The sequence below is a fragment of the Hordeum vulgare genome, chromosome 2H (assembly GCF_904849725.1).
Source record: "Hordeum vulgare subsp. vulgare chromosome 2H, MorexV3_pseudomolecules_assembly, whole genome shotgun sequence".
In the NCBI taxonomy this organism is placed as follows: Eukaryota; Viridiplantae; Streptophyta; class Magnoliopsida; order Poales; family Poaceae; genus Hordeum; species Hordeum vulgare.
The window spans coordinates 394,790,116-394,862,204 of record NC_058519.1 but is presented as its reverse complement, the minus strand read 5'-3'; positions in this window follow the sequence as shown (position 1 = coordinate 394,862,204).

The following is a 72,089-nucleotide window of genomic DNA, read 5'->3' as shown; positions in this document are numbered from 1 at the left end:
GTGGAAAACGCAAAACAGAAAGAAAAAGGATAGATTCGTTGGGTTGCGTCCCAACAAGCGCTATTGTTTAACGCCCTTAGCTAGGCAAAAGGTGATGGAATCACGTATAGTCATCTTTGGTGCTCAACCATAAGTAGCCCTCATCATAGATTCATAAGACAATCTTATTTTATTTCTAGGAAAATGCTCCACGCCCTTCTTTAGGGGAAATTGAAATCTAATATTCCCTTCCTTCATATCGACGATAGCACCAATAGTCCTTAGGAAAGGTCTACCAAGAATAATGGGACATGAAGGATTGCAATCTATGTCAAGTACAATGAAATCCACGGGTACATAGTTCTTATTTGCAACAATAAGAACATCATCGATCCTTCCCATGGGTTTCTCGACAGTAGAATCCGCAAGATGCAAATTAAGAGAACACTCTTCAATCTCATGGAAACCAAGAATATCACATAAAGACTTTGGAATAGCGAAAACACTAGCACCCAAATCACACAAAGCATTGCATTCATAGTTTTTGATCTTGATTTTGATAGTAGGTTCCCACTCATCATGAAGTTTTCTAGTTATAGATACTTCTAATTCAAGCTTCTCTTCAAGAGATTTCATCATAGCATCTACAATATGTGCGGTAAAGGCTTTGCTTTGGCTATAAGCATGTGGAGAGTTTGCAATGGATTGCATCAAGGAAATGCATTCAAACAAGGAGCAATTATCATAATTGAATTCCTTGAAATCCAAAGTGGGAGTTTCATTACTACCCAAAATTTTGATTTCTTCTACTCCACTCTCCATACCTTTATCATCAAGATAGGTGGACTCCGAATCATTGGGGCCTTTTTCAACCAAAGTGGATTCATATCCAGCCCCTTCATCAATAGGTTTGACACGCGAAAACAAAGATTCAAGAGGAGTCACACCAAGCACTTTAAGATCTTCGTGATTTGCATCACAAATTTCAGGTTTAGCTGCAATCTTATTGACTAAGGTAGCCTGCTTGTCAGAAATTTGGCCCAACAATTTTTCAAGGTGAGCAAGCTGAGAATTTAGTGCAAGGAATTCTTTGGCCATATCATCAACTTATTTATTCAAAAAGGCCATAAAAGAATTTTGCTCCTTTAATTGCCTACGGAAGTAACTATTTTGGTCAAACTGAGAAGACATGAAACCTTTAACACTAGTTTCAATCTCTTCCAACCTTCTGAAATAGTTTGGTTTGGCCATGAGGAAAGATCACTCACGAACAATCCTAAGAGCAAGCGAGGAAAACGGGCAAAGGAAAACGACAAAAGGGCAAAAGAAAATGGCAAAGCAGAAAGGCAAATGAAAACGGCAAATGTGAAGTGGGGAGAGGAAAACGAGAGGCAACTCGCAAAAAAAGTAAATGCAAGAGATGAGTTTGTGACACCTACTTAGATAGGTCTTGATCTCTCCTTCCCCGGCAACGGCGCCAAAAATACTTCTGCTACTGCAACAAAACACCGTCCAACGGCGCCAGAAACAAGCGTGTAGACGGCAGACTGTTCTTGTCTTGATACTCCTCAGCAACGGCGCCGGGAATCCTTCTGCTACGGCTAGGCCTTTAGGGACTTCCTTGGAAAATATGCAAAGGATTCCCCCGTGGCCTTGGAGCCTTGCGTTGGTGTTCCCTCGAAGCGGAAAGGGTGATGTAGCACAGCGACGGCAAGTATTTCCCTCAGTTTTGAGAACCAAGGTATCGATCTAGAGAAAGGATTGCGTCAAGCCACAAGTACCTGCACAAACACAAAGAGCTTGCACCCAACGCTATGAAGGGGTCGTCAATCCCTTATAGATTGTTTGCAAAGTGAGAACTGAAAGCAACAAAGGAAACAAAGCAAAGTAATAGTGAAAGTGGAAACGATAGTTGTGAATAGACCCGGGGGCCGTAGTGTTCACTAGTGGCTTCTCTCATGAAAGCAAGTAGATGGTGGGTGAACGAATTACTGTCGAGCAATTGATAGAACCGCGCAAAGTCGTGACATTATCTAAGGCAATGATTATATCTATAGGCATCACGTCCAAAACAAGTAGACCGATACTTTCAGCATCTACTACTATTACTCCACACGTCGACCGCTATCCACCATGCATCTAGTGTATTAAGTCCAAAAGAACAGAGTAACGCCTTAAGCAAGATGACATGATGTAGATGGACAATCACATATCTATGATAAAAGCCCATCTTGTTACCCTTGATGGCAACAACACGATTTGTGCTTTGCTGTCCCTTCTGTCACTCGGAAAGGTCACCACACGGTATGAACCCAAAACCAAGCACTTCTCCCATTGCAAGAATCATAGATCTAGTTGGCCAAACAAAACCCAAGACTCGGAGAGACTTACAAGGATATCAAATCATGCATATAAGAAATCAGCAAAGACTCAAATATAATTCATAGATAATCTGACCACAAATCCACAATTCATCGGATCTCAACAAACACACCGCCAGAGAGGATTACATCGGATAGATCTCCATGAAGATCATGGAGAACTTTGTATTGAAGATCCAAGAGAGAGAAGAACCAATCTAGCTACTAACTACGGACCCGTAGGTCTGAAGTGGACTACTCACGAGTCATTGGAGAGGCGATGATGTTGATGTAGAAGCCCTCCAACTCCAAAGTCCCCTCCGGCAGGGCACCGGAAAGGGTCTCCAGATGAGATCTCACGGAAACGGAAGCTTGCGGCGGCGGAAAAGTGTTTTCGTGGATGTCCTAATTTTTCTGGATTTTTTTTGGATTTTTAGGGAATTTATAGGCCAAAGAGCTAGCGCAGGGGAGCGCCAGTGAGGCCACAAGCCTGGTTGCCGCGACCCCGCCTGGCCGCGGCAACAGGGCTTGTGGGCTCCCAGGGAGCCCCCTGCCTTGGCCCTCAAGCCTCCCGATCTTCTTCCATTCTAGAAAAAAATATTTCGGGGATTTTATTCCGTTTGGACTCCGTTCCAAAATCAGATCTGAAAAGAGTTGAAAACACAGAAAAACAGGAACTAGCACTTGGCACTGAATTAATAAGTTAGTCCCAAAAAAGATATAAAAGGTAAACAAAACATACAAAGTTGACAAGATAACAGCGTGAAACCATCAAAAATTATAGATACGTTTGAGACGTATCAGCTAGCTACCCCAAGCCGAGCTGCTGGGCCGACCCATATGCCTGACTATTGCCCTGAGCGTTAATTCCCTCCTTCAGCCCCCTCTTATCTTTTTCTTTTTATCACAAACTACACAAATCCCTAAACAATTCATCCTAACTCCAAATTGGTTGGTTCAAATTTCTGCAGGTTTCTAAAATCAAGACCTACTCAGATCTGTGCCTTGCACAATTTTCTAGAGACATTTTCTGTAGAGATCAAATCCAAACATGAAATTGATTTATTCAAACCCCGCTTTGTAAAATCCTATAGGGTGCAAATGAACTCCAAATGGAGTGATTCCAATTTCCAAAGCCTTCTTATATCATACCCTATTTTTGAAGCCTTGGTCAACATTTTTATCAGACATTATTCTGTTGCATTAAATAAATAGCTTCCTATTGCTATTTATCCAAGATTAGAACATCCCTAGAATATTCATATCACCTCCAAATCTAGTGAAACAACTTCCTAAATGTTTATAAAATCATGCTTTGTTAAGTGAGTGCCTCCACTCATTTCTATTAGAATATTTTCTGTAGGCTTCATAGAGGATCACCTATTCCTCCTTTCATCCATGCAGAAATCCCTGATAGTCCAAATCTCTTCTAGCAATTTTCACGTATTTTTCTTATGACCAGAGAAGTCCAAGAAAAATAAAACTTCCATTTGTGTAGCACTTTTGTTTTTTGCTTGTTGTGTGTCTTACTGCGTTTGTTTCTGACGATAGTTGACGGGTAAACGAAGTACTCGGAGTTGGACCGGAAGGCCTCGAATACCCCGTGAACTTACGTGAGAAAGGCAAGCAGCCCTTTGACCATGTTTGAGCAAAATATTACCCGCATGCTAAGTAGAGCAATTATTCCCGTTGCATATGATCATAAATACTCGGTAAATCATCGATATGATGTTTCCGGTAGCTCCTCCGGAGCACTTGCATTTGAGCATGATCCTACCCCCTATGAGGATCACGCTAATATCATGTTGACAAGTAGAGCTAAGCATAGTAGAAGCATGAGAATGATGATGGTAAATATCAAAGGTTTATGAAAACCCTCTCGGGTGCCACTAATGCCCGAGGGTGATGATGAGTTAGCTGGCCACTTGTGAAGGAGTGGTGCATCAGGTATATTTGGTGTGAGTGGTTTCGGAAACAGGATTAGATTTATGATGTGTCGACCGTCCCAACCTTACATGTACGACCATGATACCCCTTTATGGGATGGGGCTTTGTTGATTACTTTGGTCGGTGCTAGCAAAGAGCCACATTACTAGTGGCGGGAGTGATATGTGGTCACTCTCATGAAGGAGTCATACCAGGTAGGTCAACTATGCCGTTTTTACATGTTTCGGGCACACCGTTGGTCCCCGCATGGATGATGCTGTCTAGAGTTGGTGCTCGTAAGACGTACATCATGTGGTCTGGGTACCAATCGAGTGGAACTCTTTGTCTAGTAGCGTCACGGGAAAGGCATTGATCGGGTACTTACCTCGGGTATGTTATATACCGCGAGTCATGGATGACACGAAAGTTTCCCGGATCTCATGGGTACATCGTAAAACCACTTCAGAGTGTAAAACTATTCGAATGGTCATGTTTATGGTTGAAGGACAATTGGGTAATCCTGCTTAAACTACGTCTAGTCGTTTCCGCATAAACCAAGTGTGAGTGTGTGTGTGTGTTTAAGGAGTGATCTGAGTAAAAGATGATATGACCAAGTTTGGTGACTTGGCATATTGGGTGAACCCGAAGTGTTCAGCCCACGACAGATATGTTGATATCTGTAACTTGTTCCTCTAGATACCATCTAGCTTATGTTGCACATCCATCTATGATCATGTTTATTTACAATTTTCTTTCCACCAATACTGCATATTACTTGTTACCATACCAGCTGCAGTATCCATATCATGGGCTATTTGCGAGTACATTCAAAGTACTCATTGGCTTGCCACTGGTTATTTCATTGACCAGGTATGAGAGATCAGGATATGTTGAAGAGTAACTTGGTGACGTTCCTGCGAGCTAGGACGCTTCCTAGTCAGAATGCGTGTAGGTTAAGGCTGATGGCATGGGTTTACGCTTTCGACCAATATTTCCGCTATTGGTCAAGTAGGTTAAGGCTGATGGCATGGGTTTACGCTTTCGACCAATATTTCCGCTATTGGTCAAGTTTGGTGTGTTGGCCCTCAAGGCCCTATATATGTAAGACTTGACCGCAATGGTCATTTATTGTATCAAACAGTATGTATGGATGTAAGACTCTTAATATTCAGTATCTGTGTGTTCGGTGAGCATTGATCTCTCAGATCACTGAGCACATGCATTCGGCGATCTCGACTTGTAAGTCGGGGTCCCCATAGAGCTGGTATCAGAGCCATCCTGACTGTACAAAGCCCTCTGTTAGCATGGATGTTAGTTAGGACAAACTGCTTTCCAGACCCTTCAGAAGTACTTGCAAAACATGTATCCTCTCACATCTCCTAAATTTTCAAAGGAAGCAAGGTTTTTGCCTTTGCACTTCCACTCTTATTTTCTTGACACTCCACATCTGCTTCTTCAAAACATGCAAATGGCCGCCAGCACCCTTACGCGTGACCACGGATTACTAAAATCCTCGTGGGTAACTTGGAAGGAAGCAACCTTTCCGAGTAATCACCCATGTACTTGAAGGACAAGGATGACAATGCTACAATTGTACACCAACAGAAGTACCTCCATGGGGAACAAGGACATCGAGACCCCAAAGATGGCGACAGCCTTGACACTATTCCAGAGTGATGACACCTTAACCCGCGACTATCACGACAAAATATGTGCAAGACCATGACCTGCATCGCTAATAGGGCGACCTGCATCCTATGATTCATTGCCTCCTAACATCTTATTGAAAAAAATTCTGATACAAAATCCATTCTAGCATTATTCTTCTAGGGGAAGAAAACTTCTCTTGGGGGAGAAAAATCCATTCTAGCATCCAATGAACCTATTTATAGGGGAGAAATATCAGCAAGAAGCTTACACAAAAAGGGGAGATATTTGTTCCTAAAGGAAGGTCTACCAAGGGATAACTACATGAAGGAGATATATCAAACCTTACATATTAAGGGGGAGAGATATAAACTTGTTTTATTGGTTTGAACTTATCTTACCCTACCTACTCCAAATGTCTACAATGCTATGATTCAGGGGGGAGGAAATTATTACATATTCATGCTTAGGGGAGAAAAGTTCGTATTTCTCTTGGAGACATATCTTTCATCAAATCATATCTTCAATATGTATTCAATATCTTGGTACTTTAGAAGCTCTTTGCATCTTGACAGTAGAGTAATCTTGTGTTATCTAACATTTGTTTTCCCAAGTGTACCCCTATTTTAAGATGCTCAAGATTCTCAAGGTAAGTATATGCATCATATACTTGTTTATAATGAACTCTTGTTTCTTGCACATATTATTTGGAAGAGGGGGTCTTGAAAATGGAAGCCCTTCATTCACATATGTTTGATGCATATAGCCAGGATGTCTATGACTTGTCTGGTCCTTCTATCTTGTGTGTGTCTATGCATTCCAAAGCAACTATCATTTAAAAGGAATTTCACACACTTAGGGGGAGCCTGTATGAGTCATGTTTCTGTCAAAGCTGTCATATTCTAACATCAATCTTTATTTGAAGTTTATATTGTATGTTGTCATCAATTACAAAAAAGGGGGAGATTGAAAGCACAATATGCTCTCCTGGTGGTTTTGATAATTCATGACAACATACATTGTCTCTTGGACTAACACCTTTACCTAGATATTTCGGTATTAGTCCATGGAGAGCATTGGCTAAAGCTTTATGTGGAGATGCCCCTTGATGCACGAAAGGAATAAGATTGGCTCAATATTCAAGCTAGAAGACTCTTCATTTTATATTTGTGAGAAATCACTTTTGAGTCCATAGGAAGGCCAATACTATTAAAAGGGGGTGAGGTAGTAAAATGAACCGATTGCTCAACTACTCAAAGTTAGCCACCAAAATACTTAGTCATTTTCCCACATAACCATTCTGTCTAATTCCACATACTCAAATCCGGTGTCACCAACTTTTATACTTCGGACCCACCGAGTTTGAACTCAGACACAAACCCTAGCCATTCCCACCAAATTGGTGCAACCGAATCTATATGGGTGCTACCGAGTTCAGTGTGACCAACTTTCTGTTGCCTCGGTACACAAAATTGGAATTTCTGAGTTTGAGTATCGGTGCCACCGAGTTTGGCCATCTTACCATTAGCCACCTTTTCGGTGCCACCGAGTTATGTATATCGGTCCCACCTAGATTCAAAAGTTACTGGCTTTGTGTGAATCGGTACCACCGAGTTTATGACTTGGGTGTGACCGAGTTTCTCACTTTAGGTGTAACGGTTGGATTTTGTGTTCTGCCTATATATACCCCTTCACCCACCTCTCACTCATGGGAGAAGCACACAGAACACACACTTCATTGCCAGATTCATTTTCTGAGAGAGAACCACCTACTCATGTGTTGAGACCAAGATATTCCAATCCAACCATTTGAAACTTGATCTCTAGCCTCCCCAAACTACTTTCCACCAAATAAATCTCTCCTACCCATGCATATTATGTAAGAGAGTGATTTTGTGTTGAGGAGACTATCTTTAGAAGCACAAGAGCAAGGAGTTCTTTGATCTACCACATCTATTACCTTTTGGGGGATGGTGCCTCCTAGATTGGTTAGGTGTCGCTTGGGAGCGTCCTCCTTCGTGTTTTGGAGTTGCACCAACATGTTTGTAAGGGCAAGGAGATCTCCTACTTCGTGAAGATCTACTATGAGTAAGGATAGTCCTTCGTGTGCGGAAGCCGTGGTGGAATAAACAAGGTCGCTTCTTCGTGGACCCCTTGTGGCTGGAGCCCTCCCTGGACTCTCGCAGTCGTTACCCTCCGTGGGTTGAAGTCTCCACTAACATAGATGTACATAGCGCCACCTTTCGGAACCATGCCAAAAATCGATGTCTCAACCTCTTTGTGTTTGATCTCCTACACTCTACTCCATTACATGTGCAAAGTCTTTACTTTTCTGCTGCCATATATTTTGACTAGCATGTGTAGGGTGCACTAGGCTTGTTAGAACTGCTAAATTTCTGCCTTCCTTGAACTTGGGTTAGGTTAGGAATTTTATCTTGACAACTAGTCTATTCACCCCCCCCCCTCTAGACACGTCTTCTATCGATCCCACACTTGGCCAATCTATTGACCTTCTACAGAGCCCAAATTTCCCACCTTGCCAATGGGGAGCAAATGATGCCAAGAAACTGCGCTTTGCAGGCAGATTCTACATTGTAGTAGCCATTATTAGAGTGCTTCCAGACAATGTCGTCATCATATTCTCAAAGATGGAAATCCTGATGGTGGCCCACATTTCAAGAAATTGTCAAAAGTGTTCCAAAGACAAATTGGACGACATCTTGATCTTGTTAAGCCAGACACCATTGACACCACATTGATGAGAGGGGCAATGTCCCTGGGCTTGCCCCCCACCCCAGGGAGAGTCCCAAAATGGAGTTTGCATGTTGTTATCCGTGATATATAATAGGATAGGAGGCATTGAAATATTTATAGTCTATGTCATCACATGGTAGCCCATACCAACCCATATCTTACTTGGCTCCTTCCATTCCAACCAAACCCAAGGTATACTTAGCGACGATGACCTGCAAGTGCATAGGACTATTATAGCACTTTCGTGATAAGTAAATTGTTGAACCCACGAGAAGTGGAAAGGAAGGCGCAACTGATGGCTCAATATTGTATGCATATTTAGAGCTCATTTTTTGAATGTTCACTTCATATATCATGTCTCACTGAACAAAATAGTTGTCCATTATGCATGATTACCGGTATTTACATTTTACCTTGTGAGCATTGTACATTTAGTGTTTTATTTGGTTTTTATTAGTTCCTTTGTTTTATTGTGTCTAAAGGTATTTTCGTGAAACCTAGGACTAAGCACGATGAAAGGATCAAAGATGGATTCCATACGGGGACACCCATGGGCCAGACTTAGCCATTTCGGAGGTCGAAGAAAGTGATTTTTAAAGTGCTTAAAATCAATATCTAAGACGAGGAATAAATCGGTGTCGCTCTCGCGGATCCAACAAATTTGAGAACGTCAAAATGGGAATCCGTATTTACAAATGGAAACCATTTTATCGGAGAGGGACAATAGAAAAGACGGTGTATCATACGACCATCCACGCTCGTATGACATGCAAACAACTCTAAAAGCTGCCCTTCAAGAAGGTATTGTTCACTGATTTCGTCGATGTTCGACTCCACGAGATCATTGGCTCATAAAGAAGAGATTGGGAGAATATAAGTCTCATCTATATCCATTGGATGCATCTCGTCAACGTAAGAGCCAAGGGAGGTGCCCTATATATATCGTGTTCAACCCTAGCCGCGACCTCCAACATCCTGAGTCACGACCATCCCATCCACAGCCATCTTCATTAATTCTCCATCACCACCATAGAGGAAGGGACATGCTGAAGGGCAGAAGAGAGGGCTCCACCATCACGAGAACTAGCATATCCTCCATTGGTGTCATCCCCATCATCACCACCATGGACTCTATCGCCGCCATCATCACCATCACCACCGCCGCCATGCCTTCTCCCTTCATCGGCTCAATGCCGGCTTACAACTTAATCCTCTCATTTATGTTTGATTAGATTTATTTGTTATCAAGGATACAAATGAACTATTTTATGATTAAAATTATTATTTCCATGCTATCTAATATGCGCTTGTTCATGTTCGAGTCAGTATTCTCACAGGTATTCAGAGGAGGCCTCACTCGCACTATTACCGTGATTGGTCATGGAGGAACTATTATTAACGTACGGGGTAGGATGTTGAGGTAATTCGAGGTGATAGTAAAAGCCTCAATCCCTAGTCCTTGCAAATCTATAGGGGAGCACACGTAAACCCACATACGGTTGCGTCCACGTTGAAATCCCTAGTTGACAATATGTGATAACCAGAGTGGGGAAGCTACAGTTGGTGTCGTATGTGGCATGAAGTCTATGTTATAATAGAACATGTTCTGTACCGGAAATGGCCCACTTATGCATATCAAGAGTGGATAGAGGATACGGCAGGGAGCGTTTACTCAGCACTTGTTGCGCAAGTCATATTTGTGGTAATGACTTTGAAGTCCTAGAGAACACTTCACTACTCAAGTAGGCTATTATCAATGTACACAAAAGTCACATTGATCATATAGTAAAACAAACAAAATTTGAAGTAGGCTATTAAACTATTAAAAAATATCAAGTTACTATTAATTACAGGAAACCAACAGAAAATTTAAATATTCACGAATGTCACATTGATCATATTATCCATAATATTTATCTATTTTAATTTTGCATAGGCATGTGGAAACATTTCACAACAAAGCTAATAAAAGTATATATGCTGGAGAACTTTATGATTACAGAAAACTTATATAAAGTAATAATTTGGATTTACGTAAACATTTTGATTTTGGATAATGAAGCAAACCTCTAAACTATGCTGAAAAAGTGTGGTTGAAATAAATTGATAGGTACATATAAAATAATGCATTCCTTTTCAATAGTAGGAAAATATACACAAGATCAATGCTTGAATTAATTATCAACTAAAGCATGACATAGAAATATATGCCCAAAATGTGTACAAATGAAGATCACAGTGAAAAATCTAGCCATGAGAATTAATGAAATCAATTTTAACAATCCAATTCCAAGTATTTCTAACAACTTGATTATATAGTTGTTGAGGGGATATCAATTGGCACAGAAAACAGGAATCTAATACAAAAAAAACCTCAAACCAACTAATATAACAAACTATACTAACATAGGAATCATAATCTAACTAACTAACTGTGATAGTCTGGCTTATTAGGGATGATAGACTACTCATATCAATAAGGAATTCCTTCTTTTCTGGGAGCCCATTCGGACAGAACTCTTAGGTTAAGCGTGCTTGGCTTGGAGTTGTTCTAGGATGGGTGACCGACCGGGAAGTTGGTCCCGGGTGCGCATGAGTGAGGACAAAGTGCGTTGAAAAGACTAGTATTGATATGTGGGGCCAGTCTAGATCCTGCCAGGAGTAACGACCGCTGGCGGGTCTGTCCGGGGTGTTACACTAACCCTATATTGTTAATCATAATGCTAAGTACAAAAGGAAAATGAGAATAAGTACCTTCTGGACCACCTGCTCGTTGCGAGCATGCACACTTTCATGAAATGCGCCGCTTAACGCCTTCACCTCCAGCTCCGACATGACCGAGTTGGAGCCCGCCACATCCTTACACCAAATCCGCCACTGTCGATGTCAAAACCGGTGGATCGTGGTTGGAGGGTCCCGAGCTGTGGATCTTGGATCAATGGGGAACAGGGAACACACCGACTGTGTTTACCCAGGTTCAGGTCGTGTCAAAGAGGTAAAACCTTACGTCCTTCTTGATTATATTGATGTGTGTATCACAATTACAGAGTCGATCTACCATGAGACCAGATGAACGAAACCCTAGATGGGTAGGATGATAGTTCTCCCCTTCTATGAGCTAAACCCTCCGGTTTATATAAACACTAGGGGTTCGTAGAGTTACACATGGCCGGTTGCCATCAGAGAACAAACATGCCGATTCTACCACATTGACTTGGAGGACACACCAAGGCACCGGAGGTTTCCTTCTTGAACATGGAGTTTCCTTAGAGCTCTACCTTCAAGTAATAGTCACAATGCATCCCACCTATCCATCCCATTAGAGATAGGCCGGCGGCCCGAGGACCCCTTAGTCCCGGACTCCCTCAGCAGCCCCCGAACTAGTCTCCAATGCCGGGGTCCATGATCCACAGTAGCCTCTCGCGCCCAAGGTCTCTGGTTTGCAGTGCAAGTTCTTCTCCCTTTCAATGTTTGGCTGACACTAGTACGACCACCGACGAGTTCCCGATTGTCAAAGCATCATGGGGCCCACAACATTAATTGTCCCTGCTTTAAGTTTTAATGCCACCCCTCGATTCCCATGCGCTGACAGGAGGTATGCAGTCCAGTAGTCTTTTATAGAAATCCCCCTTGCGGGTCAGAGAAAAAACGCCTATTAAATAGGTTGAGCGTGCCACGAGCAACACATCCTATTCCGTAACCATTAAGAGACCAAAAATTAGGGAGCTCGGAGACATGGCAAGCATCCGAGGCTCGTCCTCACGCCCTCATGCCACCCTCCCGGGTGACTGGGCAAGTTGTTCAGTCTCTCATCTCCGATTGAGCGACTTTGAAGTGCAAGGGTATCTTCCAGCTTCAGATCTAGCATACACCTGCCTCCATTAACTTCCGCAAACGACAAGGCCTTTGCAGAGAACTTCCCTGCGCCACACAAGGAAGAGATGGTATGTTTCGCTCCCTTTCTCTAATGATGCTTTGGATTCCCCATTCACCCCTTCTAGAGGGGTTTGCTATAGTTTTACGGGATCCAACTCCATCATCTCTTCCGTGGATCCATTCTGCATATCATGGGCTATGTCGCCCTTTGTGAGCTGTTTCTGGAATGCGAGACCAATTTCAAATGATGGACAAGATTTTTATGCCTCGTCCCCCGCACCCAAGGAGGGATAATATTTGAACTTTGCGGAGTCGGAGTATGGCGCATAGCTAGGATGGGGTACCCTATTGGGACCCCAAAGAAGGATTCTTAAGAGTGGACCGCACAATGGTTTTATATTTGAGATGTTCCCCTATTTGATCCAACTCAAAGGGGTTTGCCCGAATACACAGACGCTCCTTTAAAGAAACGGTTTAACTAGCAACCGAAAAGCCCTTCCAAAGAGGAGAGCACCGAAGTAAAGCGTCTGGCGACTCAAGTGAGGTTGTTAGCTCATAGTAAGTTAACCATCATCAACATTATGGCCGCTGCTATTGCTTGATGTGTACAACCTCTTCAATATAGGACGCACCCCTTATGGCGTTATAATGGGACAAATGACACGACCTGCAATAAAAAAAAGGGCCTATCGACCAGGAAACAATGGCAGACATACTGGTCGATATCGTTAAAGGAGAAGAGGAACAGTTTGCCCGCCTGAGGACCAGGGACGACTACTCGATTTATAAACCCATCGAATGGGTAAGTCAACTATACTTTCATAGTCCCAATGTTATGTTCGTTTTTGTTGATCGAATGTTTTAACTTTCGTGACATAACTGGAGGCGCTGGATCGAGACAGTAATCTTCCCTCTGCCTCAACCAGAGAGTTATTCATGCAATGATGACCGAGGATTCCACGATAATCTAGAGACGTCACTCGATTTGGAGGACGGGGTTTTACCAGGAGAGTCCTGACGTCTCTAAGGTGGCCCTTTTGGCTGATCACCCTGGGATACTCCCTTCCTCTACTGTAAGTGACAAGAAGGCCCCTTCCCTAAAAGGGTGCTCACCTCCCGTCATTCTGAGTATGTTGGGTTCTACTCCCATGGGTCGTTGAACCATGCACCAGACACCGATAACAGCGGCGCCGACCATGTACGCATCAAACAAGGGTAGAGCTTTGCTACTTCTTGAGATTGCGTTGGTTTTCCCTTAAAGAGGAAATGATGATGCAGCAAAGTAGATAAGTATTTCCCTCAGTTTGTTGAGAACCAAGGTATCAATTTAGTAGGAGGAACAAGCAAGGCCCCAATCTTCGCACCTACACAAATAATCAAACACTTGCACCCAACGCTAAAAAGGGGTTGTCAATCTCTTCACGGTTATTTGCAAGGATGAGATCTGATAGAGATAGATATAAAAGATTGCTAGAACGAAAAGTTAATAAATGGCAGCAATATATTTTTGCTATTTTTGATTTATAGATCTGAAAGTATAATATGGAAAGTAGACCCAGGGTCCATAGGTTTCACTAGAGGCTTCTCTCATGAAGGAAAATAATACGGTAGGTAAACAAATTACTGTCAAGCAATTGATAGAAAAGCGAGTAATTATGAAGGTATCCAAGGCAATGATTATGCATATAGGCATCACGTCCGTCTCAAGTAGACCGACACGATTCTGCATCTACTACTGTTACTCCACACATCGACCGACTCGTGCCTGCATCTAGAGTATTAAGTTCATGAAGAACATAGTAACGGATTAGGGAAGATGACATGATGTAGAGTGATAAACTCAAGCAATATGATGAAAACCCCATCTTTTTATCCTTGATGGAAACAATGCAATACGTGCCTCACTACCCCTACTTTGTCACTGGGTGAGTACACCACGAGATTGAACCCAAAACTACTTCTCCCATTGCAAGAATTACCAATCTAGTTGGCCAAACCAAACCAATAACTCGAAGTGACTTGCAAATATATGAAATCATGCATATAAGAATTCAGAAAAGACTCAAATAATATTCATAGATAATCTGAACATAAACCCACAATTCATTAGATCTCGACAAACACATCGCAAGAGAGTAATACATCGGATAGATCTTCATGAAGATCATGAAGAACATGGTATTGAAGAACAAAGAGAGAGAAGAAGCCATCTAGCTACTAGCTATGGACCCGTAGGTTTGTGGTGAACTACTCACACATCATCAGAGGGGCAATGGAGATGATGTAGATGCCCTCCATGATCGATTCCCCCTCTGGCAGATTACCGGAAAAGGCTCCCAGATTGGATCTCACGGGAACAGAGGCTCTTGGCGGCGGAAAATTATTTTTTGTTTCTCTCTTGCTATTGGGAGAATATTAGGGAATTTATAGGAGGAGGATTAGGGTTAGGAGGGTTGTCGTGGGGCCACAAGCCAGGAGCGCCCCACTAGGGCGCTCCCTGTAGGCTTGTTGTCTCACGGTCGGTCTCCTGCCCCCCTCTCCAAGTCTGGCAGGGTTCTTCTGGTCCAAGAAAAAATCATTCCGGAGATTTTATCCCGTTTGGACCCCGTTTAATATTGCTTATCTGCAATACTCAAAAACAAGGAAAAAACAAAAACTGGCACTAGGCTCTAGATTAATAAGTTAGTCCCAAAAATAATATAAAATAGCATATTAATGCATATAAAACATCCAAAGCAGATAATATAATAGCATGGAACAATCAAAAATTATAGATACATTGGTGACATATCATGCTTCCAATCGTGTGGCGGCCACGGGAACTACCTCGACCGCAACCCGACCAAGGGGTAATATATTGAACTCATAGTTCGGGCATTGTTATAGCCGCCTCAAGCACTTATAACCTTTGTTGAGATCTATAGGACACAGGTGCAACCATCTTTCTCTGAGGATGTTAAAGAGGTGTAGAGTGGTTTTCCCGAACCGAGGTCTTTAGCAAAGGCCGGGGTCAATGCGGAGGTCCCTGACGCACACCAGCAACCAGAGGATCCCGGGTATGTCTCGGTTACCAGTTCCGAAGTTGAAAGTGTGATGAATCACTGACAGCGGAAGGAGTCACTGTGTCACCCAGTGTTTTCCGAACATGAGTTTACGCTCTCAATTTTGTGGACACATATCTCGAAGATGCCCGAGCAGAACTTGAGCGAGCCGCTAACCTTATGTTGACCAGTCTATACGTGAGTGATTGGTTTTCATAACCGAACACAAATCCTAACCCAATAGACCCCGACCCTTAACTTGGTAGAGACTACCGAGTTAAGGGTGTGAAAATTGTTGTGACATGGTGTATGCATCAAGGGAACAAAACAAAAAAAAAATTGAGGAACTTGAGTTAAACCGAACACAATTGGCAGCTGTGAAGGACGAATTAGAGGAGGTTAGAAAGTTCACGAAGGAGGCCCATGGTGAGTAAAGAGGTTTAATATGCATAATTCCTTGGGGCACCTTTTCTAATGAAGGAATGCCATATAGCAGCCGAGTCCATAAGTCAATTACAGAACGATCTAGATGTGGCCCGAGAATCTCAAAGGTATGCCGAATGGGAGCACGAAGCCGGCCGCCAGGTACTGCCCCGGACTCATGAGGAAAAGAACGACCTCAAGGCTGAAAACCAGCAATAGTACGAATAAATTGAGAGATTAAAAACTGAACTGGTACAAGCCCATGAGGAGAACCAGAGTTTGAAAGGTGGCATCTTTGGTAAGTGAGATTTAACTTGTAATTCCGTAAAAATATGTGTATTATGCCAATGTAAGAGATATTCCATGTCTCTTGTTAGGTCTCCTGACCGGGTGCCCCGAGGAAGAGGCCAGCTCATTCGGAGGGAACCTGCTAAAGTAAGTGCCCATCATGCATGAGCGAGCTCGGAAAGCTATGAATAGCATGGTCAAGGCATTATGGCTGACCAAGACGCCTCCTCAAGGGATGGCCTAGCTGTCTAATCGATTTAAAGGACCTCGGCGTCGCTTCGAGCTATGGAAGATATCGGCTTGTCAAGAAGGAGCTTGGGAGGCATGGGCAATGGTGAAGACCCACTTTACTAAACTTGACCTAGAGCATTTGGCCCGAGTTGGGCCAGTAGGGCCGGATGGTCAAGAGGTGCCACTTCATTTGGTGTATGACCAAGTGATGCCAGCCACATGTATCTTGCAAGAAGACTGTGCCATGGATACCGTAATAAATAATCTTTACAAGCAACTGGGTGTTCGATTCTATGTAGCTATATACTTTACATCAAACATACTCCATCCATTCTATAAACATTGTCTTAATCGGCCATCAGCTTCTACCTCCCCCGCCAGTGGAAGGGGAGTGTTCAGTACTATGTTACATGTGGTAACAGGAAATCACTTCACAGAAACAGGTAATTCGGCCATTTGGTGCGAGCAAACAGAAGAAGCATGGGGAATTATGTTATATTACTATTTAACGTAAGAAACATCTTCCGATGAAAATAGTTCCTTCATGGGTTCCCTTCTTCGGGTGTCTACGTTAACCATAGACGTTATAACCAGATACCCACGGTATGCGGGTGATGTTACTTCGAGAAAATAACCATGGGTTTCGGTGATGATCACCACTTATTTTCGCTTCCCTCGTGGCCGACCAATTGTTTTCTTAAGAACGCTAGCTTCCGGCTTCCCCCTGAGGTACGTACCCAGGTGATCCGGTCGTAACAATCATAGAGGTGCTCCCTTTACCCCCTATCCGAACAATCGGTAACATAGAGGGTAATTATAGGAGCAAGGCAACCGAGGTTGGCCAAATATTAAGTCAAATTGATTCATATAGTGGCTTAAAATGATAATGGAAGGGTGCACTCACGACAGGGACGAATAGATGCATGAAATATACTAATCGGCTTTGTTAAGAAGCCCACGTGTGACCGGGTAGTATATTTGAAGATGTATGTCGAGGAAGACTTGACGTAGCTCATTTTAGCTGAACACAAGCCTGGGAAATTATAATCAATCCAAAAAAGTAAAAAGGAAGGGAAAAGTATAAAAGGAAAAAATACTAGTGAGGCTTATGACACCGGGCTAGCCGTAAAAGCGCCGAAGACAAGTTGCGTTCCATAGGTTCAGTTCGAGGCTGTTGTCCCATGGGTTGCAGAGGTGACTTGCTCCTCCTACAAGTACTTCATCAATTATGAAAGGACCCTCCCATTTGTGCGAGAGTTTATTCTTCTTTTTCTCTGGGAGGCGTAACACAAGTTCACCCACATTGTATGCCTTCGCTTGAACTTCCCTACTTTGGTAGCGTCGGGCCTGCTATTGGTAAAAGGTAGATCGGGCCCGAGCTATATCGCGCTCTCCTTCAAGGGCATCAAGGTTGTCATGTCGATAATGCTCGGCCTCCTTTTCTTTGTACATGCGCACTCTAGGCGCGTCATGGATGAAGTCGCTTGGGAGTACTGCTTCTGCCCCCATACACCATGAAAAACGTGTTGGAAATATGCCATAGAGGCGATAATAAAATGGTTATTATCATATTTCCTTGTTCATGATAATCGTCTATTGTTCATGCTATAATTTTATTAACAGGACACAGTAATACATGTGTGAATAAATAGATCACAATGTGTCCCTAGCAAGCCTCTAGTTGGCTAGCTCGTTAGTCAATAGATGATCATGGTTTCCTGGTCATGGGCATTAGATGTCATTGATAACGGGATCACATCATTGGGAGAATGATGTGATGGACAAGACCCAATCCTAAGCGTAGCACTAGATTGTATTGTTCGTATGCTAAAGCTTTTCTAATGTCAAGTGTCTATTCCTTCGACCGTGAGATTCTGCAACTCCCGGATACCGTAGGAGTGCTTTGGGTGTATCAAACGTCACAACGTAACTGGGTGACTATAAAGGTGCACTACAGGTATCTCTGAAAGTGTCTGTTGGGTTGGTGCGAATCGAGATCGGGATTTGTCACTCCGTGTGACGGAGAGGTATCTCTGGGCCCACTCGGTAGAACATCATCATGAGCTCAATGTGACTAAGGAGTTAGTCACACGATGACGTACTACGGAACGAGTAAAGAGACTTACCGGTAACGAGATTGAACAAGGTATAGGTATACCGACGATCGAATCTCGGGCAAGTTCTATACTGACAGACAAAGGGAATTGTATACGGGATTGATTGAATCCTTGACATCGTGGTTCATCCGATGAGATCATCGTGGAGCAAGTGGGAGCCACCATGGGTATCCAGACCCCGCTGATGGTTATTGGCCGGAGAGGTGTCTCGGTCATGTCTACCTGTCTCCCGAACCCGTAGGGTCTAAACACTTAAGGTTCGATGACGCTAGGGTTATAGGGAATTGTTATACGAGGTTATCGAAAGTTGTTCGGAGTCCCGAATGAGATCTCGGACGTCACGAGGAGCTCCAGAATGGTCCAGAGGTAAAGATTGATATATAGGACGGATGGTTTCGGACACCGGAAGTGTTTCGGGCGTCACCGGTAACGTACCGGGACCATCGGGACCACCGGAGGTGGCCCTGGGGGTCCACCGAAAGGGGGCAACGACCCCGGGAGGCTAGATGGGCCAAGTGGGGAAGGGAACCAGCCCCTAGGTGGGCTGGTGCGCCCCCCACCCAGCCCATGCGCACCAGAGAGGGAGGGAGGGGGGAACCCTAGGCGCAGGGGAGGCCCAAGGCCCACCTAGGGCGCCCCCCCCTTTCCCTGCCCTGGCCGCCGCCCCCTCTCCCATCTGGTGGCTTCCGCACCACCTAGGGGGAACCCTAGGGGTGGCGCACCCCCCTCCCCTCCCCTATATATAGTTGAGGTTTCGGGGCTGTTTGGCACATGGTTTTCTCTCTCTCTCTCGGCGCAGCCCTGCCCTTCTTCCTCCTCCTCTCTGCCGGTGCTTGGCAAAGCCCTGCCGGGAGACCTCGTCTCTCCATCGACACCACGTCGTCGTGCTGCCGGAGTTCTTCCCCAACCTCCCCATCCTCCTTGCTGGATCAAGGTGCGGGAGACGTCACCGGGCTGCACGTGTGTTGAACGCGGAGGTGTCGTAGTTCGGCACTAGATCGGAATCACACCGCGATCTGAATCACCGCGAGTACGACTCCATCAACCGCGTTCTAGTAATGCTTCCGCTTAGCGATCTTCAAAGGTATGAAGATGCACTCACCCCTCTCTCATTGCTGGTCTCTCCATAGGAAGATCTGAATATGCGTAGGAAAATTTTTGAATTTATGCTACGTTACCCAACAGTGGCATCCGAGCCAGGTTTTCTATGTGTAGATTCTATGCACAAGTAGAACACAAAAGGTTGTGGGCGATGATTTTTCAATTGCTTGCCGCTACTAGTCTTATTCTTTTCCGGCGGTATTGTGGGATGAAGCGGCCCGGACCGACTTTACACGTACGCTTACGTGAGACTGGTTCCACCGACAGACATGCACACCGTCCATAAAGGTGGCTAGCGGGTGTCTGTCTCTCCTACTCTAGTCGGATTGAATTTGATGAAAAGGGTCCTTATGAAGGGTAAATAACTTTGGCATATCATCTTTGTGGTTGTCACGTAGGTAAGAAAGCGTTCTTGCTAGAAACCCAAATCAGCCACGTAAAACTTGCAACAACAATTAGAGAACGTCTAACTTGTTTTTGCAGGGTTTGACATGTGATGTGATATGGCCAAAGTTTTGATGTTGCATGTATGATGTATGAGATGATCATGTTATTGTAATAGGTTTCACGACTTGCATGTCGATGAGTATGACAACCGGCAGGAGCCATAGGAGTTGTCTTAATTTATTGTATGAGATGCAACACCATATGCCTACTACTTTTACTTCATTGCTAACGGTTAGCTATAGTAGTAGTGATAGTAGTAGTTGGCGTGACGACTTCACGGAGACTAGATGATGGAGATCATGGTGTCACGCCGGTGACAATGATGATCATGCGATGCCTGAACATGGAGATCGAAAGAGGAAAGATGATAATGGCCATATCATGTCACTATATGATTGCATTGTGATGTTTATCATGTTTTTCATCTTCTTGCTTAGAACGACGGTAGCATAATAAGATGATCACTCTTAAAATTTCGAGAACGTATTCCCCTAAGTGTGCACCATTGCGAAGGATCGTTGTCTCGAAGCACCACGTGATGATCGGGTGTGATAGATTCTAACGCTCGCATACAACGGGTGTAAGCCAGATTTACACACGCGAAACACCTAGGTTGACTCGACGAGCTTAGCATGTACAGACATGACCTTCAATACAAGAGACTGAAAGGTCGAACATGAGTCGTATGGTTGAATACGATCAGCATGAAGTAGCTCCCCATGGTGACTAGTCCGTCTCACGTGATGATCGGACACGGGTTAGTCAACATAGATCATGTATCACTTAGATGACTAGAGGGATGTCGATTTAAGTGGGAGTTCATACTTAATTTGATTAAATGAACTTAATTGTCATGAACTTAGTCTAAAAGTTGTCTTTATAAATATTGTAGATGGGCAACGTCAACCTCAATTTCAACGTATTCCTAGAGAAAAACAAGCTCAAAGATGATGGTAGCAACTATGAGGACTGGGTTCGCAACTTGAAGCTCATCCTTGAAGCAACTAAAAAGGCTAATGTCCTTGATGCACCGCTAGGTCACCCTCCCGCTCCCGCAGCAGCCCAGGACATTCTGAACGTCTGGCAAACGCGCAGTAATGACTACTCTCTGGTTATGTGTGGCATGTTATACAGTTTAGAAACGGGGCTCCAAAGGCGTTTTGAGCAACACGGTGCATATGCGATGTTCCAAGAGCTGAAGCTAGTTTTTCAAGCTCATGCCCGTGTCGAGAGATATGAAGTCTCCGACAAGTTCTTTAGCTGTAAGATGGAGGAGAACAGTTCTGTCAGCGAGCACATACTCAAAATGTTTGGGTTACACGGTCGTCTGACTTCACTTGGAGTCGAACTTCCGGATGATGCTATAATTGACAGAATCCTCCAGTCTCTCCCACCAAGCTACAAAGGTTTTGTGCTTAACTACAACATGCAACGGATGGTGAAGACCACTCCCAAGCTGTACTCGATGCTCAAGTTTGCAGAAGTAGAAATCAAGAAAGAGCATCAAGTGTTGATGGTCAACAAGACCACTAGTTTCAAGAAGGGAAAGGGTAAGAAGAAATTCAAGAAAGACGGCAAAGCCGTTGCCGCGCCCGGTAAGCCAGATGCCGGGAAAAATAAAAAGAATGGACCCAAGCCTGAGACAGAGTGCTTCTATTGCAAGGGAAAGGGTCACTGGATGCGGAACTGCCCCAAATACTTAGCGGACAAGAAGGCCAACAACGTTAAAGGTATATGTGATATACATGTTATTGATGTGTACCTTACCAGCGCTTGTAGTAGCTCCTGGGTATTTGATACCGGTGCTATTGCTCACATTTGCAACTCAAAGCAGGAACTGCGGAATAAGCGGAGACTGGCCAAGGACGAGGTGACGATGCGCGTCGGGAATGGTTCCAAGGTCGATGTGATCGCCGTCGGCACGCTACCTCTACATCTACCGTCGGGATTAGTTTTAAACCTTAATAATTGTTATTTAGTACCAGCTTTAAGCATGAATATTGTATCAGGGTCTTGCTTAATGCGAGACGGCTACTCATTTAAGTTAGAGAATAATGGTTGTTCTATTTATATGAGTGATATGTTTTATGGTCATGCTCCGCTGGTGAATGGTTTATTCTTGATGAATCTCGATCGTGATGTTACGCATATTCATAGTGTGAGTACCGAAAGATGTAAAGTTGATAATGATGGTCCCACATACTTGTGGCACTGCCGCCTTGGTCATATCGGCGTTAAGCGCATGAAGAAGCTCCATACTGATGGACTATTAGAGTCTCTTGACTTTGAATCATTTGACACATGCGAACCGTGCCTCATGGGCAAGATGACTAAGACTCCATTCTCAGGAATAATGGAGAGAGCAACCGACTTATTAGAAATAATACATACTGATGTGTGTGGTCCAATGAGCGTTAAAGCTCGCGGTGGCTATCGTTATGTTCTCACTCTCGCCGATGATTTGAGTAGGTATGGGTATATCTACTTGATGAAGGACAAATATGAGACATTTGAAAAGTTCAAGGAATTTCAGAGTGAGGTCGAGAATCAACGTGACAGAAAAATTAAGTGTCTATGATCTGATCGTGGAGTAGAATATTTGAGTCACGAGTTTAGCACACACCTAAGGAAGTGTGGAATCGTTTCACAACTGACGCCGCCTGGCACACCGCAACGCAACGGAGTGTCTGAACATCGTAATCACACTTTATTAGATATGGTACGATCTATGATGTCTCTTACCGACTTGCCGCTATCATTTTGGGGATAGGCATTAGAAACTGCAGCATTCACTTTAAATAGGGCACCGTCTAAATCCGTTGAGACGACATCGTATGAACTATGGTTTGGCAAGAAACCTAAGTTGTCGTTTCTTAAAGTTTGGGGCTGCGATGCTTATGTGAAGAAACTTCAACCATAAAAGCTCGAACCCAAAGCGGAGAAATGTGTATTCATAGGATACCCTAAGGAAACAATTGGGTGTACCTTCTATCTTAGATCCGAAGGTAAAACCTTTGTTGCCAAGAACGGATCCATTCTAGAGAAAGAGTTTCTCTCGAAAGAAGTAAGCGGGAGGAAGGTAGAACTTGATGAGGTAATTACACCCCCTCTCGAACAGGATAGTAGCGCAGTGCGGGAAGTTGTTCCTGTGGCGCCTGCACTAACTGAAGAGGAAGTTAATGATAATAATCATGAAGCTTTGGATCAAGTTACTACTGAACCGCGAAGGTCCACGAGGGCACGCTCCGCACCAGAGTGGTACGGAAACCATGTGATGGAAATCATGTTGTTAGACAACGCTGAACCTTCAAACTATGAAGAAGCGATGGCGGGCCCGGATTCCAACAAATGGCTTGAAGCTATGAAATCCGAGATAGGATCCATGTATGAGAACAAAGTATGGACTTTGGTGGACTTGCCCGATGACCAGCGAGGCATAGAAAATAAATGGATCTTCAAGAAGAAGACTGATGCAGACGGTAATGTAACCGTTTATAAAGCTCGACTTGTCGCAAAGGGTTTTCGACAAGTTCAAGGAGTTGACTACGAAGAGACTTTCTCTCCCGTAGTGAAGCTGAAATCAGTCCGAATCATGTTAGCGATTGTCGCCTTTTATGATTATGAAATTTGGCAAATGGACGTCAAAACAGCGTTCCTTAATGGGAACCTTAAGGAAGAGTTGTATATGATGCAACCAGAAGGTTTTGTCGACCCTAAGGGTGATAACAAAGTGTGCAAGCTCCAGCGCTCCATCTATGGGCTGGTGCAAGCATCTCGGAGTTGGAACATTCGCTTTAATGAGGTGATTAAAGCGTTTGGGTTCATACAGGTTTACGGAGAAGCCTGACTGTACAAGAAAGTGAGTGGGAGCTCTGTAGCTTTCCTCATACTGTATGTGGATGACATATTATTGATGGGGAACAATACAGAAATGTTGGAGAGCATAAAGGCCTATTTGAACAAGAGTTTTTCAATAAAGGACCTTGGAAAAGTTGCATACATATTAGGCATCAAGATCTATAGAGATAGATCGAGACGCCTCATAGGTCTTTCGTAAAGTACATACCTTGACAAGATATTGAAGAAGTTCAATATGGAAAACTCAAAGAAAGGGTTCTTGCTAGTTTTGCAAGGTATGAGATTGAGTAAGACTCAGTCGCCGACCACGGTAGGAGATAGAGAGAAGATGAGTTCTGTCCCCTACGCTTCAGCCGTAGGCTCTCTAATGTATGCCATGATGTGTACCAGACCTGATATAAACCTTGCCATAAGTTTGGTAGGGAGGTACCAAAGTGATCCCGGTATGGAACACTGGACAGTGGTCAAGAATATCCTTAAGTACCTGAAAAGTACTAAGGAAATGTTTCTCGTTTATGGAGGTGACGAAGAGCTCGTCGTAAAGGGTTACGCCGACGCCAGCTTCGACACAGATCCGGATGACTCTAAGTCACAGACCGGATACGTATATGTTTTGAATGGTGGGGCAGTGAGCTGATGCAGCAGCAAGCAAGAAGTCGTGGCAGCATCTACATGTGAAGCGGAGTACGTAGCTGCTTCAGAAGCGGCTCATGAAGGAATTTGGATGAAGGAGCTCATCACCGACCTTAGAGTGGTTCCAAGCGCGTCGGGTCCAGTGACACTCTTCTGTGATAACACTGGGGTCATTGCCTTAGCCAAGGAGCCCAGGTTTCACCGGAAGACGAAGCACATCAAATGCCGCTACAACTCCATCCAGGACCATGTCTAGAGTGGAGTAATAGATATTTGTAAAGTACACACGTATCTGAATATTGCAGACCCATTGACTAAACCTCTTCCACGAGCAAAACATGATCAACACCATAATGCTATGGGTGTTCGATACATCACAATGTAACTAGATTATTGACTCTAGTGCAAGTGAGAGACTGTTGGAAATATGCCCTAGATGCAATAATAAAATGGTTATTATCATATTTCCTTGTTCATGATAATCGTCTATTGTTCATGCTATAATTGTATTAACAAGAAACAGTAATACATGTGTGAATAAAGAGATCACAATGTGTCCCTAGCAAGCCTCTAGTTGGCTAGCTCGTTAGTCAATAGATGATCATGCTTTCCTGGTCATGGGCATTAGATGTCATTGATAATGGGATCACATCATTGGGAGAATGATGTGATGGACAAGACCCAATCCTAAGCATAGCACTAGATCGTATAGTTCGTATGCTAAAGCTTTTCTAATGTCAAGTGTCTTTTCCTTCGACCGTGAGATTGTGCAACTCCCAGATACCGTAGGAGTGCTTTGGGTGTATCAAACATCACAACATAACTGGGTGACTATAAAGGTGCACTACGGGTATCTCTAATAGTGTCTGTTGGGTTGCTGCGAATCGAGATCGGGATTTGTTACTCCGTGTGATAGAGAGGTATCTCTAGGCCCACTCGGTAGAACATCATCATGAGCTCAATGTGACTAAGGAGTTAGTCACACGATGACATACTACGGAACGAGTAAATAGACTTACCGGTAACGAGATTGAAAAAGGTATAGGTTACCGACGATCGAATCTCGGGCAAGTTCTATACCGACAAACAAAGGGAATTGTATACGAGATTGATTGAATCCTTGACATCATGGTTCATCTGATGAGATCATCGTGGAGCAAGTGGGAGCCACCATGGGTATCCAGACCCCGCTGATGGTTATTGGCCGGAGAGGTGTCTCGTTCTTGTCTGCGTGTCTCCCAAACCCGTAGGGTCTACACACTTAAGGTTCGATGACGCTAGGGTTATAGGGAATTGTTATACGAGGTTATCAAAAGTTGTTCGGAGTCCCGAATGAGATCCCGGATGTCACGAGGAGCTTCGGAATGGTCCGAAGGTAAAGATTGATATATAGGACGGATAGTTTCGGACACCGGAAGTGTCTCGGGCATCACCGGTAACGTACCAGGACCACCGGGACCACCGGAGGTGGCCCCGGGGGTCCACCGAAAGAGGGCAACGACCCCGGGAGGCTAGATGGGCCAAGTGGGGAAGGGAACCAGCCCCTAGGTTGGCTGGTGCGCCCCCAGCCAGCCAATGCGCACCAGAGAGGGAGGGAGGGGGAACCCTAGGCGCAAGGGAGGCCCAAGGCCCACCTACGGCGCCCCCCCCCTTTCCCTGCCCTGGCCGCGGCCCCCTCTCCCATGGGGTGGATGCCGCACCACCTAGGGGGCAACCCTAGGGGTGGCGCACCCCCCTCCCCTCCCCCTATATATAGTTGAGGTTTCGGGGTTGTTTGGCACACGGTTTTCTCTCTCTCTCTCAGCACAGCCCTGCCCTTCTTCCTCCTCCTCTCTGCCAATGCTTGGTGAAGCCCTGCCGGGAGACCTCGTCTCCCCATCGACACCACGCCGTCGTGCTGCTGGAGTTCTTCCCCAACCTCTCCGTCCTCCTTGCTGGATCAAGGTGCGGGAGACGTCACCGGGCTACACGTGTGTTGAACGCGGAGGTGCCACAGTTCGGCACTAGATCGGAATCACACCGCGATCTGAATCGCCGCGAGTACGACTCGATCAACCGCGTTCTGGTAACGCTTCCGCTTAGCGATCTTCAAAGGTACGAAGATGCACTCACCCCTCTCTCATTGCTGGTCTCTCCATAGGAAGATCTGAATATGCGTAGGAATTTTTTTGAATTTATGCTACGTTACCCAACAAAACGGTGTGTATCCCATTGATCGATTCGTGGTGGTGTGGAGGCCCCATAATACGGAGTCAAGCTCCTCCACCAAATGGCAGTTAGATTCTTTCATAGAACAGACTAGTCGAGGTTTGATGCCGCTCATAATAAGACCATTGGCCCGTTCAACTTGTCTATTGGTCTGTGGATGATATACCGAGGTGAAATCAAGCTTGATGCCCATGTTAGCACACCACTACTTTACCTCCTCAGTTCTTTAATTGAATCCATTGTCTATTATTATATACTATGGAGGACACCGTAATGGTGGACCATGTCGGATGTAAAGTCGATAACCGGTCTAGACTCCGCAGAAGTTACTGGTTTTGCTTCAATCCACTTGGTGAATTTGTTGACCATGACCGGTAGGTATTTCTTTTTCTTGGTCCCCCCTTTAAGTGGTCCGACCATGTCCATCCCTGAGACCGCGAAAGGCTAGTTGATCAGTACAATCTGAAGAGTAGTTGGTCGCATGTGGCTTTGATGTGCAAATAGATGGCAACCAACACAATGTTGGACGAGTGTGTGAGCGTCTGCATGAATGGTGGGCCAAAATAATCTCGCTCGAAGGGCCTTGCTTACCAGGGCACGAGGATGACATTTCTATATGCTGCCATATTTGGGTTTTTAGCGTCAAATTCACCTTTAATTTGGGAGATGGCCAGGTTAGATTCTCCTCTTACCTCGAGCCGTTATACGCCCATTGATGTTTCCAGCCAAAGTCCATGCAACACAGGCTCGTATTCGACCGCATTATTGGAATCGGTGTACATGATCTACAATATGTATCGGATATTTTCTCTAGTGGGGGATGTAAGTATAACTCGAGTCCCCACTTCGATAGGCGTCTTGGACCCATCAAAGTACATCGTCCAATGGTTGTATGTATTGTATCCTCTGGGAAGCTCGGCCTCCATCTATTCGGCAAGAAAATGAGACAACACCTGAAGCTCGGCGTGGTTTGTACACAATTTTGAAGGGTAGGAGCTCAATGGCCCATTTGGCTATGTGTCTAGTGGCATCCTTGTTGTTAATTATATCATTCAGTGGTACTTTTGATGCCACCGTGACCGAACACTCTTGCAAGTAATGTCAGAGCTTTCGGGATGCCATGAAAACTCTATAGGCTATCTTTTTGTAATGCGGATACCTATGTTTGCATGGGGAGAGTTCTACTGATATGTAGTATACTAGCTTCTTCACCCAGAACTTATGACCCTCCGCCTCTCGTTCGACATCAAGGATTGTGTTCACCACTTTATTTGTGACCGATATGTACAACATCATTGGTTCACATATGTCGGGTCCTGCTAGTATAGGATTGCCAACCAATAACGTTTTAATTTCCTCCAATGCGGTTGTTGCTTCATCGGTCCACTTGCAGTTTTTGGTCCGTTTGAGCAGTCTGTAGTGCGGCAGTGCCTTTTCACCAAGGCAGGAGATAAAGCAGCTTAATGCTGCCATGCAGTCCGCCAGCTTTTGAACATGCTTCAGCTCCCTAGGGATCACTAGTTAGGATAGGGCTCCTATTTTAGCCAGATTGTCCTTTATTCCTCTATGAGAGACCATAAATCCGAGTAGTTTACCGGTGCGGACTACGAAGACGCATTGGTCCGTTTTGAGTCGTATATCGCCCGCAGATTATCAAAGGTTTGCCGGAGGTTGTCCATGAGTTGGCTAACATGTTTGATCTTGCTGACCACATCGTCCATGTATGCCTCGGACATCATGTCCATTCAATTTTGGATTCATGTATGAAGCATACGCTGGGGTGCGGCGCCGACATTTTTTAGCCCGAAGGGCATTGTGTTGAAGCACAGTGGCCCGTAGGGGTGATGAAGGTGTTTGCGTCTTGGTCGGACTCCTTCATCTTGATTTGATGGTATCCGAAGTAGGCATCAAGGAAGTACATTGAGTTGTGCCTGGCGATAGCGTTGATGATCTGGTCTATGCAAGGTAAGGGAAAGGGATCCTTAGGGCAGGCTTTATTTAAATCTTTGAAAGCGATGCTTAGCCGCTAGGACTTGTCTTTCTTTGGTACCATGACCAGATTTTCCAACCACTCGGGGTTTTTGATTTCTCGAATGAATCTAGATTCGAGTAGCTTTGCTAGTTCTTCACCCATAACGTGACGCTTCGGTTCAGCAAATCAATGGAGCGCTGTTTGACTCGCTTGAATCCTGTGATTATGTTCACGTTATGCTCTGCTAGTCTTCGTGGGTTTTCGGGCATATCTGAGGGGTGCTCATCAAATATGTCTCAGTTTTCGCCCAAGAATGTGTGCGCTGCTTCATCAACCACAGGGCCCAGCTGAGATCCAATGGACACTCTTTTGTTGGGGTCCGTTGGATGCACCTGAAATTTGATGATTTCATCTACTGGTTTCAAGGATGTAGATTTGAGCCTCTTACTAAGGGTTACATCATCCCTATCTACCATTGAGTGGAGTGTGGTTAATTCCTCGGTCATGAGAGTCTCATTCAGTGCCTCGAGGGAGAACGATGATGTTTTTTTTTCGGCCCAAAGAGCTCTATCCGGGTCACTTATAATTGTGATTACGCCATTGGGCCCTGTCATTTTGAGCTTCATATACCAGTAATGTGGTATGGCTTAAAATCGTATGAAAGCATCACGCTCCAATAGGGCGTTATAACCACTATGGAGGGGAACACTATAGAATAGGGTTTCTTCGGACCTGTAGCTCTCAGGGGTGTCGAATACCACATCGAGAGTAACTCGTCCGGTGCAACGTGCCTCTTTTCCGGGGATGATTCCTTGAAAGGTGGTGTGTCTTTGTTCGACGCGAGATCTGTCGAATTCCATTTTATCCAGGGTATCCTCATAAATAAGGTTAAAACCGTTGTCGTCGCCCACTAGCACCTTGTGGAGTCTGAAGCCATCTACTATGTGATTGAGGACCAGGGCGACAGGTGTTCAGACGGAGCGGGTTCTCGTCTAGTGTGCCTCTCCGAAGGTAATGGGTGTGTTTATTGATGAAGAGTTGATGGATATACTTCTCGCCCCTCGTTGGTTGCCCCAAGTGGGAGATGGAGATGTAGTTAGCAGCAAGTTTCCCTTACACTGAGACTATAAGGTTTATCGAACCAGGAGGACTCCGAGGATCAACAAGTAGGTGTCTGCTGCCATGGCGCTAGCAGAAGACATGGACCTGCACACCCAAGAAATAACTTTGCTCCCGACGAGTATAGAGAGGTTGTCAATCTCTCCGGCCTTGTAGATTGCAAAGGATCAAAACACAAGCGGGAATAGTGATAGTGATTGCAACGGAAAAGTAAATGAAAATAGTAAATGATGGAGGTGTAAGCAATGGTGGTGATATGGACCTGAGTCACATGATGTTCACTAGTGATGTCTCTCTCCAAAAAGACGATAAACAACTATGCATGGGTAAACAAATTACAGATGGACAATTGACAGAATTATAAACGCACCGCAATGCTAATTATGCTATTGAAAGTTAGAGGCTCAATAGTAATGGGCAGTACGCCAAGACAGGTAGACCGTTCATTCATCGACATCTACTTACTAATCATCCACCTTGAGATATCTATCCAGAACATCTCGTTGGTATTAAGTTGCGAGCCCCACCCAAAGTGTAAACACAAACCAACGGACAACTTCATTAACGAATTATACGTAAGCAAATAATCCTTGCAACCATGGTCACAAGCACCGTTGTTTTCTCCCTGGTGGCAACAGCACATCCCCTAGTCTCATGTTTCTATCACTCAAGCTAGACATCAGGGGGCATGAACCCACAATCATGCATAACGATCCCTCTTGGAGTTACAATCTACTACTCGGCCAAAGCAATAAAGAGCAAAGGAGAGCATGCACGAATCACTAAAGAACATAATATAAAAGGATAATCAAATATATAACTCATAACAATCTCAACATAATCTCAGAATCCATTGGATCCCAACAAACCAAGCATAGCAATAGCAGGAAAATTACATAGGTGCCTTGATCATGTAGGGCATCTCACAAGGGCTAATCATTGAAGCACAAGATTGGAGAGAAGACATCACATAGCTACTGGTCATGGACTCATGGTCCAAGGAGGACTACTCACGGCACGTCCGGGAAGCGTCCATGGCGGTGGAGAAGCTCCTGGAGGTCAATCCTCCCTCCGGCAGGGTGCCGGGAAGAGGTCTCCTGACGCTCCCGATCTCGGAAGCGTTGCTGCGGCGGAACGATGGAGAAATTCGCTATTCTGGATACGACGGGAGGGTTCCCGATCGGAGGGGTAAATATAGGCCAAAGGAGGGTGTCAGAGGAGGTGGGGCTCACCCAGGCGGCCTGTGAGTGCGGCCAAGGGCCAGGCCGTGCAGGGTGGCCTCCTCGGCAGCCCATGGCTACCCTCTGGCCCAGCTTCGGTGATCTGGAAGCTTCCGTCACGCTGATTTTTATATACTTTTCTCGGGATTTTTGGGGCTCTAGAAATTTGGGTAAAATCCCCTGCAAAAAAGACATCAGCAGATAGAAACTAGCATTGGGTGCACTGAGTTAGTAGGTTAGTCCAAATATGTGTAAAAATATATAAGTGTAGCAAAACATATAACAATGTCACCCAAAAGATCATGGAGCAAGAAGAAATTATAGATACGATTGGGACGTATCAACATCCCCAAGATTAATTCCTACTCGTCCTTGAGTAGGTAAATGATACCACAATAATTTATGTGGTAACATGCTAACACACATACAAGAACTTCAAAGTAAAGCAAGTAAGATATGCAATTCAAGTCAAGACAATAACAAGCAAGAGTCTATATTTACTATAGAATTTAGCAAAGTAAGAACATAAAGGTGCAAGATCTTTCGTTGTCCGTGACTCGAATGTCTCCAAATGGTGTTTGCGTGCAAGAAATGGGAGATGGGTTGAGAGTATAATATATTTTTTGAATTGAGAACTCAATCTACTAAACTTCACACTTGGTCTCCTTCGGAATCTTATTTTGACTCATCCCCAGACCACTAGTCAGGCACAAGTTAAAATGATCCTCTCCCTTTCGACTTTGAGCACTCATGCAATGGATGAGCGTAAGCAAGATATGTTGGCAATTAGGATGGCAAATAGAACAATGATGGGGAAGGAAGACAAAAAGGTGTGAAAGGCTCACATCAATGAGGACAACCATAGGCGAGAGAAAGCCAAATGATAGATATGATGTGAGGAGTAGGGATTTCCATGCAACGGATGCACATAAGAGCTAAGGTAAGCTCTCCAATGGAACTAGTGGGGGTGCATCCAACTTGCTTGCTCATGAAGACCTAGAGCTCATTTGAGGAGGCTCGTCATTGGAATATACAAGCCAAGTTCTATAGTGTAAGGGTCCCCACATAGTTATGCATGAATCATAATCTCTATGGAGTACGAATATAACAATGGAGTACGAGTGTGGATCTCTCAAAAGGAATAGTAATGTTGCCCCCTTCTCTCTTTTTATTTCTTTTTTTTTGGCCTCTTTGGCTCTTTCTTCTTATCTCTCATTTGTCCTCTTTGGGATATTTTCATGTGTCCTCTTTGGGATATTTTCCTCACTTAAGGGCAACACTCTATGTTTTACAAGAATAAAAAGAAGATCATCACACTTTATAAGAAGTACTCAACATAAAGACAAATGAAAACTAACATGATGTATGCAAATGTATGACTCTGTTAGTGTAGCTGGATATGCAATAATACTAGCGCGTCACGTAGCAATAATAAGTACAAGGCCCAACTAGCATGCGGCTCCTCGATCAAGCAAAAGCATGTATGACATGAAGATCAAGTCATGAGATGGTGGATGTTGCATGGCAATATATCTCAGAAAGGCTATGGAAATGTCTTAATAGGTAGGTATGGTGGCTGTTTTGAGGAAAGATAAAATGAGGCTTATGATGACAGAGCATACCATGTCAAGGGTTTGGATGCACCGACGAAGTTTGCACCAACTCTCAATATGAGAAAGGGCAATGCACGGTACCGAAGAGGCTAGCAAAATATGGATGGTGGAAGTGCCAACAATCAAATACTCACATTAGTTCGAAGAACTCATGCACTTATTTTCAGTAACTCTCTATCTAGTTAGGAGATTCACAAAGAGACAAGTACCCCGAGGAGGAGTGTTTGGGGGTTTGGTTATCCTTGCGCATCCTCGACCCATGGTAACGTGAGGGTACTCTATACATTCCAACCCTCCAGATGTTAGCGATCAATCTAGTAGCTAGAGTTCTCAACTAATTTTTAGTTTTTGAAAAACACATGGATTTAGAAAAATACGACACCTATCACTAATAGGCTCAATCTCTTGGCACCAATAGTCCAAACATTACTCAAATCAGTACCTCAAAACTATTGCAAGTTACTACTATACTTAAATAGCAACCTCAATTACCTACTCATGCAAGACACACAACTCGGTGCAACAAGCCAACTCTCTAAACAAGATAAGCATGATAACTCAAGAGAGTTCCAAAAGCAACCTAAATAAAAGCTCACAAAAAGATATAGCATGAAAACTAGAGCTAAGCATGACAGCAGCTATGAAAAGATAAAGAACACACACAAAAAAGATAAGCATGAAAACCTATGTTGTGTTCTAGAGTGGCATGGAGCGTGTTTCTCCCAAACAAGGAAGTCTAGGTTCCGACTTGTTATGAACAGCAAGAAAAACTAAAACAAACTAAAAAGTAAAGAGCGGGACGCTCCAAGCATAGCACATAACATATTAAGTGATAAAAATATAGCTTGGAGATGGTCGAACTGATGATTGTTGATAGAGAAGGGGATGCACGCGGGCATCCCCAAGCTTAGGCGCTTGAGTCTCCTTGAATATTTCTTGGGGGTGCATGGGGGCATCCCCAAGCTTGAGCGCTTGACACTCCTGGATCTTCTTACATCATCTTCCATCGCATACTTGAAAACTCCCTTCATACGAAACTCATCATAACCTGATTAGAGTGGTTAGTACCCATGATAAAATAATTCATTACCTACTGGAAATGAATATTTTCATGAAAAGCTATTGTTTCTCATGATTGCCAAAAGGTTTTTGCAAAGGAAAAGCAAGCATAAGATTTGCAAAATGATGAAAACGCAAAACGTGGTAGAATCTGTGAAAAACAGAACAACAGGTAGTAAATAATTGTTTCGGGGCACTTCTGCAACTCAAATCAAAAAACTCAGAACAGATGCCAGAAAGGCAATTATGTAGAGAATTTTGTCACACATATTCAGGTCAAAAATATGATATGGTGATTTTTGGCAAATTTTATCGTCAAGCAGACAAAATCTATTTTTGGACAGCACGTGACAACTTCTGAACTTTCTCGCAATCGGAGGCTAAAACTTGCACAAAGCTTGAAAATAAAGATACAATGATGTTACTACAGTAGTAACAAGCATCAAGACCACTAAAAATGAAAGTAAAAACAAATTGGGTTGCCTCCCAACAAGTGCTTTCTTTTAAGCCTTTCAGCTAGGCATGATGCAAAAAAGATCAAGTATTATCAACTCCATAAGAATAATTTCCCCGAATAACGGACTCATAAGGTAACTTAATCTTCTTTCGAGGGAAGTGTTCCATTCCCTTTTTAAGGGGAAATTGGAATCTAATGATCCCTTCTTTCATGTCAATCATAGCACCAACGGTGCACAGAAAAGGACGTCCCAAAATAATTGGACATGAGGGATCACACTCAATGTCCTTAATAAGAAAACCAACGGGCACATAATTATCATTGACAACAATAAGAACATCATCAATTATCCCTAAAGGTTTCTTTACAAAAGAATCAACAAGACGAACACCAATAGAACATTGATCATAAGGTTTCTGAAAGTGCATTATATCGACTAGAGGGGGGGAATAGCAGATTTCTAGAATTTCATCACTAGGGAAATTCCTTTTGACGAAATTCATCACTGATGACTAACTTGAAGCGGAAACAACAAAGGATCAGGGGTGCAAAGTATCACTACAGCTGTTTTCAAGATGAAGAATATGAAAAGGAGTTTGCACAGTATGCAGGCACAGAGAGAAACAGGTGAGGATTAACTCGCGTGAAGAATTTGGGGTTGAGGAATTTCAGAGAAAGTCTTCAGCAAATTCTTCAAACAGTGACAATGAAAATCTTCAACATACAATATGAGGAGTTAAAAGAAATGAAGATTTAGAACCCGTTTCATAGTGAAGACAATGGTTGATGACCCAGTTCCAACTGTTGTGACAGGTGTACATCTGGTTTGGAGCGGCTTGGTATTGAAACCAAAAGACACACAGTCCCAGGACACACAGTCCCTACCGTATTCTCCTTGAGCTAAGAACACGCAGTCCTCGCCCAACACTCGTGGTAAGTCTTCAGGGAAGACTTCCAAACCCTCACAAACTTGGTCACTCGGCGATCCACAATTGACTGCTGGATTGCTCTAGACCATGACGCCTAACCGTCTGGAGGATGCACAGTCCTCAAAGGTAAAAGGCTTCAATCCCACACAGGAACAACTTCTTCAGTTATGCTCAATCACTTGGTTTTTGGTTTGTGGCTTGGTGTTTGGGGTATTTCCTCACTCATGATTTACTCTCGAAGACTCTAAGGAATTTGGGTTGCTCTTATGACAAGTGCTAGTTTCTAACGAACCAGCCAACCAGCTAATGGTTGTGGGGGCGGCTATCTATAGCCTGGGAGCATCCCAACATGATTTGACATTAATTCCCTTAAATAATATGATCGTTGGAGTGGATAAGATCAGTGATGTGGCACGAATTGCCGCAACGGTCGGGACCCTCAATTGTGAGAGTCCTCATGTCTCTCATATTCCTCACTTCAGGCTTTTGGTAGGATTCGGCTTGGGTTGAGCATCATGAAGAAATTCATTCCAAAGTGTTACCTCGACCTCCTTTAACTGTACGGTGTTCCTATGACTCAAGAGTGAAGAAAATAAAATAGAAAGAATAAATCTTCATGCTTCAAAGTCTTCAGATTGATTTTCTTCACGACACACCGAATTCCTCATCTTCAATATCTTCATGAGGAATATCAATTTCATCACAATTTCTTCGTGATTCAATTCTTCAACAGAAGACCACTTTCTTCAGCCGAAGATATACATTTTTAGGGGTCGATATTCATCATATATTTCAAACTCCTCGTCGACTTATAGATCCTCTGTACACTCACGAACACATTAGATACTTAACCTATAAGTCTTCAAACCACCAAAATCACTAAGGGGCACTAGATGCACTTAAAATCTCCCCCTTTTTGATGGTTGATGACAATAAGGTTAAGTCTTCAACGGGGATAAAAAATATGAAGTGTAAATACTCGTTTGAGGAATTTGAAATCAGGATACAGAGAGACTCCCCATGAAGATGTGCATATCTTGAGGATTTTGCGTTTCACAGCAAATGCACATTGATGATTTATATCATGGAGATCTCCCCCTCGGTCTTGTAAATCATGCGTATATGAAATATAATATGAAGAATTTGAGAATGCATGATAGAAATGGTATCTGGCGAATTTTAGCATGCGTGCGTTGATATTTTGAGGAATAAGCATGGGATGAAAAATGTTCAAAAGCGTCAGAGTACCATCGGGCTTAAGTTACAACTCATTACATAAAACACTTCAGAAGAACCAAGAGTTTGTAACTTAATAAATTTTATAAGCCCCAAAATATACCCCACGTGAAGACTAACTCTCAGATTTCTCCCCCTTTGTCATCAAGTGACGAAAAGGGACAAAACTGAGGACTAATGCCCCTTCAAGACTTTCACTTCTTGGCAGTTGAGGAAGACGCGTGAGGATTCTTGGGAGCAGGCTTCCTCCTTGGAACAGTGACAGTCTCTTCTTGGTCTTCAACAGGTTCTGAAGTGTGGAATGAAGAAAAGGAACTGTCCTCAAGGCATGGAACTGGAATTAGCTTGAATTTCTTCTTTGGTGGCCATGACCAGTCAAAGTCGTGTGTGAACTCCAATTCTTCAAGTTCTGCTGGAGTCTTCAAATGAGCAGTGTGGCCCAGGTGCGATAAAAAACCTCATGAAGATAGTGATGATTAATCTTCACTGCATTCTGAGTCTCATTGAGGGTTTTCACAATGGCGCCGAATTGGCATTTGACCCGCTTGTGATTGCGATCGACCTTTTGATGAAGACTGGGGAGTAGCTCTCTGTTATTCATCACCCTTGGGGCAACTGTGCTTGGCGGTTGTGTTTCAGTATCATGCCATGAAGAATATGCATCTGGTTCACGAAACTGGCCATCAAGGGGCCGACTGCCTTCATCTATCACAAACTTGCCTTTTCCTTCAACTGGCTCAAAAGTCTTCTTGTTGACTCTGATTGGAGGCATATATCCAAGGTGATTATTGAAATCAGCATGATAGTTGATCCCTGACCTGTGTATGATGAATCTCATGATCCATGGAGCATAAATCTTCAGGTCAAAAGGTGACATACCATTGTCAGCCGGAGTCCTCAAGAAGAAATCGTGAAGATTTCTGGGGATGCCATGGATGATGTTGAAGAGGATATTGTTCATGATGCCTACAACATCTTCTTCTTCATCATGGCCATTGATTGGCACAAGAACACTGCACAGAATCCTGTAGACTGTCCTGGGTTCATACTTCAGATCTTGGACCAGGAACGTCATTCTTGGTGGTTGATCCTTGGCCAAAGGCTTCATGAGGAGTTCCATCAGCTTATTTGGCAGCTCCCGTTCATCATACATCTTCACGGCATGTTCTGAAGAAATTGACACAGGAAGTACTCGCAACAGCTCATTTGCAGGGGCCTTGAAGTGTGTGTGTTGCGCCATCCATTCCAGCACCCAAGTGTTGATATATGTTGGATCTCCAGAGATGTGCAAAGTTGCATAGAATTGAAGAACGAAGTCATTGTTCCAATCGCAGATATCAGTGCAAGGTGGCAGCAGTCCTGCTTCATGAAGAACGTTGAGGACTGGAGCGAAGCAAGGAATTTCTTCAAGCTCAACATGAGGAATATGCTTGTGTTGAAATATTTTGTTTCTTCCACAGATCACAGATGCATAATAGTTGAGTTATGTCCTTGTCCAAAACTTCATGTGCCTGATGCGAGGCTTTTCATAAGGATTTTCTCCGATGAAATACATGCATTCTTCATAGAACGCTTCCTTCTGAAATTTGGCCTCTTGGAGAAGGGCTGATGCTGCATAGTCTTAAGATTTTGCTGCTTCCCTTGAGGAGAGACGATCATGGCAGTCTTCGGATTGACAACCACAATAGCAGTTTCTATATTTGGCGCAGGGGCATTTTCTTCAGCATGTTCCTCAGGATGAAGAATTTCATCAGCCTATGCCTTAGGTTGAGGATTTTGCTCCGGGTGAGGATTTTCTTCAGCCTGAGCCTCTGGTTGAGGGTTTTGCTCAGGATGAGGAATCTCTTCATGTTGAGCCTTAGGTTGAGGGTTTTGCTCAGGATTTGTATTTTCTTAGGGTTGAGGACCTTCTCCTTGGTTTTCCTCAGCTTGAGGAATTTGCTTGGAGGGGGAGCCAAATTCTTCAGCTGTTGCAGCTGATCCTTGAGCAGGTTCTTCAGGAGGAATGAATGTGTGAGGACTGTCATCAATTTGAATTTCCTCATCAGTGTCTTCCTCGGACTCAGGAGTCTTCATTTCCTCATGAGTTAGATGCTCCTTATCTTCGCTCTCGAAGGGAATCATGGGATAGGATGGAGCAATCTTGAGAGGCACAACATCCAAAGGAGGATTTTCATCAAGAGATTTGAGGCGCTTGGCCTCTGTTGATTCTGGTGTTGAAGAAGCTTTTCTTTTCTTAGCTTCCTTTTCTGCAGCCCTGGTTTTCTTCAAGTTTGATGCAGACAGAGTCATTTTTCACCTTAGAGGATTTTGGTGAAGGCATTTTCTCTTCAGGAGGCGGAGCTGTATCCGTCCTGTCAGTTTCCTCGGCTGAAGCATTTTCTTCAGCTGGAGAAGATTCATCAGCTCGCTTAGATGCATCCGCTTGAATTTCCTTAGCTATTTCCTCAATAGACGGTGCATCAGCACGACTTTCTCAAGGCATTTCCTCACCAGGGCTTGCTTGTTCTTCCTCTACCTCAGTCTGCTGTGGTTTTGCTGGAGGGGCAACCTTTTTGTTGTAATCATCAACTGGGCTGGTTGCAAACTTGATGAAATTGTTCTTGAGACTTTGACGATCAAATAGCTTTGTATACTTGTCTGTCAAAGTCTCCAGTTCTTCCTGGGTTGACACAAGAGCATCAGGCGTCAGGCTGAGGAGATTTTGTCTCAGGAATTTCTCCTTCTTCAGCTTTGCAGCCTTTGCTTGTTAGGCTTGCGTCTCCTTCCACTTGGCCTCATTGGTGAATGTGGCCACCATATGGCAGATGCCTGGGGGAAGCTTTGATGACGCACAAGTATAGGGGATCAATCGTAGTCCTTTAAATAAGTAAGAGTGCCGAACCCAACGAGGAGCAGAAGGATCTGACAAGTGGTTTTTAGCAAGGTAAAATCTGCACGCACTGAAATTGTCGGTAACAAGTAGTTGTGTGGTTAGATGATTCGTAGCAAGCAACAAGTAACAACAGTAGCAACGGTGTAGCAAAGTGGCCCAATCCCTTTTGTAGCAAGGGACAAGCCTGGACAAAGTCTTATAGGAGGAAAAACACTCCCAAGGACACACGGGGATTTCTCTCATGCTAGTTTCATCATGTTCATATGATTCGCGTTCGTTACTTTGATAGTTTGATATGTGGGTGGACCAGCAATTGGGTACTGCCCTTACTTGGACAAGCATCCCACTTATGATTAACCCCTCTCGCAAGCATCCGCAACTACGAAAGAAGAATTAAGACAAAGTCTAACCATAGCATTAAACTAGTGGATCCAAATCAGCCCCTTACGAAGCAACGCATAAACTAGGGTTTAAGCTTCTGTCACTCTTGCAACCCATCATCTACTTACTAATTCCCAATGCCTTCCTCTAGTCCCAAATAATGGTGAAGTGTTATGTAGTCGACGTTCACATAACACCACTAGAGGAAAAACAACATACAACACATCAAAATATTGAACGAATACCAAATTCACATGACTACTATTAGCATGACTTATCCCATGTCCTCAGGAACAAAAGTAACTACTCACAAAGCATAATCATATTCATGACCAGAGGGGTAATGAGTAGCATCAAGGATCTGAACATAAACTCTTTCACCAAGTAATCCAACTAGCATCAACTACAAAGACTAATCAACACTACTAGCAACCTTACAAGTACCAATTGGAGTCGCGAGACGGAGATTGGTTACAAGTGATGAACTAGGGTTTGGAGATGAGATGGTGCTGATGAAGATGTTGATGGTGACGAGTTCCCTCCGATGAGAGGAGTGTTGGTGATGATGATGGCGATGATTTCCCCCTCCGGGGGGGAAGTTTCCCCGACAGGATCGTCCTGCCGGAGCTCTAGATTGGTTCTGCTCAAGTTCCGCCTCGTGGTGGCGGCGAAACCACGAAAAAGCTCCTCTTTGATTTTTTTTTTCCTGGACAAAACCCTTCATATAGCAAAAGAGGGGGGCAAGTGGGCCTGCAGGCTGCCCGCAAGCCCTCATGGCGCGGCCTGGGGGGTGGCCGCGCCGTGCAGGCTTGTGGCCACCTACACGCCCCCCTCTGGCACTTCTTCGGCCCAGTATTTTTGATAAATCGGGAAAAAAATCCTCGTTGATTTTTACGGCATTTGGAGTTGCGCAGAATAGGTGTCTCAACTTTGCTCCACTTTCAGGCCAGAATTCCAGTTGCCGGTATTCTCCCTCTTCATGTAAACCTTGCAAAATAAGAGAGAAAAGGCATAAGAATTGTACCGTGAAGTGAAATAACAGCCCAAGAAGCGATAAATATCAACATGAAAACATGATGCAAAATGGACGTATCAACTCCCCCAAGCTTAGACCTCGCTTGTCCTCAAGCGAAAGCCTAGCTCAATAAATATGTCCACATGTTTAGGGAGAGAGGTGTCGACAAAACAAGATATGAACATGCATGCATCATGATCATGATGAGAACAGCAATACCAACATATAATCTCTCATGCTAAAGTGATAATTCCTTCACAAAGTAAAGCATGGATCAAGAACCTTACCGAGAAGTAACAACCGATAGCCTTTAGTCATTGAAGCAATTGCAATTTATCACAACATCAGGAAGAGTCAAATAAGAGCTTGTAAAGCAAATCCACATACTCAATCATTCTTTCGTTCTCTACAATTGCTACAACTCACGTGGTACTCATGAGATCAAAGTTTCAGCTAGACACAGAGAAAGATAGGGGCTTACAGTTTTGCCTCCCAACTGCTTACCTCAAGGGTAATGTCAACAACAATAACTCATGAATGCCTACCTCCAAGTTGACATATGAATATAGATATTTCCCTAGTATATGACGTTAGCCAAGATAAAGGCGAAATAAGGAATTGGTGAAGATCACCATGACTCTTTCACGGAAAAAAAAGTAAAGGTACAAGATAGGCCCTTCGCAGAGGGAAGCAGAGGTTGTCATGCGCTTTTGAGGTTTGGATGTGTGTCCTCTTAGTGCGGAGGAACGTCACTTTATATTGCCTCCTGTGATAAAGAACTTTATTATGCAGTCTGTCGCTTTTATGTCTTCCTCATCACAGGTTCGTATAAAGCTTATTTTCCACACACTAATAGATCATACATATTAGAGAGCAATTTTTATTGCTTGCACCGATGACAACTTACTTGAGGGATCTTATTCAATCCATAGGTAGGTATGGTGGACACTCATGGCAAAACTGGTTTGAAGGTTTATGGATGCACAAGTAGTATCTCTACTGGGTGCGGGAGTTTTGGCTAATATGAGGTGGAAGCAATCGTCACGTGCTAAGGGATCTCTAATCATATAACATTGTTCGGAGCCAAGCAAACACAATTCATTATGTTGTCTTCCTTGTCCAACTTCTACTTCTAGGCATGCAATAGTTTAGTGAGTGTTCACCATCATAGATGGTGTCAGAGATGATATATTTATATGTGAACCTCTCCTTCTTTATCACTTTCTATTAATTGCAACAATGACCAAGGTCCACGTTTGCCTACCCTCAACAAGTTTCAATCCTCATTCTTTTTATATGTGAAGCCATCACTTCCCATAAGATCATTACATGATCTTTCATGCTTTTGTTCTATTCTCACTCTTTTGATCATGGCAAGAGGCAAAGCCCTTCAACTAAGACACTCTTTATTATATGGCTCACGAGCTCGGATACATCGGGGGTGACACAAAGCAAAACTCAAGACTAAAACACTAAGACTTTTAAACTACTAGAGAAAGAGAAAACTGAAAAGGAAAACTAAAACAAAGGTAAAGGCAAAAGATGTGATGGTGATACGATACCGGGGCAACTCCCCCAAGCTTGGCACCAGCCAAGGGGATTGCCCATACCAATGCTCAGTTGTCTTCCTTTGGTGGTGATGGTGGAGGAGTTGTTGAAGAGGTCTTGAGTTTTTTAATTTCCACTTGAGCATAAAATTCTGCTCCCTCAGATCATCATTTTCCTCTTCAAGCTTCAACACCCTTTGGCATAATTCCTGCTTACTCTCCTGCAAGAAACGAGAGGGATAAACAAGGTCTTAGGATTCTTCCTTGAGTCAGGGAGGCTCGACTTCTTGAACTCCACATGAGTGTGTCCAGGTTGAGGTAGAGGAGCCTCCTCTTCATCGGAACTTGTTTGTTCCTTCCCCTTCAGATCATAATCTTCTTCCTCATCAGTGGTCCAGCCATAAGGATCCACGTCCCCATAGACCTTGGGATTAGCAAGGTAATCTGCCACAAAGCTCTCCCCCTCTGAATCTTGAGAAGACATCTTGCCCTAAATCTGCGGCAGAAAACAGGCTCGAAACGAAAAATAGAAGAAATCTGCGTGATGGAGGGGTCAGACCAAACGGGGGTATATATAATGATTTTTTCCAGACCAGAAGGAGTACCCCGCACGAAAACGGAGTCCGGGAGGCGCACGAGGTGGCCACAAGCCCTCATGGCGCGGCCAGGGGGTGGGCCCGCGCCGTGCAGGCTTGTCGCCTCCTCATGCACTTTCCGGACTACTTCCAATTTTTGTATTTTTTCAAATATTCCAAAACGGAGAAAATTTCCTACTGGAAAAGTTTTGGACTATGTTTTCTTACCGAATCACATACCTCTTCGTTTTCAGAGTCTGAAACAGGCTGATAAGTATCCCTTAGGTATTCTTCCGGAGTTATGGTATTGATGATATTGCTTTCAACATTTATGGGAGTACCTGAGATATAATGCTTGATTCTCTGCCCATTTACAACTCTTGGACAATTACCTTCTGTGTTGTTGATCCTGATAGCACCGGAACGATATACTTCCTCAACAACATAGGGACCTTCCCATTTAGAGAGAAGCTTGCCTGCAAAGAATCTTAAACGAGAGTTATATAGCAAGACATAATCACCTACATTGAACTCATGATTTTGTATCCTCTTATCATGCCAGCTCTTAACCTTATCTTTGAACATCTTGGCATTCTCATATGCCTAAGTTCTCCACTCATCAAGCGAGCTAATATCAAATAACCTCTTCTCACCGGCAAGTTTGAAATCAAAGTTGAGCTCTTTGATTGCCCAATAAGCTTTATGCTCTAGCTCAAGAGGTAAGTGACATGCTTTCCCATACACCATTTTGTACGGAGACATGCCCATGGGATTCTTATAGGCAGTTCTATAAGCCCACAGTGCATCATCGAGCTTCTTAGACCAATTCTTTCTAGACCTGTTGACAGTCTTTTACAGAATCAGTTTAATCTCTCTATTACTTAGCTCTACTTGACCACTGGACTGAGGGTGATAGGGACATGCAATTATATGGTTGACATCATACTTAGCAAGCGTTTTACGGAAAGCACCATGGATGAAGTGTGAACCACCGTCGGTCATTAGGTATCTAGGGACTCCAAATCTAGGGAAGATAACTTCTTTCAGCATCTTGATAGATGTGTTGTGATCAGCACTACTAGTGGGGATAGCTTCTACCCACTTAGTGACGTAATCAACAGCAACTAAGATGTGAGTATACCCATTGGATTTTGGAAAAGGTCCCATATAATCAAAGCCCCAAACATCAAATGGTTCAATGACAAGTGAATAGTTCATAGGCATTTCCTGACGTTTGCTAATATTACCTATTCTTTGACATTCGTCACAAGACAAGACAAACTTACGGGCATCCTTGAAGAGAGTGGGCCAATAGAAACTTGATTGCAATACCTTGTGTGCAGTTCTATCTCCCACATGGTGTCCCTCGTAGGCCTCAGAGTGACACTTCTGTAGGATCTGTCCCTGTTCATGTTCAGGTACACAATGTCTAATAACACCATCTACTCCTTCCTTATAAAGGTGAGGATCATCCCAAAAGTAATGTCTCAAGTCAAAGAAGATTTTCTTCTTTTGCTGGTACGTGAAACTAGGTGGTATGTATTTGGCAACGATATAGTTTGCATAATTAGCATACCACGATGCACTACGTGAAGCATTGATGACATTCAATTGCTCATCGGGAAAGCTATCATCAATAGGTTGTGGGTCATCAAGAACATTCTCCAACCTAGACCAGTTATCTGCTACTGGGTTATCAGCAGCCTTTCTGTCGACAACGTGCAAATCAAATTCTTGTAGCAAGAGAACCCATCTGATAAGTCTAGGTTTAGCGTCTTTCTTCTCCATAAGGTACTTAATAGCAGCATGATCAGTGTGAATAGTGACTTTGGAGTCAACTATGTAAGACCTAAACTTTTCACATGCAAACACGACTGCTAAAAACTCCTTCTCCGTAGTAGCATAGTTTCTCTGGGCACTGTCTAGAGTTTTACTAGCATAGTGAATAACATTCAACTTCTTATCGACTCTTTGCCCTAGAACAACACCAACAGCATAATCACTAGCATCACACATGATTTCAAACGGCTAGTTCCAATCAGGTGGTTGAACAATAGGTGCGGTTATCAAAGCCCTCTTAAGTATTTCGAAGGCTTCCTCACAATCATCGTCAAAGACAAAAGGAATATCCTTTTGCAAGAGATTGGTAAGAGGCCTAGAAATCTTAGAGAAGTCTTTAATGAACCTTCTATAGAAACCAGCATGACCAAGGAAACTTCTTATCCCTTTGATATATGTGGGGTATGGCATCTTCTCGATCGCATCAACCTTAGCCTTATCGACTTCAATACCTCTTTCGGAAATTTTATGTCCTAAGACGATGCCTTCATTAACCATAAAGTGGCACTTCTCCCAATTGAAGACAAGATTGGTGTCTTTACATCTCTGCAAGACTCAATCAAGGTTGCTGAGGCAATCATCAAAGGAAGACCCGTAAACAGAAAAGCCATCCATGAAAACCTCAACAATATTTTCACAGAAGTCAGAGAATATAGCCATCATACATCTTTGAAAGGTGGCAGGTGCATTACATAAGCCAAAAGGCATACATCTATAAGCAAAGGTACCGAAAGGGCAGGTGAAAGTGGTCTTCTCCTGACCAGATTGTGCAACTGGTATTTGGAAGAAACCAGAATATCCGTCTAGAAAGCAGAAGTGTGTGTGTTTGGACAGCCTTTCTAGCATTTGGTCGATAAAAGGCAAAGGGTAATGATCTTTCCTAGTGGATTTATTCAATTTCCTAAAATCGATCACCATCCTATAGCCAGTAATAATCCTCTGTGGGATCAATTCACCCTTATCATTAGGGACAACGGTAATGCCTCCCTTCTTAGGGACGCAATGCACCGGACTCACCCAATCACTATGAGCAATAGGATAAATGATACCTGCTTCCAGGAGCTTTAGTATTTCTTTTCTTAGTACTTCTTTCATCTTAGGATTCAATCTCCTTTGACGATCAGCAAGTGGGTTGAAATCAGGATCAGTTTTAATCCTGTGCTCACATAGAGTAGGACTAATGCCCTTAAGATCATCAAGAGTATATCCTATAGCAGCACGGTGCTTCCTCAGAGTTTTTAGCAACTTCTTTTCTTCATGCTCTGAATGGCTAGCACTAATAATAACAGGATATATCTCCTTTTCATCAAGATAGGCATACTTAAGAGTATTAGGCAACTGTTTAAGCTCGAACATAGGATCACCCTTTGGTGGGGGTGGATCCCCAAGCAGTTCAACACGCAGATTATTCTTAAGGATAGGATATTGTTCTAAGACAACTCTATCTATCTCATCCCTTTCATCCATATGCATATCATTTTCATGCTCAAGCAAGTATTGCTCTAAGGGATCGGTAGGAGGCACGGCAATAGAGGCTAAGGCAATAGTTCCATCCCTACTAGGCAACTCCTTTTCATGAGGTTGTCTACCAAACTTAGAGAAATTGAACTCATGTGACACACCTTCAAAGCCAACAGTGACAGTTTGCTTCTCACAATCAATATGAGCATTGACAGTATTGAGAAAAGGTCTACCAAATATGATGGGACAAAAGCTATCTTGTGCGGTAGAAAGATCGAGGAAATCAGCAGGATACTTTGTTTTACCACACAAGACTTCAACATCCCTAACAATTCCCACAGGGCAGATAGTATCTCTATTGGCAAGCTGAATAGTGACATCTATAGGTTCTATCACAACAGGTGCAATCTCATCTTTGATTTCATCGTATAAGGATTGAGGTATTGCATTAACACTAGCACCCACGTCACATAAGCCATGATAACAATGATCTCCTATCTTAACAGAAACAACAGGCATGCCAACAACAGGCCTATGTTTGTCTCTAACGTGAGGTTTAGCAATTCTAGCAACATCTTCACAGAAGTGAATATTATGTCCCTCAACTTCCTCAGACAGAAGATCTTTGATAATAGCAATTCTAGGTTCAACTCTAATTTGCTTAGGGGGTGTAGGTGTTCTAATATAGCCTCTACGTATCACAGTTGAAGCTTTAGAATTATCCTTTATCCTAACAGGGAAAGGTGGTTTCTCAACGTAAGCATTGGGAACAACGGGATCATTATAGGCAATGACTTTCTCTTCAACTAGAGTGGGTTTAACTACATTGACTTCTAAAGGAGGATGATATTTAAACCACTTCTCTTTGGGGAGATCAATATGAGCAGCAAAGGATTCACACAATGAAGCTACTATCTCAGAGTCAAGTCCATACTTAGCGCTAAAATTACTAAAGGTATTAGTCTCAACAAAGGATTTAACGCAATCAAACGTGAAATTCATACCTGACTCTTTACCTTCTTCAAGCTCCCAATCTTCAGAGTTGCGTTTAATTCTCTCCAATAAATTCCATTTGAAGTCAATATCTCTCTTCATAAAAGAACCGGTACAAGAAGTGTCAAGCATGGTGCGATCATCATGAGAAAGCCGAGCATAGAAGTTTTGAATGATAATTTCTCTCGAGAGCTCATGATTGGGGCATGAATATAGCATTGATTTAAGCCTCCCCCAAGCTTGAGTGATGCTTTCTCTGTCACGAGGCCAAAAATAGTAAATATAATTCCGATCAAGATGTACTAAATGCATAGGATAAAACTTTTGATGAAATTCCAATTTCAACCGATTGTAGTCCCATGATCGAGTATCATCACATAGCCTATACCATGTAAATACCTTATACTTCAAAGATAAAGGAAAGACCTTCTTCTTGACCTCATCCTCGGGCACACCTGCAAGCTTAAATAAACCACAAACTTCATCAACATAGATTAGATGCAAGTCTGGATGTGATGTTCCATCTCTTGTAAAAGAATTAGCCAGCAGTTTCTCAAGCATACCCGAAGGAAATTCAAAGCAAATATTTTCAGTAGGTGCAGCAGGTTGAGGAGAAAATCTTTGTGCTTCCGTTCGAGGTGAAGATACCCCGAAGAAGCCCCTCAAAGGATTAATATCCATAGTGACAAGTGACAATAAATTTCAGCACACTATATGAATGTTTCCTTACCAAGTTCCACTTACCAAAGGCGCTTCACTCCCCGCCAACGGCGCCAGAAAAGTTTCTTGATGACGCACAAGTATCGGGGATCAATCGTAGTCCTTTAAATAAGTAAGAGTGCCGAACCCAACGAGGAGCAGAAGGATCTGACAAGTGGTTTTTAGCAAGGTAAAATCTGCACGCACTGAAATTGTCGGTAACAAGTAGTTGTGTGGTTAGATGATTCGTAGCAAGCAACAAGTAACAACAGTAGCAACGGTGTAGCAAAGTGGCCCAATCCCTTTTGTAGCAAGGGACAAGCCTGGACAAAGTCTTATAGGAGGAAAAACGCTCCCGAGGACACACAGGAATTTTTGTCATGCTAGTTTCATCATGTTCATATGATTCGTGTTCGTTACTTTGATAGTTTGATATGTGGGTTGACCAGCAATTGGGTACTGCCCTTACTTGGACAAGCATCCCACTTATGATTAACCCCTCTCGCAAGCATCCGCAACTACGAAAGAAGAATTAAGACAAAGTCTAACCATAGCATTAAACTAGTGGATCCAAATCAGCCCCTTACGAAGCAATGCATAAACTAGGGTTTAAGCTTCTGTCACTCTTGCAACCCATCATCTACTTACTAATTCCCAATGCCTTCCTCTAGTCCCAAATAATGGTGAAGTGTTATGTAGTCGACGTTCACATAACACCACTAGAGGAAAAACAACATACAACACATCAAAATATTGAACGAATACCAAATTCACATGACTACTATTAGCATGACTTATCCCATGTCCTCAGGAACAAAAGTAACTACTCACAAAGCATAATCATATTCATGACCAGAGGGGTAATGAGTAGCATCAAGGATCTGAACATAAACTCTTCCACCAAGTAATCCAACTAGCATCAACTACAAAGAGTAATCAACACTACTAGCGACCTTACAAGTACCAATTGGAGTCGCGAGACGGAGATTGGTTACAAGTGATGAACTAGGGTTTGGAGATGAGATGGTGCTGATGAGGATGTTGATGGTGACGAGTTCCCTACGATGAGAGGAGTGTTGGTGATGATGATGGCGATGATTTCCCCCTCCGGGAGGGAAGTTTCCCCGACAGGATCGTCCTGCCGGAGCTCTAGATTGGTTCTGCTCAAGTTCCGCCTCGTGGTGGCGGCGAAACCACGAAAAAGCTCCTCTTTGATTTTTTTTTCCTGGACCAAACCCTTCATATAGCAAAAGAGGGGGGAAAGTGGGCCTGCAGGCTGCCCGCAAGCCCTCATGGCGCGGCCTGGGGGTGGCCGCGCCGTGCAGGCTTGTGGCCACCTACACGCCCCCCTCTGGCACTTCTTCGGCCCAGTATTTTTGATAAATCGAGAAAAAAAATCCTCGTTGATTTTTACGGCATTTGGAGTTGCACAGAATAGGTATCTCAACTTTGCTCCACTTTCAGGCCAGAATTCCACTTGCCGGTATTCTCCCTCTTCATGTAAACCTTGCAAAATAAGAGAGAAAAGGCATAAGAATTGTACCGTGAAGTGAAATAACAGCCCAAGGAGCATTAAATATCAACATGAAAACATGATGCAAAATGGACGTATCAAGCTTCAAGTCATCAATGGGTGTGTTAGGGTCATCATACCAAACATTGATGTAGTCCAACAGGACTTTTGGGTCCATGGCCACAGGAATGGCGTTGCCTAAAGCTTGAGCGGCCCGCTCCTGCTTGTTTCTCATGATTGCTTTCAGTGTCTCATCATCATATTTATCACTTCCTTCTGATGCAGAAGAAACTTTGATGACTTTGCTTGGGCTGGGTCTGTTTCCTCTTCCAACAGTCATCTTAGTCTTCAATGGTGTTGGTGAAGACTTTGTCTCTGAGCTCGTTGCGGAAGGAACAGAGGAGCTGGAGACAGTAGGCAGTTGCTTCACAATCTGCTTGTGTTCACGCTTTGAGGCATGTTTGGTTGTTGAGGGTTTTGGTGCACACGCAGGCCCAGCCTTCTGAAGCAATTTATCCTTAGGATTTGAAGCCTTTGATTTCTGTGGCACTGGCTTCACTTGAGGAATGGCCGTGCCAGAGGTTTCAGCATCTGAGGAGGTGGCTGCCACAGCAGCAGCAGCAGATTCTTCGTTGAATTTCCTCACAGCGGCTTCTGCTTGCTTTTGAAGCTTTGACAAGTGTTTTGTCTTTTCCTCAGGATAATCATCAATCCTCCTGAGGCTTGAAGGATGAGCATTTTTATGATCCTCGAGAGGAGGCCTTTTCCTGGTGGCTTAAGAGCGAATTTCTTCGCGTACTTTGGAGTGAAGAATCGGTATTCCTTCCACTCCTTAGCCCACCGGCGTTCTATCTTTGGAGCCTTATTTTCCTCTTGGGCATTGTTTCTTGCTCATCTGGTGTGCAATATTCCAAGTATATATCCTCAGGGATATCAATGGCAGTGTTTTGATCGAGCTTCTTGCCACCCTTTTGCTTCCTGTCATCTTCTGTTTTCTTCGGCTCAGGCTTTTTCTCAGGAAATTGAACTCTTGAGGATTTTGATGACACTGGCAGATTTTCTTCAAGAAACGCTGCAAATGAGTTAAGTTGATGAGAACCTAGAGATTCATCAGCTGACAGTTTTGTACCCGTGAAAGAGTATAGTTGCGAGGAATTTGGAGAGGTCATATGCGTTCTCAGATTTGAAGAAATTGCAAAAATTTAAAGTTGAGGAATTTGACCAGTGGGTTGAGGAATTTGTCTAAGCACTGTGATCTTGGGTTCCAGAGCTGTACAGTTTCGAAAATTTGCACAATTTGGGAATCTCGTGAAGACTTTTAGTTGCTTACTGAAATTCATCAATAGTTTGAGGAATAAGCAGTGTTTGAGGAATAGAGATTGATAGACGCTCAGGAAAACAGATTCCACGAATCTAAGGTAAAATCATAGATTGAAAGGGACTGTAAAAATATAATTTTACTTACCCTGTATAGCAAGCCCGAAGAACAGAAGAAGTAGCACGAGATGCTCTTCGGTGCTAGTCCACTGCGCCCTAACTTGGCGGCAGAAGACGGCTACGGTGGCGGCGGACGAAGAAGTTCCAGTTCCGGCGTGATTTCGACGACGGAGAGGTAGAGGCAGTGAAGCTGTTCCTCGCCAGTGACGAAACTTCTAGCGGTTGCGCTAGGTCTTTGCTGTGGTGGAGAGACGGTCGAGAAGGAATGAAGAGTTTTAACCGAAGGGGGTAAGGGCATATTTATAGCTCAGGTGAAAATTGTCCGGTCGATTCTTTCGGACCGAACTGCCCTTGCCCTTTCGTCTCCGCATGACACGTGTAGCTACAGTTTAAAGCGGTGGAGATCGTGCTTATCTGAACGTGGGAAGTGAGGTTCTGTTACTGTGTCACAATATAAAAATCATTTTTGAGGATTTGAGGATTTTGTTGCAAAATCATCAGCTAACAAGGACGCGGTGAGGATTTTGAACAAAGTTTCAAGTAGAACGCATATGAAGAATTGAATAGACTGGGTGAGTATAGCATAGAGGGGAGTAGGGTCCAATCACATTCACTTAGATGAAATATCAAGTTGAAGAATTAGCTATAAGTGAATGTTGTTGAGGACTTTGAAATCACAGTCTATATATATATATATATATCTAGGCAAATGAAAATCATCAAGTGTTTTGAAGATTTTCATTAACTTGAGGATTTTGTGACAAAGGTCATGTTGATGAATTTTAGCTTTGAAGAAAAACAAGTTTGAAGAAAATCAACTTTGAAGAAAGTCAACTTTGAGGAAAAACAACTTTGAAGAAAATCAACTTGAGGATTTTCAAAGTTGGGTGGTGGCGTGACCCACCGTATAAGAATGATGATTTCAGGCGCCGCGTACAATTGTCGTAGGGCCCTGAGAACCAATTTCTTCATTAATTTCCTCACAGTAAGAGTGATATTCTTCATCGGTTGAAGAAAATCGATTCTTTGTGTGTTGCACATCTAAGTCATCAATTTTGCATAAGTGTTAGGATGTGTGCATGTTTTTACAAAACATTAGAAGATTCTAAGATATTTAGCTCACAACGCAACTTGCAAAACCTTTTCTCATCCAAGGGCTTAGTGAAGATATCTGCTAGTTGATCGTCAGTCTTCACATGGTCGATGAGGATATTGCCCTTGAGGACATGTTCCCGAAGAAAATGATGACGAATCTGGATGTGCTTAGTCTTCGAGTGTTGTACTGGGTTGTATGCAATATTAATTGCACTATCATTGTCACAGTAGAGAGGCACATTATTCATGTTGATGTCGTAGTCCTTGAGGGTTTGCTTCATCCATAGGAATTGAGCACAGCATGAACCAGCAGCAATGTACTCAGCTTCGGCAGTGGAGAGAGAAACGCAGTTTTGCTTCTTTGAGGACCAGCAGACTAATGATCTTCCAAGGAAATGACATGTGCCAGAAGTTGACTTGCGATCCACACGGTCACCAGCATAGTCAGAATGAGAATATCCCACAAGATGAAGATTTGAGCCCTTGGGATACCATAATCCTAGTGTTGGTGTGTGAGCTAAGTATTGAAGAATATGCTTCACAGCCTTATGGTGTGATTCCTTTGGTTTTGCATGAAAACGTGCACACATGCAAACACTAAGCATTATATCTGGCCTAGATGCACGCAAATACAATAAAGAGCCAATCATGGAGCGATATACGTGTTGATCGAATTCTTTACCATTTTTGGCAGTGCAGAGGTGGCCGTTGGTAGGCATGGGAGTCTTGGCACCTTTGCATTCATGCATGTCGAATTTCGTCAGAACATCCTTGATCTATTTCTCCTGTGATATGAAGATACCATTGCGTTGTTGACGAATTTGAAGACCTAAGAAGAATTTCAGCTCCCCCATCATAGACATCTCATATTCTTCACTCATCATGTAAGCAAATTCATCATTGTAACGTTTGTCACTACAGCCAAATATGATTTTGTGAAAAGAGTTGGATCGAGTGAACCAGGTTTGAAGCCTTTCTTCATGAGGAATTCCTTCAATGTATCGTACCATGCCCGAGGGGCTTGCTTGAGACCATAGAGCGTCTTTTTGAGTCTGAAGACTTTGTCTGGATTCTTCGGATCCTCAAAACTTGGGGGCTGAGCAACATATACTTCTTCCTCAAGATTAACATTGAGCAATGCACTTTTCACATCAATTTGATATAAGGTAATGTTATGATGATTAGCATAAGCAAGTAGTATTCGAATAGCTTCAAGTCTAGCAACAGGTGCAAAAGTTTCATCGAAATCAATTCCTTCAACTTGTGTGTAGCCTTGGGCTACAAGTCGTGCCTTATTCCTCACCACTTGACCATCCTCATCTTGCTTGTTTCGGAAAATCCACTTGGTGTCGATGATATTGTGCTTGCGAGGATCTGGTCGTTTGACGAGCTCCCATACGTCATCCAGCTTGAATTGAAGAAGTTCGTCTTGCATGGCTTGAATCCACTCTGGTTCCATGAAAGCCTCAACAACTTTTGAAGGTTCTGTGATAGACACAAAAGAAGAATGCCCGCAAAAGTTAACTAAGTGTGAAGCTTTTGAGCGAGTGAGAGGACCTGGCGCGTTGATGTCATCGAGGATTTTGTGAAGTTCTACTTCATTTGCAATCCTCGGATGAACCGGTTGAGGATTTCGTCTGGGCTGAGGAATTGGTTCTGGAGCAATTTCCTTAGGAGCATCTTCTTGATTTTCATCAGTGTTGGGAATGATTTCTTCAGCAATTTCCTCAGTAGGAACAATGTCTTCAGTAGCTTTGAGCTTTATTGCTTCCTTAGGAGACAGCTTATCTGGATTAGGTGGCAATTTCTCTCTTTGCCAGCCAATAGTTTCAACGAACCGCACGTCTATAGTTTTAACAACCTTGTTGTGATAGGTGTTGAAGACTCCGTAGGTGTGCGAGTCCTTCCCATAACCAACCATAAAACCCTCATGTTCCTTAGGTGCAAACCTCGAGCTATGGTGAGGATCTCTAATCCATCATTTTGCACCGAAGACTTTGAAATAACTTACATTGGCTTGCTTGTCAGTGATGAATTCATATGACGTTTTCTTGAGGAATTTGTGAAGATATACCTTGTTGATGATACGGCAAGCAGTGTTGATTGCTTCAGGCCAGAAACGACGAGGAGTCTGATATTCTTCAAGCATGGTTCATGCCATCTCAACCAGAGTCATGTTCTTTCTTTCGATGACGCCATTCTGTTGAGGAGTATAAGGAGCAGACAATTCGTGAGTAATACCAAGTTCATCAAGATAATTATCAAGACTAGTGTTTTTGAATTATGTTCCATTATCACTCCTGATGTGTTTGATCTTGACGCCAAAGTTCGTCGAGGCCCTTGAGGAAAATCGTTTGAAGACTTCCTGCACTTCAGTTTTATACAGAATGATATGCACCCAAGTGTATCTGGAATAATCATCAACTATGACAAAGCCATATAAAGATGCAGCATTTGTTAGAGTGGCATAATGAGTAGGTCCAAATAGATCCATGTGAAGCAATTCAAATGGACGAGTAATGGTCATGATAGTCTTCGAGGGGTCCTTGGATCTGGTCATTTTCCCAGACTCACAAGCAACGCAGAGGTGGTCCTTGAGGAATTTGACTGATTCGATGCTGATGACATGTTTCTTCTTCGCAAGCGTGTACAAATTCCTCATGCCTGCATGACCAACTCTTCGATGCCATAGCCACCCTTCTGAGGTTTTTTGCTAGTAAGCAAGTGGCTGGTTGAGGACCTGTAGAGAAATCAACAATGTACAAATCCCATCTTCTAACACCTTCGAAGACTTTGGATCTGTCAGATTCCATGATGACAACACATCTATATCTTCTGAAGATAACAACCATATCAAGATCACAAAGCATTGAGACTGACATGAGGTTAAACCCAAGTGATTCAACAAGCATCACTTTGTCCATGTGCCTGTCCTTGGAAATAGCCACTTTGCCAAGTCCCAATACATTGCTTTTACCTTTGTCAGCATAAGTGATTTGCTTGGGGGGTGATGGAGTTAGTGGCATATTCATCAGCAAGATTTTGTCACCAGTCATGTGATGTGTGCAGCCACTATCAAGAACCCACTCATCACTCTTGGGTTTGTCATCCTGCAGATGAATTAGTACAGCTTACCATCCCATATGCTTCAGACTTGAAGAATATGATATCAATTTCATTAGATAGGAATTTCATCATAAACAGTAATTATGAGGACGTGTGAAATGTTTTTCATTTCATCAATGTTAGTTTGCGTTCTATCAAGCATTTTCCTCAGGTCTCCAGCAAATTCTTCAAATGATGATCTTCATCTGGAGACCTGACCTGCAGAAGTCATTAGTTCAATTTCTTCACCACCCACATCTGAAGGGGTGGTAAAGCATTCATCATCCTGCGAGCACCATTTGAGAAAGGGGACATTGAAGCTAATGCACTTTTCTTAACAGTAGGGGGTTAAAGTACTCAAATGAATATGCAGAGAATTTCTTTGAGGATTTATGAATATAATGATTTGAAGAATAACGCTCATATTCATATTTCTTGTAATTTCCCTGCATGTTAGAAGCATTAGCACGGGTACGAGCATAGTTTTGACCAGTTGAGGATTTTGATCCTCTTGAAGACTTTGGTCCTCCTCAGGAATTTGATCCGGGGTTCAGATTCTTCATAGGTGGTGTCATGAGGACATTCACCTGAAGATTTTCAAGGCAACTTTTGGGGACCCAGATTTTCCTCAGGGGTGGTCCATTCCTGTAGTTAGTTCCAACATATCAAGCAAATACTTCACCAGATTGATTTTTGAACAGTATATAGTTGGAGTCAAATGACTCATTTGAAGAAAAGGATAATTCACATGCAAAGCCTGTTAGAGTGGATGGATCAACAGGAGGCCCTTTAGCAGCAACCCATGAGGTTTTGGGAAACTGCTCAGGTTTCCAGTATGATCCATCAGCATTCAATTTCCTCTCAAAGGCAATTCTTTCTTTCCTCGGGTTCATGTTCAAGATCTGCTTTTTGAGCACATCGCAAAGGGTTTGGTGCCCTTTGAGACTTTTGTACTTGCCTGTCACATACAATTCCTTCAGCCCTGCATTTTCATAAGTGACATTTGTGGTTTCCTCAAGTGAGGAATTTGATACTACAGGAGCAGTTGAAGAATTTGTAGCAATAGAAGCATTTGATGATTCTGGTGAAGAATTAGCAGTTTCACGTTCGATGCATTTAAGACATGGAGGAATGAATTCAGCCTAAGCGTCACTGATCTGTTGAGCGAGTAATGAACCATTTTCCATAAGAAGATCATCCTGAGAAATCCTCGGCTTCTCAAGATCAAGTTTCCTTTGAAGAAATTCATAGGAAAGTTTCTCATGATCAGCGAGGAGTGTGACATGACGATCTTGAAGATTATCAAATCTGGACTGAAGACTTTTCATATCTTCAGTGAGGATTTGGGTAAGATTCATTTCATCATTCAAGAGGTCATCGCTTTTGTCTGGCAGTTTCTGAAGCCATTCTAGCGCGGTTTGTTGTTTAGTAGCAATGATAGCAAGTTTAGTGTAACTGGGTTTTTTATAATCATCAAGTTCAGAGTCACTTGAATCAGAGGAGGAAGCATCATTCGGTACCTTTGAACCTTTTGCCATGAAGCAATAGGTTGGAGCGAAGTCATCAGCACAGTCATCAGTGTGAATGGTGTTATCATTTTCTTCAAGGTTGAAGATTGACTTGCTGACGAATGTGGTTGCAAGTGCAACACTAGCCTGTCCAGATTCTGAGTCTTCATCAGAACCCTCCTCTTCATCACATTCCTCGGATTCTGCCTCAGAATCCATTTCCTTGCCAATAAGTGCACGAGCCTTTCTAAAACTAGTCTTCTTGTGCGATGAGGACTTTGAGGATGAGGATTTTGAATATTTCTTCTTTTTCTTCGAGTCATCAGAACTTTCATCCTTGTAGTTCTTCTTCTTTGATTCCTTCACCCAACGAGGACAATCGGCAATGTAGTGACCTGATTTCTTGCATTTGTGGCAGGTTCTTTTCTTGTAGTCCTCAGATGAAGATTCGGATTTCCTCATATCTTTTCTCGAAGATTTACCAAACTTACCACGTCTTGTAAACTTCTGGAATTTCCTCATGAGCATTGCAAGCTCCTGTCCAAATTCTTCAAGATCACCAATGTTGCCATCCAAGTATTCTTCTTCGGATGAGGAAATTGCTTTATCCTTCAGTGCACGACGTCTAGAATAGCTTGGTCCATATAGATCTCTCTTTTCTTCTTGTTGGAATTCATGAGTATTGAATCTTTCGAGTATATCACCGGGATTAAGCATCTTGTAGTGTGGTCTTTCTTGAATCATCAGAACTAAAGTATCAAATGAAGAATCCAAAGATCTTAGCAGTTTCTTCACAAATTCATGATCAGTAATCGAGCTCCCAGTGCTTGCAGTTCCTTTGATATGTCAATGAAGCGATCAAAGGTATCTTGGCAGCTTTCATTGTCAAGCCTCTTGAAGCAATCGAAGAGATTGCGAAGAACATCAACACGAGCATCACGCTGGGTTGATACTCCTTCATTTACTTTGCACAGCCTTTCCCAGATAAGTTTTGCTGAACCCAAAGCACTCACTCTGCCATATTGACCTTTGCTCAGATGGCCACAAATGATATTCTTCGCTTGAGAATCAAGTTGCTTGAATTTATTCACATCAGCGGCAGAGACAGCGGCAGCGATGATAGGGACACCATGTTCCACAATATACCTGAAATCATTGTCAATAGCTTGTAGATGCATCTGCATCTTGGTCTTCCAGAAGGGAAGTCCTTTCCTTCGATAGTAGGACATCCTGCAATAACCTTGCTCATGCCTGGAGTCGACATAACTAAAACTCCATGTGGTTAAACCAAAATCACACAGCACAAGGGAGTACCTTGCTTTGATACCAATTGAAAGTACGTTATATCGACTAGAAGGGGGTGAATAGAAGATTTTTAGAATTTCATCATCGAGGAAATTCCTTTTGAGGAAATTCCCCACTGATGACTAACTTGCAGCAGAAACAACAAAGGATCAGGGGTGCAAAGTATCACTACAGCAGTTTTCAAGATGAAGAATATGAAAAGCAGTTTGCACAGTATGCACGCATAGAGAGAAACATGTGAGGATTAACTCGCGTGAATAATTTGGGGTTGAGGAATTTCAGAGAAAGTCTTCAGCAAATTCTTCAAACAGTAACAATGAAAATCTTCAACATACAATATGAGGAATTAAAATAGTTGAATATTTAGAACCCGTTTCACAGTGAAGACAATGGTTGATGACCCGGTTCCAACTGTTGTGATAGTTGTACATCTGGTTTGGAGCAGCTTGGTATTGAAACCAAAAGACACACAATCCCGGGACACACAGTCCCTACCGTATTTTCCTTGAGATAAGAACACACAGTCCTCGCCCAACACTCGTGGTAAGTCTTTAGGGCAGACTTCCAAACCCTCACAAACTTGGTCAGCCGGTGATCCACAATTGACTGCTGGATTTCTCTAGACCATGATGCCTAACCGTTTGGAGGATGCACAGTCCTCAAAGGTAAAAGGCTTCAGTCCCACACAGGAACAACTTCTTCAGTGATGCTCAATCACTTGGTTTTTGGTTTGTGGTTTGGTGTTTGGGGTATTTCCTCACTGATGATTTACTCTCGAAGACTCTGAGGAATTTGGGTTGCTCTTATGATAAGTGTCAGTTTCTAACACAGCAGCCAACCAGCTAATAGTTGTGGGGGCGGCTATTTATAGCCTGGGAGCATCCCAACATGATTTGACATTAATGCCCTTAAATAATATGATCGTTGGAGTGGATAAGATCAGTGATGTGGCGCGAATTGCGGCAACGGTCGGGACCCTCAACTGTGAGAGTCATCATGTCTCTCATATTCCTCACTTGAGGCTTTTGGTAGGATTAGGCTTGGGTTGAGCATCATGAGGAAATTCATTCCAAAGTGTTACCTCGACCCCCTTAACAATACGGTGTTCCTATGACTCAAGAGTGAAGAAAATAAAACAGAAAGAATAAATCTTCATGCTTCAAAGTCTTCAGATTGATTTTCTTCAGGACACACCGAATTCCTCATCTTCAATATCTTCATGAGGAATATCAATTTCATCGCAATTTCTTCGCGATTCAATTATTCAACAGAAGACCACTTTCTTCAGCGAAGATATACATTTTTAGGGGTCGATATTCATAGAATATTTCAAACTCCTCAGCAACTTATAGATCATGTGTAGACTCACGAACACATTAGATACTTAACCTATAAGTCTTCAAACCACCAAAATCACTAAGGGGCACTAGATGCACTTACAGTTTCAAATCAAGCATATCATACATTCTTTTCGGCATAACGGAGGCACTAGCTCCAACATCACATAAAGCAAAGCAAGAGATATTATTCAATTTAATCTTGACCATAGGATCCCAACGATCTTCTAGTTTTCTAGGAATAGAAGTCTATAGCTTGAGCTTCTCCTCCCTAGCTTTGATAAGAGCATTGGTAATATGCTCGGTGAATGCAATATTGAGTGTACTAGTGTGGGGGTCTTTAGCCATTCTTTGCAAAAAATGATCACTTCGGAAAGACTACAATTGTCAAAATCAAGATTACTACCATTAATTAAAGTGGTGGTAATGTCATCTAAGCTCATTCTTTTGGTAGTCTCTAAATTCAAAGGACCTTTTTGTCCTATAGTCGAGGTATTAGCATCACCATTAATAGGTCCATTAGGACTAGGGGTGTGATGAGTGCTCAAAGTTTGGAGATCCTCAACAACTTGTATAGTAGCAATGGTAGTATGTGTAGGTAGGCTCTTAATCCTATCTTCCTCTTCTTTTTCTCTATCCCATCTATCTTTAAGTTTGGCTAGCATTCTTATGTTCTCATTAATTTGGACTTGGATAGCATTCATGGGTGTGGTTTTCCTTTCCTCAAGGGGGGAAGTTCTAATTTTAAGCATCTCTACATCATGAGCTATGTTGTCTACCTTCAAAGAGAGACTATCTAATTTTTCTAATTTCGCTTTTACACTCTTGTTGCAGGCTTTTTGAGAAGTGATAAAGTCTTTAAGCATGCTCTCTAATTCAGAAGTGGAGTTTTTGGTGCTAGGATAAGTGTTGTTGTTCCCATAATTGTTGGATGGGAACAGTCTAGGATTGCTACCAAAATTGCTCCTATAAGCATTATTATTAAAGTTGTTCCTAGAGATAAAATTAACATAAACTTGCTCTCTTTCTTGAGCAACCAAAGAACTTAAGGGAACATCATGAGGATCAATAGGAGCTTTCTTAGTGAGTAAAGTCATGATCATGCCAACCTTATCATTAAGGGAGGAGATCTCCTCAACAGAGTTTACCTTCCTACTTGTTGGAGCTCTCTCGGTGTGCCATTGAGAATAATTTGTCATCATCTCATCCAATAGCTTTGTGGCAGCACCAACTGTAGTTGACATAAAGGTTCCTCCCACGGCTGAGTGTAACAGATTCCCCGAGGTAAAGTTCAATCCTCATAGAAAGTTTGTATAACCATCCAAGTAGTCAAACCATGTATAGGGCAATTCTTAACAAGAGATTTCATACGTTCCCAAGCTTGAGCAACATGTTCATTATCCAGTTGCCTAAAATTCATAGTGTTACTTCTTAACTGGATAATCTTAGCAGGCGGGTAATACTTCCCAATAAAAGCATCTTTGCACTTATACCAAGAATCTATGATATTCCTAGTCAAAGATTGAAGCCACATTTTAGCTCCTCCTCTCAAGGAGAAAGGAAAAAAAGCTTAAGTTTAACAATATCACCATCTACTTCTTTATATTTTTGTATATCACAAAGCTCAACAAAATTATTCAAGTGCAAAGCAGCGTCATCTCCAGCACCGGAGAATTGATCTTTCATAACAAGGTTCGATAAAGCAGGTTTAATCTCATAGGATGTACCGAGTGGCGGGAGCAGCAATAGGAGTGCAGATAAAGTCATTGTTCTTGTGAATAGTGAAGTCACACAACTAGGTGTTTTTAGTGGAACCCATAGTAGCAGCAACAAGCAAGAACAAAGCAACTAATTTTTTTGTGATTTTTGGTATAAGACTCTAAAGCAAAAACTAGAAAGCAAACTAACAGGACTAAAAAGCAAAGGTAAAGGATGGTGTGCAACTCCCCTATCTTGAAGACTGGAGTCCCCAGCAACGGCGCGAGAAACTTGTTTGATGGATATACTTCTCGCCCCTCATTGGTTACCCCAAGTGGAAGGTGGAGATGTAGTCAGCAGCTAGTTTCCCTTACACGGAGACTGTAAGGTTTATCGAACCAGGAGGACTCCGAGGATCAACAAGTAGGTGTCTGCTGCCCTGGTGCTAGCAGAAGACATGGTCCTGCACACACAACAAATAACTTTACTCCCAACGAGTACAGAGAGGTTGTCAATCTCTCTGTACTTGTAGTTTGCAAAGGATCAAAACACAAGAGGGAATAGTGATAGTGACTGCAACGGAAAAGTAAATGAAAACAATAAATGATGAAGGTGTAAGCAATGGTGGTGATATGGACTCCAGTCACATGATGTTCACTAGTGATGTCTCTCTCCCAAAAGATGATAAACAACTATGCATGGGTAAACAAATTATAGCTGGACAATTGACAGAATTATAAACGCACCGCAATGCTAATTATGCTACTTGAAAGTTAGAGGCTCAATAGTAATGGGCAGTACGCCAAGACAAGTTGACTGTTTATTCATCAGCATCTACTTACTAATCATCCACGTTGAGATATCTATCCAGAACATCTCGCTGGTATTAAGTTGCGAGCCCCATCCAAAGTGTAAACTCAAAGCAACGGACAACTGCATTAATGAACTATTTTTAAGGTAAACAATCCTTGCAACCGTGGTCACAAGCACTATTGTTTTCTCCCTGGTGGCAACAGCACACTGCCTAGCCTCATGTTTCTGTCACTCAAGCTAGACATCAGGGGGCATGAACTCACAATCATGCATAACGCTCCCTCTTGGAGTTACAATCTACTACTCGGCCAAAGCAATAAAGAGCAATGGAGAACATGCAGGACTCACTAAATAACATAATATAAAAGGATAATCAAATATATAACTCATAACAATCTAAACATAATCTCATAATCCATCGGATCCACCCAAACCAAGCATAGCAATAGCAGGAAAATTATATAGCTGCCTTGATCATGTAGGGCGGCTCACAAGGGCTAATCATTGAAGCACAAGATTGGAGAGAAGACATCACATAGCTACTGGTCATGGACTCATGGTCCAAGGAGGGCTACTCACGGCACTTCTGGGAAGCGTCCATGGCGGTGGAGAAGCTCCCGGAGGTCAATCCTCCCTCCAGCAGGGTGCTGGGAAGAGGTCTCGTGATGCTCCCGATCTCGGAAGCGCTGTGGCGGTGGAATGATGGAGAAATTCGTGATTTTGGATATGATGGAAGGGTTTCCGATCGAAGGGGTAAATATAGGCCAAAGAACGGTGTCAGAGGAGGTGGGGCCCACCTAGGCGGCCTGTGGGCGCGGCCAGGGGCAAGGCCGCTCAGGGTGGCCGCCTGGGCAGCCCCTCGTTCCCCTCTGGCCCATCTTCGGTGATCTGGAAGCTTCTGTCACGTTGATTTTTATATATTTTTCTCGGTATTTTTGGGGCTCTGGAAATTTGGTTAAAAGCCCCTGCAAAAAAGACATCAATAGAAAGTGGGTCCATCTCAACACTTTGCTCTCTGAAATCATTCTCGCTATCTTCTGATCCAGACATCTTGGCAGACAAGCAAACACTTAGCAGCAAACAGCAAACCTGTGAAGTAGATATAGGAAAGACAGAAGTATTGAACATCAAAAAACAAAGAAGGATTTTTCAAAAATTGAAGTTTGAAACTTAGGGTATGATCTTCTGCAGGATGTACATCGGTGGCACCGAGTTGGCATTTTTGGAGTCATCGAGAAGGCTTACTCGCTTAACAGAAACTTGGCAGACTGTTTCGGTGGGACCGAAAAGATCTCCTCGGTCTCACCGAGTTGCTTCTCAGGAACCCTAAAAGGTATATTGGTGGAACCGATTTTGCAAACTCAGTCTCACCGAGTTGCATGCCGCGGTAGATCACATCCAAAATTTCATCTTTCTCTATGCTACAAGATACTCTGGTGGAAGGGAAGGGTTTACACATGGTGGTTTGAAGATAAACTTCCCCAATGCATATGAATTGGATAGGGGAATGTCGAAGGAGATCGAATCCGTACCCTAACTTGGTGGCCGCCTGCTACGGCGGCGACGGCGGTGAAGAATCTGACGATGGCGGCGATTCCCAACGGCGGATGCGCTCGTGGAGGCAAAGGCGATGACCAGGGGTCCTCGAGGCAGCTTAGAGTTTTGAGGCGAAAGGATTTGACGATCTGGATTCAAAGAACATGTCCGCTGGAATATATTCCCGTTCACTGTCGGTGTCACCGAGATTACGAAATCGGGGTCACCAAGTTCCTCTACTATCATCTGACAGGGAAACTCGGTGTAACCGAGTTTTTGATTTCGGTGGTACCGAGATTGAAAAACCAGATCAGCTTTGGAAATTTTGTGGAACCGAGTTTGTGAAGTTGGTCTCATCGAGATTTTTAAAGAGGTTTTGGAAGGCAGCCTTTGACGATACGGAACTCCTAGTGCACCTTCACACACAGGGATCGACAAGTGCTTATTCAAGTTTTGTAAGCATCAATAGAACTTGAGATGAGATAGCATAGATAGCTAGAGAAGGGTTCTAGGTATTCTTGTCCATCCAATTGGCAAAAGATAAATCGAGATCCAAATAACAACAATTGGATGTCCTCGAATGAGCAAACACATGCACACCAACATGATCACAGAATAAGAATGATAGATAAAATATGGTGAACATGCACAAACATCCTAGCAGCTATCAAGCACTTGGGCGATGACAAACCCATCTATATATGAGTATATTAACTTAGGAGCCAAGTAAGAATACTTGATCATAGGTCATACTCATAGTTAATCACAAGTGGGGTTACCACTTTTACATAAACATTAATGTCTTCATATCCTTAGGAGATGCTTATACTCAAGATTTAGAGTAAAGCTCCCCGTCGATATGACATCCCCCCTAAGAGGGATAAGCTAACCTTGGGTTTTGTCGTAGAAGACTTCAAGTAGGTGAAGTAGTGGTGGATGCTCAATGTTGATGAGGACCATCTTGAGTTGGGAGCAATCCTTGTTTCTTACTCTTCTCACCTACATTGGTTAGTCTCAAAGAAAAATGAACATATGCAAGAATATCTATGGACATGGAGTGAAACACACATGGGATGATGTCCAAAGATGCATTAATTACCTTGTTCCTTGCTTACCTTTGAGGGAATGTGTGACTCCTTGAGCTAATGCATATGGTTGAGGTTGATTTCATATAGTTCTTGCCAAAATGAATAAGAGTGAATTTCATTGGCGGAGTCACCCCTCGGGAACCTTCTAGTTCTTCTTCTTGGGGATCCGCTTCAAATTGATGGGAATCCTTGGAATTGTGGTAGCACTAGATGAGGTAGAGCTAGTAGTGTCCTTGGAAATCCACTTGACCTCAACTTGGGGTTGTTCTTCAAATAATTCAATGTCATATTGAAGCTTTCCCTTGCCCTTGTGGTCTTGTGGTAGAAGGGCATCTTGTGAGCTTGTTCCTTCGGGAGGAGTATGATCATACTTCTCCTCTTGGGAACAAACTTAGGAATGGGATATGGACCTTCTTCCCAAACATCTCTGTTGACGTTGAAGTAACCAACACCTTGTTTGTTCCGATGTCCTCCTTGCTTGCGCACAATTTCCTCAAATTGCTTACTTCCGACAAGACTCTTGAAGACACCTCTCTCTATAATCCCTTTCAATAAATTGTTTTCTTGCTCAAGTGTAACTTGGCTAAGAGAATCATTAGTGGAACCAAGAGAGCAACTAGCAACAAAATTATTGGATTTATCTTTAGCATTGTTGTTACTAGATGAAGAAACTTTATTGCATTTCTTACTAGTGTTCCTAGGTTTAACTTGTGGAACAAAATTAGACAAGAGTAATCATTTGGGTAGATAAGAAGAACTCTTCTTTCAAAGATAATCATTGATCGCTTTTAGGACCTAATTCTCTTGCTCCAAATTGAGCTTCTCGAAGTGTACCTTCTCATGTGTTCTTGCAAGCTCCCTATGTTCTTCTACAGTAGTCTCATGAGCTAACTTCAGAGTTTTTAGTTCTTGAGTTAGCCGTTCAATTTCTTTCTTATCATCATCACTTGATTTCTCTTGACTAGAATGATAATTAGCAAGTTCATTTTCGTTGAAATCACTAGTTTTATCAAAGCAAAAGTCATCTTCTCCTAACAAGTCATCCACACCACTAATAAAATCAAGATACTCGGGGTGTGATACCTTGGGGCCTTAAGCCATGAAGATATTTCTGAACCCCCTAATTTGGTGAATCAAATAGGTCGTAGGAGTTGGAGGAAACAAGTGCAATGACGGCAACACCTTCATCTTGACTATAGTCGGAGTTGGAGTCATAGCTTCTCTCGGAATGGTTGTCAGACTCAGAGCCAGAAACCCATTCACCAACATTAGTAACTTCGTGCATATCGATCAAAGTATCCCAAATTTCTTTTTCATTCTCAAGGCGGCTGATTTTGTTGAATTCTTCGGGGCATAGACAGTTGAAGATGATGTCGCGGGCTTGAGCATTGAGTTGCAACGTCTTCAGTTCATCAACTATTGCTTCACGATCCGGTTCATGCCCTTCTCCAAAGAAGTTAACTTCACACCAACATGAATAACAGCCCAAACATGAGGATTAAAGCCAATAATATGCATTTTCATCTTATCCTTCCAACAAGCTAAATTAGTGCCATCGAAATATGGACCTCTACGGTGATAATTTACCTCACTAGACGCCCTACTCTCCTAGGTTGTGAAACCAATGCAATGGATACCAAAGCTCTGATACAACTTTTAAGATCGAAAGTATATAGAGAGGGGGTAATTAGACTACTTGACAAGATAAAAAATTTTCCTTTTCCCAATTTTAGTTGAGAGGCAGCTTTGGCGGTTATAGCAAGTCAAGTACACCCTACACATGCAGTTCTAAGAGTGTAGCAGCGGAAAGTAAAACATGCAAGTGTAAAGTAAAGGAGTAAGGTAGGGAGATCAAACACATGAGGTTGACATGGCGATTTTTGGCATGGTTCCGATAGGAGGCGCTATCGTACGTCCATGTTAGTGGAGACTTCAACCCACGAAGGGTAACGGATGCGAGAGTCCATGGAGGGATCCACCCACAAGGGGTCCACGAAGAAGTGGCCTTGTCTATTCCACCATGGCTTCCACCCACGAAGGACTAGCCTTACTCACGGTAGATCTTCACGAAGTAGGCGATCTCTTTGCCCTTACAAACATCTTGGTTCAACTCCACAACACGAAGTACGAGGCTCCCAAGTGACACCTAACCAATCTAGGAGGCACCACCCTCCAAAAGGTAATAGATATGGTAGACCAATGAACTTCTTGCACTTGTGCTTCTAAATATAGTATCCTCAACACAAAATCATTCTATCAAATAATAGGCATAGGTAGGAGAGGTTGATTTGGTGGAAAGCAGTTTGGGGAGGCTAGAGATCAAGTTTCAAATGGTTGGATTGGAATATCTTGGTCTCAACACATCAGTAGGTGGTTCTCTCTTAGAAAATGAACCTGGCAATGAAGTGTGTGTTCTAAGTGCTTCTCCCACGAGTGAGGGGTGGGTGAAGGGGTATATATAGGCAGCACACAAAATCCAACCGTTACAACTAAAGTGGCAAACTGAGTGACAACAAAGTCATAAACTCGGTGGTACTCATTCACACAAAGGCAGTAACTTTTGAATCTCGATGGTACCGATATACACAACTCGGTGGGACCAAAAAGGTACCTAATGGTCAGATGGCCAAATTCGGTGGCACCGTTACTCAAACTCGGAAATTCCGATTTTGTGTACCGTGGCAACAGAAAGTTGGTCACCTTGAACTCGGTAGCACCGGTATGGATTCGGTTGCACCGTTTGATGGGGATGGCTAGGGTTTCTGTGTGAGCTCAAACTTGGTGGGACCGAAATATCAAAGTTGGTGACACCGAATTTGAGTATGTGGAATTGGACGGAATGGTTATGTGGGAAAAATAATTGAGTATTTTGGTGGCTGACTTTGAGCACTTGAGCAATCAGTTCATTTTACTACCTCACCCCCTTTTAATAGCATTGGCTTTCCTATGGACTCAAAAGTGATTTCTCACAAATATGAAATGAAGAGTCTTCTGGCTTGAAACTTGAGCCAATCTTATTCCTTTCTTGCATCAAGGGGCATCTCAACATAAGCCTTTAGCCATAGCATATTTTGAAATTTTCTCAAATATACTTGGAAAACATATTAGTCCAATGATGCATATGTTGTGATCAATTATCAAAACCACCCTAGGTAGCAATTGTGCTTTCAGGTCTAAACACTAATCGTAATGAGCTTAATCCCTCTATAAAATGCATCCCCTCATTTATAGATATCAGGGGTGCTAGGGTTTACACAACGATGGTTACATTAAGGAAAGTAACATGCCGATCACCACGTTGCCTTGGATTGCACGCCATGTCTTTGGAAGATCACATCTTGATTTTATTATCTTCAATGATGACCGAGCGGCCCAGGAGTCCGGCCCACAAGAACGGATAGGTGGCCGGAGGACCCGCTTAATCCCGGACTCACTGAGTAGCCCCCAAACTAGCCTCCAATGTTGAAGTCTAGGCTCACCATCTTCACACTTTCACAATCTTCGTCTTGCGGGGCGAGTTCTTCCTTATGTTCGCCTGACACCAATTTAGATCGTTCCTCACTCATGATTCACGAAACATTGCCTGGCCCACAAGAATGAATACTTCCTTCACACGGTTAACCACCGCCTTGATTCATGTGCGCCAATGAGAAATGAGTGGTTCCTTCCAAAGAGAAAAACAGGTAAGTTACTTATTACATAACCCGCGCGTGTCCCCAGCAACGCTCCTCATCCCTTAGAGACGTCGAGAAGAACACCACAGAAACACAGATATGGCTAGTGATCCACCCTCATCCTCACGCCCTCATGGTTCCCACCCAGGCGATTGGGCCAGTTCTTTCGTTTCGCACCTTCGTTTGCACGAGCTTGAAGTGCACGGGTACTTACCTGACTCGGATCTCGCACCTACCCACTCCGAACTAACCTCCACCAACGGCAAAGCTTTTGGAGAGGAATTTCCCACACCCCACACGGGGAAGAGAGTATGCTTCGTTCCATTCCTCTTACGAGGCATGGGCTTCCCTATTCACCCTTTTTATGGGGTTTACTGGAGTTTTATGGAATCCAACTCCACCACCTTACTCCCGGATCCATCCTCAATATCTCGGGATTTGTTGCTCTGTGCGAGATGTTTCTGGGTTGCGAAGCCCATTTTGACTTATGGAGGAAAAAATTGCCATGTCCCCTGAACTAAGGGAGAGACTATCTCCAAAGTAGGCGGAGCCGAAGTATGGCGTATAGCAGGAAATTGGTATCCGGTAGGGACCCCGAGGGCATCTTTCGAAGAGTGGATCTCAGAATGGTTCTATATCGAAGATGTCCCTTTGTTTGATCTTGTCCGGAGGGGTCTCCCTGAATTTTCAAACGCTCCCATTAAGAAGTGGTTCAACTGGCACCCAAGGAGCCCTTATCAAGAAGACAACTCGTAGGTGAAGCAGTTGTTTTCCAACGTAAAAATGTTGGCACATTTCAAGCTTACCATGATTGATGTAATGGCAGTGACCATAAACCGATGTAGTCAACCTCTACAACAAAGGTCCCATCCCGTGTGGCAATATAATGGTTCAAGTGATGCCACTCAATACAATAGGGAGGGTCCTACCACTCCAGCAGCATTGGCTGTTGTATTAGCCGACCTTTATGAACAAGAAAAGGAGGATTTATCAGTTTGAACACCAAGGAAGGCTGCTCAAGTAATAACCCCATCAAATGGGTTAGTATAGCTTTATTCTTCTTAATTCAGATGTTTATTTACAGTTATCCTTGGCTTATTAAATTCTTGAAACTTTCCTTCAAACAGGAATGGAGACGTTGGGTAGAGAAAAGCAAGTGCCCTCCACCCCAGCCAAAAAACTATGCCAAGGACGACGATCCAGGATTGCACGATGACTCGGATATGTCAATTATCTTTGAGGATGGTTTCTTTTTTCATACGAGCATTAATGGCCCTGAGGTTACCCTAATAGCCGATTATCCCAAGATACCGCCTTCCTCGACCAGGGGAAAGAAGAAAACTTCTTCCTGAAAGGGACTCCCGCTTGTTGAGGCAGCAACTCCTACCCTAACAGGTCGTCGCTCAACGCGTCGAACAACTATTAATACAGCGTATGTCGAGCCCGTGCCGAACAATGGCAGGTCCTCTAAACGTGCAGCATCCATAGGGACCACTTTGGTTGCTCCCCTACCAAGAGGTAATGAATTCACTTCAAGCATTGCTCCTCCGATCAACGGCAAGTATTTACACTTGTTGCCACATTTTATAGGATTCAAACACAACCCACCTTGTCAACAGTAGAGGGTAATGCGGAGGTCCATTCTGCAAGTCAGCCTCTTGAGGATCACGACGACGTTTCGATTACCAACTCTGAAGTTGAGACCATAATGAACCACTGTCGGCAGAAAGAATCACTGCACCATCCTGAATTTTATGAACCTGAGTTTAATGCCTTGAGTTCGATGGATGCGCACCTCGGAGCCGCTCGAGCAGCACTTGAAAGAGTTGCGAGACATGTGTCAACAAGTCTCAAGGTATGTATTTAGAGTTCCGCAATTGTGTAGAAATCTCAGGCCACTAGCCCCTAATCCTCGATTGGTTAGTATGGTCGATCTAAGGATCCAAACACACTTGTCGACATGTTTTTGTTTTTTAGGCTGCAAGGGGTAAAAATAAGGAGTTGTCCAAGGACATCGGGATGTACCGAACACAACTCGAGGCTGCGAAGGCCGAACTGGTGCAAGTAAAAATGTTTCACAAGAGAACCACATGGTGAGAAATTTACTTTCAAATCATGTCCATAGTTTCCTTGTTAACTTTCCTAAACAAAAGTGTACTTTATAGTAGTTGAGTCTATAGGTCAATTGCAAAGAGATCTAGAAGTGGTGTGAGAAACGCAACGATATGCCGAATCTTAGAATGAGGCCAACAATCACTCATTATTCTGAAGTATTGATGAAAGCAAAAAAACTAAGGGCGGAAAGCAAGAACAAATCAGTCAAATTGAGAGTTTAAAGACTTAACTAGCGGACGCCACCGAAGAGAACAAGAGACTAAAGGGTGGAATGTTCAGTAAGTAATATGTCAAAAGTCATAAATATAAGAAATTGTGGTCTAAAATTGATAAAGATTCCACTTCTGTTTATAGCACTCCTAATTGGGCTGCCCGAAGAAGAAGCCAACTCATTTAGGGGTGGCCTTCTAAAGGAATAATGCATAGTTTATGAATGAGGGTGAAAGGCGGTGAGAAGCATGCTGAAAGCATTATGGCCGACCGAGAAGCCTCCGGAATGGATGGCCGAACTGGCTGAGCGCCTCAAAGGGGCCCGGCGTCGATTTAAATTGTTGAAAACATAGGCCTGCCAAGAAGGTGCTCGGGAGGCATGGGTAATGGTGAAGACTAAGTTCACTAAACTTGAACCCGAAGAGCTGGTGCAAGTAGGTCCTGCACGGCCCGATGGTCAAGAGGTGTCTCTTCGCTTGGTTTATGATCAAGTGATGCCTGTCGCACACTTGTCGCAACAAGATTGTTTCCTCAATGTAATAATGGACAACCTAGATCAGGAGCCAAGCGTGTGATATTATGTAATCAAGTACTTATCTCATTTTATTCTCCGTTCGATGTGATGATACTGTCTTAACCCACCATCTGCTTCTGCCTCCCTTGATAATAATCAGGGAGTGTTCCGTACTATGTAACCTGTAAAACAGGTAAACAGTTCGGAGAACGAGGCAATCCGGTCATGCGGTACTAACAAACAGATCATTATCGTGGAATTATGTTATATTACTTTTATTTAGTAAGAAACATCCTCCCAAGAAAATAGTTCCTTTATGGTTTCCTGTCTATGGGTTTCCGAATATCCTTCGTATGTGTATGAAGATTGTGTTGTGAAAATTAGCCCTTGGTGATGATCACATAACTATTGTCACCTTCCTTGTGCCTCACCAATTATGTCATTAAGAACCCTAGATTTTGGCTTCACCCGTTTGAGGTACATATCCGGAATACCCGGTCATAACAATAGCAGAGGTGCTCCCTTTATCCTCTAGCCGAACAATCGGGAACGTAAAGGATAAACCCACGAGCCACGCGACCGAGCTTGGTAAAATCGTAAGTCAACTTCAGTGCATATAACAGCTTAAGTATAGGAAGGATAGACACATCATGAAATAGATGCACAAATGTACTATGATCGGCTTGTATTAGAAAGCCCCTAGGTGTCTCCGGAAAATACATGTTCATGGACACAGTTAATCAACTTGAAAGAGGAAAAAGAAAAGGATAGAAAAGAAACAGAAAAGGTAGAAAAGGCACTAAATTGGTGTGACTACACCGTTCTAGCTGTAGGAACACCGAAGATGAGCCGTGTTCCATGGGTATGGTTCAAGACGATTATCTGACACTTGCGGAGACGATAAGCTCCTCCTGCAAGTACGTTGTCAATTATGAAAGGGCCCTCCCATTTGAGTGGAAGTTTATTCTTCGTCTTCTCAAGGAGACATAGCACAAGCTCGCCCATATTGTAAGTCTTCGCCCAAACTTCCCTGCTTTGGTAGCATTGGGACTGCTATTGATACAAGGTGGAACATGCCCGAGCTATATATATCGCGCTCTTCTTCCCATGCATCCAAGTCATCTTGCCGATCCAAGTTGGCTTCTTTTTCCTCGCACATGTGCACACTAGGTGCATCATGAATGATATCACACGGGAGGACTGCTTCCGCCCCATACACCATGAAGAATGGCGTATAACCTATTGACCTATTCAGAGTGGTG